The sequence below is a fragment of the Marmota flaviventris genome, chromosome 14, assembly GCF_047511675.1.
Source record: "Marmota flaviventris isolate mMarFla1 chromosome 14, mMarFla1.hap1, whole genome shotgun sequence".
Lineage (NCBI taxonomy): Eukaryota > Metazoa > Chordata > Mammalia > Rodentia > Sciuridae > Marmota > Marmota flaviventris.
Window position 1 is genome coordinate 30329846 of NC_092511.1, and position 62952 is coordinate 30392797.

The window sequence follows — 62952 nt, forward strand, 5'->3', positions numbered from 1 at the left end:
TATTTTAGAGACTATGAAAAGCTGGTGGGAGCCCCTTATTAGGAACTCTGGCCCACAAAACCCAAGCCAGTCACATGTGCCACATACTCAAGGTCAGTCCCAGAACCTCAAAATGCTCCAGGAAAAGAATATTGAATATTTCTACCTTTGATGATTTCCTTGGGATGGTCTAAAACTAATAATGGAGGAAGAAAGAAATGGAGGGATAAAGAGAGGGCAGGTGGAAGACAAAATTAAGGAGGGAAGAGGAGAGAGGATAAAAAACAGGAAAGAGAGACCAATGGGTGTCCAGGTAATGGGTAGACTGCTGTGCATCCTAGAAAAGAAGGGTATTCGGAAAAAAAAAAAAAACATATAATATCACCTTAGAAAATAACCAGATTTTTGAGGGACAAAAGCAAACATTATCCTAAAAGAATATGGCAAATATCTGGCCATGTGATTAAAATATCCCTGAACATTTTTGGCTTAGCTGGGTTAGATATTTTTATGAGTGTATAGTTTCAACAAAAATTCTCCTCCTTGATGTTTCTCAATCCTGTTTGTATCCACTTAAGTTCTTGGTGTTAGTTTTGTGTCTGAGTCCTTTTTTTGGGGAGGATACTTCACTATCTTGGGATCCCTGAGTCAATAATAGCATAAGCCCCAGGACACAGGGCAATCGATGCTGCCACCACAGCTAAAGAACTCACCTATGCTGTAAAACTGTACCTAAATTTTTTCTTTTAGAATTTAAGTCAGCATACTATAGTAATGTATACATATCTAAATTTAGGGCTGCACAATTCACAATACCAAATCACGGAACCAGCCTAGGTGTCCTTCAATGGATTAATGGATTAAAAGAAAATATGGCATTATACACAATGACATTTAAAAAAAATTTTAATAGTTGTAGATGGACAGACAGCATGCCTTTATTTTATTTATTTATTATTTTTTTATGTGGTACTGAGGATCAAACCTAGTGCCTCACACATGCTAGGCAAGTGCTCTGAGCTACACCCCAGCTCCACACAATGATATTTTATTCAGCCATAAAGATAAATAAGATTAGGTCATTTGAAGGAAAAGGGGTAGAACTTGAGAACATTACATTAAGTGAAATAAGCCAAATTCAGAAAGTCAAGCATCACATGTTTTCTCTCATATGTGGAAGTTAGTGAGGAAAGAGGAAAATAAAAATTGGGGGCAGGCGAGATCTCATGAAAATCAAAGGGAAATCAGTAGAGTAGAGGAAAGGCACAAGGGGGAGGGAGAAGAAGAGAGGAAGGGGAAATACTGGGGAAGGATATTGACTAAATTATATTACTATATTGTATGCATATATGAATAGGTAAAAACAAATCCCACCATTATTAATAATTATAATGTACCAGTATAAAATACAGAAAAAATAAATTTGTCTTTTAGAGTTTGAGTGATGGATGGTTGCATTATGATGTCCTTGAACACATCTATATTATAAGCATTCATAAATACCTCCTCCATGGTAAGCAGTTCAATTGCCCTTTTTTCCTGAATTCTTGAAGATTGAGGTCTGTTGCCTGGTTTAAAAGATCCTAAAATGTGAATCCAGTGTCAGATGTCTTATGTCTTACAGGCCAAAAACAATAGAAAACACATCCAGGATTTTCTTTGGAGGAGAATGAATATAATTCTGCTATTATCCTTAATGAGGTATTTTTTTTTTTTTTTGTCCCCAGGAAAAGATAAAAAAAGGAATTCTGGTATAGATAAAATGTTTAAATGAGAGGGGAAAGTGAAAGCATTTAAATCACTCTGAAACTAGATAATGGTAAATTATAACAGCTTCAAACAATTACTTAGTTTTTAGGAAAAACATTTACCATGGCAACCACTGCATCAAATTGCTCTTAAACAGGTCCCAAGCCATATACATACACACAAAAAAAAGAAGAAGAAGAAGAAGAAAGAAAAAATTTATCTCCTAGATTCACCAATATCTGTTCAGTCTGTAGGCAAGGAGGTAGTCAACAGCAGCATGGTTACACAAACATTATTAATGCACCCCACACTTTCCTCCTGACACCACACTTCATTCATACCATTTTATAGATGTGCTCATGATGGTGGGACCAGTTTTATTGTCTTCATCTCCTTTCTGACATTACAATCGGGGCTCCGGGACTATTTGACCACGAAATAGGTCTTTAGCAAATAGCATGCAGGGATTCTTCCTTCCAGAGGATCACTCAAATAGTGTTACTTTCCTTTTAATCAACCTGTATTGATTGTAAATATTAATGGAGTTTAAAGTGATATTTCCATACGTGCATATAACACACACTGATCAAATCCAACCACCCAGAGTTGGAAATGTAGCTTGGTCAGTGGTAGATCACTTGCCTAACATGAGCAAGGCCCAGGGCTTCATCCCAAATAACACATACACACACAATAAATAAATAAGTAAACTGTCCTCCTACCCTTTTCCACCCCTTTCTCCTCTTCCCAATCATTATTGTACTTTCAGGTCAACTTATTTTAGCTTCCACATCTCAGAGAACATGCAGTACTTGTTCTCCCATGTCTGGCTTATTTCAGTAACATGCTGTCTTAAATCCATCTATTTGCACAAAGTACATCATTTCACTTTAGACTGAATAATACTCCATTGTGTGTATATACCATGTTTTCTTTATTCATTCATCTATTGATAGATCAATAGTGTCAACATTCTTATTTTCCATACTTTGATTTGATATTATAAATGAAAATATGCAAGGATCTTAAGAAAATAATCTTACACGTAGACAAAGATACAAGAATGAAGATAAACAGCACAGCATGTAATAGCCAAAGAACTAGAACATGCTCTGACTCTTTTATTTTTATTAGAACAGCATAAAAATAATCAGAATAATGGGGTAAGACCCTGAACTGGGGAGCCAGGCTAACTGGCTTTAAGTTCTGGCTCTGCCACCTTCTAGTTGAGTGACCTCTTTTTCTGTTTCTCAACTGTAAAATGGGGATCATAATACCTATATGTAGGCATTATATAAGATGTTTCAGGAATCAAATAATCATTTATTTATCTCCTTCTTGGACAGGATAAGTGTGCAGTGTTAGTGGCATATTCACAGTTTTCCTTCGTAGAATATTTACACAGCAGATGGAGAAAGAAGTCAGATGTGTGGGAGACAGGACAAAACTGGAGTTATAGATTTGGGAGTCATCAGTTGAAAGGCAAATTTTGAGTTCATAAAAATTGATAAGCACTTGCAGGCAAAGCATAATAAGAAAAAATAGCATTGTTTGAACCAGCATGTCACTTCCACTCCAAGTAGAAATGTTAGAGAAGCACTCACAACATGAAGTACAAATGTATATAGCAACATTGTAACTGTAAAATGTTTTTAATTGTTTTTTTAAAAAAGTAAATGACAGCAGAATGCATTACAATTCTCATTACACATATACAGCACAATTTTTCATATCTCTGGTTGTATATGAAGTATGTTGACATCAATTCGTGTCTTCATACATGTACTTTGGATAATGATGTCTATCACATTCCACCATCCTTGCTAATCCCCTGCCCCTTCCCTTTCCCTCCCACCCCTCTGCCCTATCTAGAATTCATTTATTCCTCCCATGCTCCCCCTCCCTACCCCACTATGAGTCAGCCTCCTTATATCAGAGAAAACATTCGGCATTTGTTTTTTGGGGATTGGCTAACTTCACTTAGCATTATACTGTAAAATTTTTTAAATCACCATATTTCCATCAACAGGAAAAGGGATCAATGGATTGTATATAGGATCCATGCTGAACTACACACCACCAGAGAAACTAAACTTAACAACATGAGCCAATCTCACAAATAAAAATTCAAGCAAAGAATCGGGTTGAAGATGACTATTTCAATTATGTAGCACTAATAGAACTGAGGGAAAGAATGGCTTCTGAGATACAAGAATAAACCTGAAATTATATTTAAAATATTATTGATTGCTAGTTTGTTATTAATTTTAGTGGTATTTATGGCATAATGCATAAAGGATTATTTCTTTTTTTATGATTTGCTGATTTGGTTTTAAGAGTGAACCAATTTTTAATTTGTTGGTTGTCAACATTAAGCTATCATATTATCATTCCTTGATTTCAGGAAATACAAGTGTTTAGGAGTACAATGTCATTCTGTCTACTACTCACAAGAGATTCAGGGAGAAAGCATTTAGTTATTTATTTATCTACATTGATATTACTCTGAGAAATGGGGAAGGCAGACAGGATGAAGAAAATATAGTAAAATATTCACAACTACAGACAGGTATCCAAGAAATTATGTATGCGATTCTTACATCCATCCTGAAGTTATTAAAATAAAAGCTTCCAAAGAGAAATATAATTTTTCCAGAAATAATAATATAAAATTATCATCCACTAAGTGAAATCAACCACGGATCCATACTAATGAATAAAGAAATGGAAATTTCGATGAGGAAAGCAGATAGCTATATAGTCTCCAATTGTCTCTCCACAAAACACTCAAGAATTAGAAAGCGAAGGATCAACATTTCAGAAGAGAAACCCGGCAGATACCACCTCCATTGACCAATGTTAACATCATCAAAAAAGGGGAAATCAAAATTATAGGTCACAAGAGAGGATGCAATGAAAAAAATTGCTGAATCTCTTCTGGGAGGCTTATCTCCCCAAACACAATGTCTGATCATGATGAAACATACCAGAAAAATGCAACTGAGGGACATTTTACATTTATCTTAGAAGACTGAAGGTAGTGAAAACTGAAGGTTGTTCCACACTGAGACAGACTAACAAAAGATCAAACTGTTGTCTAAATGTTTAGGTCCAGCTGGATGTGCTGGCTCAGGACTGTATTCCCAGCTCTTCAGAAGCTGCGGCAGGAATATCACAAGTGCAAAGTAATCATGGGTCACACAGTAAGATCCTGTTTCAAATTAATTAATCAAGTAATCAATTCACTAACTTATTAATTCAACAGTGGAGCCATTTGTAACAATAAAAATTAGAAATACATATAAGACATCACCAAAGTTGTATTTAACTCCACCAAAGAATGAATGGTGACTAGGGCGGAAGTAGGGTCCCTGCCAGCTAGGTCCTAGCCCTAGACTGGAGTGAGCAGCTATAGCACAGGTGGAGCTGGGCCACCAGGGGCCAGGCAGTGCTGAAAATAAGGGACACAGCCATGAAGACAAAAATCTCTTGGGTTCTTAAGACTTTTAGAGACCACTCTGCAGACAAGATCCTGCTAAAGAGGCCCTTGGCTTCAAAGTGGAATGTGGGGCCCTGTGCAGGAGAGCCCGCCCAGGTGTCATTTTGCATTTCCCTCTTTAGGTCCAGATCACTGATGGAAAAGGCACAGGGCTCCCTGAAGGCATAGGCCTCTGTGCGCATGCCTTTTGGGTATGTTGTAGCTAATGAGAAGTGGCACAGATCTCAGCTGGAACAGGGGATGCAAGGGAAAATTAATCTCGTTTTTGAGAATGGCCTGACACCTGTAGATTTTTACCTGTCCAGAAAATCCTGCATTCTTTGTCACTGAAGCTGATTTGGTGGCAGAAAATGGCTACAGAAAAAGACTTGTTCAAGTTAGAAATTCTGGTAAGTTTCAAGGGATTGTAGTAGTTGTAAAAACACAGATAAATGAACAGTACTTCCCAGTTATACAAAAGTTTACTGTGCTGGACCTTGGGATGATGTTTCTTCCAGTGGCCAACCAGATGGAAGTATCCTGCCTCATTGTTCAGTTGGTACAAGAGCAATCCAAAGAACCCACCAAGAACCCTTTCCTCAGGAGGAAACTGGCTCTGCTCTCTGACCCAGATCTCCTTCAAACTGTGCAGCAGATCTCAGAAGTTGGAAAAGTTAGAGGTTCCCTTCTGCTTCAGAAGTTTCCAAGTATCCAGCAACTAAGCAATGCGTCTATTCAAGAGCTTGAGCCAGCAGTAGGTCAAGTGGTAGCACAGCTAATCCACACCTTCTTCACCCAGTCCAGGATTACAGCTGCCCTTACATCTACTATGGTTTTTCCTTTTGACCACAAACTACAGGATCTGGTTTTCATATTTTAAAAGAAGAAGAAGAAGAAGAAAGAAGGAGGAAGAGGAGGAGGAGGAAAGAAAGAAAGAAAGAGAGGTACAGTGGCACACACCTCTAATCCCAGTGGCTAGGGAGGCTGAGGCAGGAGGATCACAAGTTCAAAGCCAGTTTCAGCAATGTAGCAAGACACTGTCTCAAAATTTTAAAAAGGTCTAGGAATGTGGCTTAATGGTCAAGGTTCCCTGGGTTCAATCTCTGGAAGAAAACAAAACAAAACATCCACCCCCCCGCCCCCCCTCAAAACCTAAGAAAATAGAGTATTTTACAACATTTAGTGAAAGCTGAGGTAGGCCGGATGGAGCCTGTGGTTGTGCAGCTTCACTGTTCTGACATTTAAGTGATTCTCAGGTGCCAATGCCCTCATTCTACAAAGATGGGAAAAGACAGCCTGAATCTTCCCAAGAGTCAGGGACTCGCAGTAAAAAGCCAGTTGGGGTAGATTTTTATGAGTGACCCTGACCTGTATCTGTCATGGAATAGACTTTCAGGTGGTGGATATATCCATCTGAAGGAAACTCACCACAATTAAGCACTGCGTATCATAAACCTCTTCCTTCTTCTTGGACTCAGATCTGTTGTTTAGGTCTGGTCCCCAAATTCCTGCACTGCCAATAACCGGGTGCACAAGGATAACAACAAAGAACGAATGGCTGTACAGTTGTTCAGAGCTTGTTGAACACTACATTTGGGCAGTCTGAGTACATATAACACAACAGTACTTTTAGTTATACACGCCAAGAGACAGTTTTTAAATACATCAAACCGTTGTATGAATTCCATCAAACACTTATAATATAAACATATTTTTCTTCCTAGAGTTTCATATCAGTTTCCCTATCATTAGTGAGAAACAATTAAAATTCCATATAAAAAGACAAATAGATTATGTTACTATACTACTCAAATCATATATTCTTGTCTCCAAACTTTTGCTGTCTTCTTGAAATGCTTCCCAAAGCACATCTTTACTTTAGGTCCCAGAATAGAAGCTCTAAAGGTTCTAGATTCAAACTCAGTAGAATCCGCTGTTAGGGTTCTGCTTGCTGCTAGATAAAGGCAGTGGGTGTGGCTTATGACCCTTCAACTTCTGCTCAGTGCAAAAATGTCACTACTATTTCCAATAGAAGCGTGGTCTGGGACAGGCCTTGTTTGAACTGCGGTCTTCGTAATGCTCTTTCTCTAGAAAAGTTCATCACTGACCACTTCTAGCCTCTCCTTGGTCCTTGGAAGGTCCGCGGGATCGTCTGTCAAGGCGATGGCCAGATGCCCAGCCTAGCAGTGTTTGGGGGCAGCGCCGCGGGCGGGGAAGGCAGGGGCTGGGAGCATAGCCCGAACTTGCCAAGGAGTGAAATGGGCGGGCCCTGGGTGGAGGTGACAAAGTGGGCAACCGGGTCGCTTGGAGAAGATGAGGCCGGAGGTGGTGGGTTGTAGTCTCTAGAGATCACCTGTGTCGCGAGCTGCAGCAGGGCGAGGTCCCTGTATAGGTGTAGTCTCCCCCCATCCCGCTAGCTCCTCCTCCAACCACCCTGTCCCTGGTCTAGGGGTCCCGTTCCCAAAACCAGGACCATTTCTTGAGCAGTATCAGGTAACTATTTTGCTTTTGCAGTCACCATCTGCCCCCGTATGTTACTCGATTAACATTCACTTGCAACTGAGGTCTGCAGAGAAGCAACTTACTTGTGGGTCATCTAGTTTTTCCCTATTTCTTTTTCTTCATATATCTTTATTATGTTTGAATCAAAAAGTAATTTATTTTAGATAGGTGCGTATGATTTTGGAGTTTTTCCTTGCTTAAATTTTAAGAAGGAAAATTGACATTCTACTTTAAATTTAATTATCCTCATAAAAAGAAAAGGATTCCTTCATGTTAGGTCCCATCAATAGATGAATAGATAAGGAAAAGTTGGTATTCATACACAGTGGAGTATTATTCAGTCAAAAAGAAGAATGAAAACATGCCATTTGCATGGATATGGACAGAATCCCAAGATCCTTTTGTTAAGCGAAACAAGTCAGACTCAAAAGAGAAAAATATCACGTTTTCTCTCGTTTTATGTGAAATCTAGGGAGAAAAAAGAGTAGCAGAGAGACTATTAGAGAAGAAGGGGATGGAGGGGAGGGGGATATGAGAGCAGGAATGGCCAAACTGTGATGTGCATGTACAACATGGCACAACAAACCCCATTGTTCTATATAATTGGTCTGCACTTAATAAAATTCCAAAAATCAAAAAATTAATTGCTCATTGAAAAAGAAAAAGATTCTCAAGTAATAAATTTCCTTGAATAATTCATGATAGAGGTGGAATATAAAAACTAAAAATTAGAATGAGACTTGAAAGCATATTATGGTTAAGGAAAATAAACCAAATTCAGAAAGTCAAGGATGGTATGTTTTCCCATGTATGTGAAAGCTAACAGAAAAAAAAGAGAAAAGAAGAGGGAAAGGGACCTCATCACAATTGAAGGAAGATCAGTAGAGTAGAGGAAAAGGGTCAGAGGAAGGGAGGCAGGAATGGAAAGGGGAAATACTAGGGAACAATATTGACCCAATCATATGGTCATATACATGCATGTACGAATACATGACACTGAATCCCACTATTATGTATAATTATAATACATCAATAAAAAAGATGGGAAACAGAGCTCTTCAAGATTATTTGTTTTGGATGCTAGTACCCACAATTATCCAATGATCTAAAATGTGATATAATCTAACCTCTATTATTCTAAGTTGTATTGTTATTTTATAAGAATTTATTGACTTGATAAAAATCAACTGTTCTCCCTTAAATTGTCTAGCCAATGCCCTCTTAATATTTGTATTAACTGTCCATCTATTTACTTATTTAACAATTAAGATTTTATTAATTATACACATAAAATTCACAGCTTTCACAACAGTAGTTAATTATAACATATTCTTCTTGTATAAATAAATTTGTATCTGCACTTCAACCTAGGGTAGAATTTCAACATACAAAGGCAAAGATTTTTCACTCCAAATCACATCTAGAATGCTTAACTGCATTTGAAAATGGCCTACCAAGGTATTAACAATAAGTCCAAACCATTTGCTTTATTTGTGTAACTGACATTGCAGCACTGAATAACTATGATTTGCCTATACAATCACATGAGCCTTGCTGGCATCTTGATTCCTGAACCAGGTGCCACAGATGACACTTAAGTGGCTGTTCCGCTGTTTAACTTCCCAAAGAGGCAAAGCAGTATTTCCCTCATTTTGAAAAGTTAAAAATATGCAAACAAACAATTTTGTTTAGGCATCATATGAATTTGTGTCACAATTACAAAAGCATGTCTGAGAACAGGTACAAAACAAAGGCATGAATCTGGTTCTTTTGGGGGAAAGGTAGGAACACAGTAGAAGACAGATACGCAGAAAGGCCAATTGTGTCTCTGATGTTTGTTCTATTTATTTATGGTACTGAGGATTGAACCCAGGTGTGCTTCACCACTGAACTACACCCCCAACTTTTTGTGTGTATGTGTGGTGCTGAGGAATGAACCCAGGGTTTTGTGCATGTGAGGCAAGCACTCTACCAACTGAGTTATATCTCCAGCCCCTTATTTTATTTATTTATTTTTGAGACAGGGACTTACTAAGTTGCCAAGGCTGGCCTCCAACTTTCAATCCTCCTGCCTCAGCCTCTGAAGTAGCTGAGGTTATAGGCACCATCACCATACCTGATCATAGATTATTTTTAATGAGAAACAGGTACAACGTGTCTTTCTGTTACAGCAAAAGAGAAAAAAATATAGCTAAATGTAAAGAAAACAGTAGTTTGTGATTGAAACCAAATGAATGACAATCAAAATCTCTAATTTTCAGGGTAAAATCTCCACTTTAAGTAGTATGTTAACTCAATCCCCCAAACCAGCTTGTTTTGATGTTCCCTTACTTCTGTTTAGGCACAGTTTTCTTTTTTGGTATTACCTGGCAGGATTTTTCCCCCCTCCACAGCTTCTCAAACCTCTGATGAGGCCTTGGACTGGGAAGCCTTTGGTTCTAGTTGTTTGATGGTACTAAGTAACTGCCTCATTAAATACATTAAAACCTTTGAATTGCACACTTTAAATGGGCAAATTTTATGGTATGTAAATTATATCTCAACAAAGATGTTTTTAAAGTCTATTATGAAGGAGAGATTTAAAAGGAGAAGAGTGCCATAAAGAACAGAGGTCTCTTGGATTTGAGCAGTCTGTTAGCTGAAGCATTTAGGCAGGAAACCACGGACAGACTTGAGTTTTTAAATCTAGAATATTCTATTATTTTCTCTCCCAATGTCCGATCAAAGTCCTTCTTTGCTATTTGCCTAATGATTAATCTAACCCAATACTGCCCTGTGATGGACATTGGAGTTTGGCAACCCAAGCCATTTACATTGCCTTGTTTTCTCTCTCTCTCTCTCTCTCTCTCTCTCTCTCTCTCTCTCTCTCTCTCTCTCTCTCTCCTTTCTCTCTCTCTCTCTCTTTTTCTTTTTTCTCCACCCCCCCAACTATAGAGCAAAATACTCAATTTCCTTTCTGACTGTGAGAGGTGGCTGTAGGCTTCTGTCCTGGCCCAGGTGGTGAAGCAGAACTCTCCTAGGTATCCCTTTGTGGATGAAGAAGATTAGATACATCCACAGGACCCTTCTGTTCCTTTTTCCCCTGTTGCCTCTCTGCCTTCTTCTTGCCTAGAAAACCGATGTAAGGCCTAGACATGCAACAACCAATTGGTGACATGAGGTGACAAGTATGAGGATAAAAGCCATAAAGTTCAGAAGGGCAAAGCAGAAAGACTGAAAGAGCCCTGGTCCTTATGAGCATTTCTCAATAATTGCATCAATGCTAGACTTTGGGATTTTGTACTGTGCCAGTGCTGGACTTCTGAATTTCCTATCACCTAAAACTTTGTCCCATTATGTAAGAAAATAGAACTCTTTTGTTAACCTACTGCTACTTGCTGTTGTGAACAGGTATCCCAGTTACTTGCAACCAAAAGCACTCCAACAAGCCAATTATAACACTTTCGTATGTTAAAATTATTAAAATATGGCAATGCCCATGGGGATTTATTTTAAGCTTCAGGGACTGCTTCTTGTGCAAGAAGAGACAGATTATAGCTAATTGGGTTTTTAATTACAGTTTATTGAAGAAACAGAGGAAGAGGAAGGTGCAAGACCCCCCCATATCCCTTCAAGGGTACACCCTCAGTGACCTGAAGACCTCCTACTAGGCCCCACCTCTTAAAAGTTCCACTATCTCCCAATAGTACCTCACTGGGGACCAAACCTTTACCACATGAATATTTGGGAGACACGTAAAATCCAGACTATAGAAGTGGATTGAATAATTGTCTCATCTCCCTGCAGGGAGAGAGATGTGGTTAACTTGGTAGAAGATGGCACAAAATCAAGGGATATAACTGAGGCCCAATGTGCTGTAGAAGTTCAAGTGGGATTAGCCAGTCAAGTGCTTCTACTTTGAGCAAAGTTTTGTTTTCCAGGGAAAAGTTTCCCTGGGACTAGAAAGCTATACTACAGAACTCCCATGAACTAGTGGAAAGCACCTGCCAACTGCAAGTTCATCCCTGAAGACCTCAGCTACATAATACTTGGGTGGTATCCCAGGTTGCTCCCAGTCACTCTGGATAAGGAAATTCCTTACTGTGCCTATGCTGGGTGAGAGATGACTCCTTGAAAGCCCTTCTTCCATTTCAGTCTCAATCTCTCCTTCCAAGACACAGACAGCCAAGTTCTGGGCTGACCACCTTGGATTTTCCATGTCCTTCATGGTATCCAATTCTGTGAAGGTTGGGAACAAATCTCATGTGGCTTGGATTTTTCTGTTGACAGGCTCATCACCAAAGTGGTTCCCACACTGTACTACTACCTTCTAGGCATAATGACTCTATCTAGGTTCTTTCAGGCTTTCCCTCTTTGATTCTCCAAGTCTCTAGCCCAACAAGCAGAAGTGAATCATCATCTGTCCCAGGTTCTCATTATGTATGAAGGACAGAAGGAATGTCAGTCCTCCAAGTTTCCAAGAAAACATGTATTTAAATACTCTCAATTTTTGATAGAGTGTAGCAGAGTACTGCTTATTCCCCAGTTTTCTCCTTCATACTATATAAATAGAATGCCTAAAATAAAGATTATACATTTTCAACCTTACTCTGCAGTTTAAAATGGTTATTTTAACAAGTTCTGGCCAACAAGTATGAGGGGGAATGATGTATGGAACTCTCAGGATATATCCTTAAGGAAGGGTCATGCCCTTTCTCCAACATTCCTTCTCCCAGTGTCCTCTCTTTCCATTCTCCTGCTCTGACTGTAGACATGGAGGTACACTTTGTTAACCAAATGTACTTCAGATTATATTCTATGGATGGTTATACAACAAGTTATAAGGAACTTAAATGACATCCCAAATGACATTAAGCAGAGCTGCCATACCAGTCTTGGACCACCTGCGGAGAGAGTTGATCTGCCAGGGTCCTGGATATCCCTGAACAACTTTTCGGATATACCAAAAAAAATGAAATATTTTGACCACTCTTTAGTCAGCCATTTATCAGGGTTATGTTTGCAATGAGCAGCCATGAGGTATGAGGTAACATCTTTTACTAGACAAAGAACTGGCTTTCTTACCACTCACCATAAAAATGGTAGATTACAACTGTAATGCTAACCTATTATGTGTTCCACCTTAGCCCTTCCACATGGATCTTGGGGGACAAGGGGAGATAGTACCAATAGGATGAGTATATTTCTCACTATGCATTGAGTTATTGTATGAGTGTGATGCGGTCTGTAATTTGACTTGTTTGGTTGGGTCTTCTTGTTATTATAGGTTGTGCTTGACTGAAGCCTGTTGAAAAGTCTTTTTTCTTTTTCTTTTTTTTTCCCTTTGCTATTAGAATTCTTGTTTAGTGATGAAGAATTGAGACTTTGCAGCAAGAATGCTAAATACTCCTTTAAGCTACACAGGCAGAAAAGGATGTGAGACAGTTATTATGTTTTATTAGCATCTGATTACAGGAACATCATCCCAGTTCCCCTGATTTCCTGATCACAGATGATTTCTGCACTCACCACAGTGTAGTTGGACACTGTCTGAAGCACCCAGGAACCAGGTCAAATGCAGGGCGAAGCATAAGGGATAGGTATGCAGAGGGATTGAACAAAACATGTCTCTAGGCTCCTAGTATCACCCTCCTTTCCAGGGCCAACACTCTTCTGGAGTTGCTACATTTAGCAAAGAAATACAGACATGCCTGTATTTCATCTCACAGTCCTTTAGGGTTTAGTCCTCTGCCATCAGAGCCTAATTTGGGAGAAAATATCTGAGTTAGTTATCAGACCTTAAAGCAATATTTCAAGTCTGGACCCAGATAATCTGCATTAGCATAACCGGAGGGTTGAGAAAAAATGAGAATTCCTGAATCTTGTCCTAGGTTCCCAGAATCAGAAATTGCAGGAGTGGGCCTAGGAATCTGCCTTTAATTATGAGGCCCACTAAAGCAAGAAAAGAATTCAATGACCTCAGTGTTTTTCCTCTCCCATCTGTATATACTTAAGGACTTCATCCTACTTGTAAAGGAGACAACAAAGGTACAGTACTTGACCTTTATAGGGACTACAATAATTACATGTTTCCTTAATCCTTTCCTAAAGGAACTTTGGACTTCAGAAACAAAATGGGTATCTACCCATGGCTTCTCCTTGAAGAAATGAAAGTCTGAAGCTATCTCTGATCACCTCCAAAGGAGGGCCTAACCCCTCTACCAGACCATGTCTAGGTTGCTAATGCCTGCCAGCAGTCTGAGGAGGTTCCTCAACAGTGACTCCATCAGGATCATGTCTAGGGCTTCATCCTGTGCTACAAAAAGGGCAGATCTTCAATCAGTGTGCTAAGAAGCCTGCAATGATCTACCCCCCCCCCCGCCCAAATTACCTCTGTACTCTTTGTTCTACATCAAAGTGTTAACCAGAATTTTCCCCCAAGATCTGCCTCTTTGTCCCTAAGTCTGCTCTCTGCATTTTCCAGTACTTTGTCTGACAATCAGCCATCAACAATAATGACCAGATCACTGCACGCTGAAAAAGTGTGCAGGAGAAGGGGATGGGACACAGAGAACTCAAGATTTGGGTTCGAAAGACTACAGGCTCCAAAATGCAATTTCACCTCCCAAAGACTACCATTCCCAACCTACAGTGCAGCCAGGGTCAGTAAACACTTGGCTTGCCTTTCTGAGACCTCAGGCAAAGGAAGGATATGGAAAAGCCCCAGAGGATATTCTTGGCAGGAGGGGTCACTCACTAAATCCAGGCAAGGAAGGGGAGGAGCTTGAGCGGAGTCCCGCCCCTCCTGCAGTAAGCTCCTAAATTCAGCCGCTGGAGTTCTAAGAGCACAGAGTAGCTGCTCGCCCCGAACTTTCACCATGGTTTCGGTGACCAGAACAGTGTTTGGAGAGCTGCCCTCCGGAGGAGGGACAGTGGAGAAGTTCCAGCTACAATCAGACCTGTTGAAAGTGGACATCATTTCCTGGGGCTGCGCCATCACCGCTCTGGAGGTCAAAGACAGGCAGGGGAAAGCCTCCGACGTGGTTCTGGGCTTTGCCGAGTTGGAAGGTGGGTTCCACCAATCCCGGGCCGAGGGGATGATCAGGACCACCCTTCACGCACCCCGAACGTTCGGCCGCCTGTGAGCAAGGGACTGAGGTCAAAGTCCCTGAGTGATCTTGGGACGATCTAACTGGGGAGTGCGTGGGTTGGCTAACAGGGCAGTGTGGCGATCCGGAGCTTGGGGGGAAATGAAAACCCAGAATGATTCCAAGTCGAGTAGCTAAAGGACTTGGTTTCTTGGCTGCTGGTTATCCATTCAGGCTTTGCCTCAGTTAACGCAAAAAGTAAGACCAAACTCCAGCAATCCTGGAGCAAACTTTGAACTGCTGGCAACGGGGGCGTGGTTCCTTCTTCTGGTTCTGCTCTTTTCAGAAGAAGGAAAATCAAAGACTTGCGTCTACTACTTACTCTTCATCACATTCTCTTTGAAGACTGATTGTCCCAGAAATGCTCCATAACGTAAGCTGAGTGTAGGCTCAGCAGAGAGCTTGGCTGTTTTGGTTATGATGCCCAGCCCAGCCCACCCTGCTTGCCACTCAATAAGCATGTACTGATGGAAAGGGAGAAGACCACCTCTAACTAGATGGACTTTCTCCCCTTGGGGTCTATGGGCAATTAGGATCATGTGTTAATTCATGCATTTTAAAACTCTGGTAACACATTCGACAACACAGACAAGCCCCCACGCCCACCCCCCTTCACAGAGCTTGCCGTTTAGCTAAGGAGATGGTTTTTAACCCAAATAACTCCATAAATGTATAATTACAACTGCAGTTGGATTGTAGCAAGAGATTGAGTATATGGTTCTATCTCTTGGCACTGCAGTGTAACCAAACAGAAACTGGGGTCTGAAATAAAATTGGCGAAGGGAAACTGAGAATTAATAAGCTCTGCTGGCTGATGGGTGTGGACAAATTCTGCATTGTAAGAATATTGCTGAAGGTCCTATTGATCACCTCTGCTTGTCTTCACCAGCCCTGGAGCCCCACAGTTTTCTTTATATGATCTTTTAGGTATGACCTAGGAAAAAACAGTAATGCCTTTTGTGAGTTTTGCATACCATTTCTTATCTTTAAAATTTTTTCTACTTGTGTCCCACCTACAGTTCTTATGGCTTCTTTCAAAGCCTGTTATGAGAATATTTGCTGGTAAGCCACATAGATAAACAACTTACCCATAAAATCCATGAGATTCCTTTCTTTCATTTCCCCCCAGTTACTACCAAACAGCCATCTATTGCTGCCATGAGTCATTATGGCACTTGCCCAGCACATGTGAGGCCTGGGTTAGATCCCCAGAACCTCAAATAAACAAACAAAAATGCTTCTTTAGCAGCAACTTAAGTGAGGAGGCTGGTACAGGAGGCTGACTGTAGGAAGGTACGGGGATGTGAGAAAGATCAGCGTCACTTCCCTTCCACACATCTTCAGAATTAGAAGCCGAGAGGGCAGGCAAGTGGCCAAAGAAGATTCTCTATAATCACTTTGCCGAGTCACTTGTCTCTGCTATAGGCTGCAGATAGAACCACAAAAGATTGCATCTGTTTTTTGTTTGTTTGTTTCAGTACTAGGCCTTACACATTCTAGGCAAGAGCTATACCACTGAGCTATATCTCTGACCTTTTTATTTTAATTTTGAGATAGGATCTCCTTAAATTGTCCAAGCCAGCTTCAAACTCCAAATCCTCATGTCTCAGCCTCCCAGGTAGCTGGGATCACAGTTTGCCCACCACACGCAACTCAAAGAGTTTACCTGACTCATGCAAAATTGTTCAGGGGAGTCAAAGGAGAATTGGATATTTAACCTGGAATTCCTGATCCACGGAAAAAAATTGGGGATATAAAATTGTGGGCACCATCCCTTATCACCATTCAGAAAGGTACTGTCCACCCCCTGCAGACATATGCACACCTCTTTTATTTCCTGCAATTTTTAGTTCTAAGAGTCACGTGCATCTAAAAGCACAAAGATCTTTGGAATTCATATGGAATGTGAGCTGTGATGACAAGCTTCCAGATGACATGACACCCAGGAAGCACCAGTTTCTTGATAGGTGTGGAAGTGCAAAGACATTCACATAATCCTGTGTGAGACTGTAAACCTTGTGGGAGTCTCGGTGAAAGAATCCTTCCCAAATGTTCTCAAATGTTCTTAAAAGGAAGAAAACACGTTAGCTCCCCTAGATTATAGCGATCTAGCTGGTATTTTATTGCCCTCCCTAGTACCAACATATGTTGAGAATGTTCAGTGGCATTTTCTCAGCAGAAGGCACCACAGCTTCACAGAATGCCAATTTAAATCAAAGCATTTCAAATATTCTTCTTGGTGCTGGTCCAAGATGGACATTTTCATTCCTGTGCTATAATTCAGATAATTTATTATAAAAGGAAAGAAAACTATTTTCAAAAGACAAATAAAGGGAAAACACCCTCAGTATATTAAATTACACTTTCTGATATGTTCAGCCATCTTCAAGGTTACCATAAGTGGACCCTAGTTTCCTTTTATAAGGCCTTATCTTTTAGTATTGCCAAAGATAAGACTTCACATACGTCATAATAGGAAGCATATTGCCTCAATCAGAAAGTAAGAAATGGCTCTCTGCTACTACTTTGGTTAATTCTAATTTATTAAAACCCATATTAGGAAACTACTAAACTCAGCGTAGTGATGCATTCTTGTAATCCCAGCTACACAGGAGGCTAAGGCAAGAGGATCTCAAGTTCACGGACAGCATAGGGAATTTAGTGAGACCCTGTCTCAAAGTAAAAAGTAAAAAGGGGTTTCAATTTAGTTTAGTGGTAGAGCATCCTTAAAAGAAAACTAGCCACAGTGGTTGTCCGTAAGAAAGGATCCTGGATAGTTACGGTTCAGTTTTTTCCTCATCTGACCAAAAGACAGTCATTCAAGTAATAAATGTTGTTTGGGGTTTTAAAAAATTAATTAAATACATATCCATATGTGCATATATATTTAATATATGTATATATAATAATTAAATTATATACTATACAATATTATGTTATTATACATATTATTATACTAATATTTATAATATTATAAATAAATAATATTTATAGTAATGATGTTATAATATGTAATATATTCTATATTACATATTATGATATATGCATGTGTGCACATATAATTAAATGCATGTATATATTTATATGTTATATATATATGTGTATCTAGATATGGATATAGATGTACTTTTTTTTTGAGATGGGTTTTTCTATGTTGCCCAGACTGGCCTTGAATTTACAATACTCCTGACTTAGCCTTCTGAGCAGCTGGGAGTATAGGTTTTGCACCACCATGCTGGGCTGTTTTGAGGGAGAGTAGTGATTAATTTATTTCAGACTTTAGAACACTCTGGTGAAGGTTTGGGCTTTTTGAGGCAGGTGACATAGTTGGGGATCTTGGGAGGTCACAGGAGTGGAAAGGGCAATATACCATGCTTAAGCAATTATTGATTTTTTCTGGCCAGTGCCTTGTCCAGGAAAAGGAGCAGACTTTCCCAATCCTCTTTCTTCCACGTCAGCAGCTGATTTGATTAAATCAGTATTCCTGGCTTGACCTAGGAACTTTGAACTTTTCACTTAAAACAGAATTTTCTGCAATGAAAAATAACTTTTTAGTCATTCCTTATTCAGAATTTTGGGATTTTCATTTTTCCATAAAACTGATTTGATACAAATGCTTAATTACATTTGAAAATAGTATGAAATCTATTTGTTCTGTTAAGGTTTTTTCAGAGACAGCTTGGATAAGTGGTTTCTCCGTCCTCATGGATCAATTCTTTTTTTTTTTTTTTTTTTTAGTATTTATTTTTTCGTTGTAGTTGGACACAATACCTTTACTTTATTTTTACGTGGTGTTGAGGATAGAACCCAGGGCCCCCTACCTGCGTAGATGAGCGCTCTACTGCTGAGCCACAACCTTAGTGCCCTAATGGATTAATTCTTAAAAACTATTAATCTAAACCAAGGAACTGGCAGGTACTTTTCATCTCCACAGGCTGATGAATTGTTGCCAGGAGTCGTGGCTTCTGAGGGAATTCTTGACAGCCAGTGTGGCAGGAGCTTTACTGTCAGATTGTCTCCAAGGCCTAGTATACCTCTGGTGGAGGATGGGGGCCCTGGGTACACTTGTGGAAAAAACTGAGATCGGACTAAAAATGGCCACAGCCAGTTGTTGTATGTTTGTTTGTTTGTTTAGACAATCTGCTTTTCTTTACATTTTTAAACTTTATTGGGCTCAGACATCCCAAATTGATGTCTGCAGAAGCAACCTCAAAGCAAAGTTTCCTTCTGGCCTTCTCTTGAGGTAAGCCATAGAAGCTAGGATTACTCTTCTCCAAGGCAGGTCATAAAAACTAGAACCCCCTTTTCCCCAAAGTCAAGATAAAAGCTAGAAATATTACTCTAACCCCCCCCCCACACACACACACACACCACACTTTCTCTCTAAGAGTCAGCCATAAAAAAATTTCTCTGACCTCTTGTTCAATTGTAGGTCCTAGGACTCCTGTTCTAGAAAGGGTCTTGGTTCGTAGCTGGGAGGAAGGATTGCTGTTCAGACAGGCCAAGAAGAATCTGGGCAGACAGGCCTTGCAGGGTCTGCCATGATTTTCAGAAAATACCCTTTTTGTCCAGTTCTATTTCTAAATGGCTGTCCATGCTTCATCTCTCCTAAGAATAAAAATTGTTAGTTCACCCTGGGTCTCTGAGTCTTCAATCTGAAGGTTCCTGTGTCACGTGAAACTATAATCAAATATGATTTTCTCTTGTCAACCTGTCTTTTGTTATAGAGGTGTCAGCCATGACCCCTGATGGTGGGCAGGAGAGGGATTATCCCCTTTTCTGTCTAAAGAGAAGATGAAACAAAACCAAGAAGAGGTTGTTTGCCTTTTGGGACTCCTTTTGTTTAACCACTGTTAAGGGGTTTGAAAACTACAGCTTCAGAAAGTAGAAGGTGGGGAGAAAGTGGGAACTGACGGAGCAATGAACCCCACCAGTGCCTAGAGATGGTGGTTAGATGGGCCAACCAGGATGCCCGGTGCTTGCTAAATACAGTTGGCCCTCTGTATCTATGGATTTGCATCAGTGAATTCAACCAACCACAGATCAAAAATATTTGGGGAAAACTGCAATAGTACTAAATGTGTTTAGACTTTTTTTCTTGTCATTCCCTAAATAATAATAAAGTACAAAAACTATTTATATGGCATTTGCATTGTATTAGGGATTATATATAATCTAGAGATGATTTAAAGTATGTGGAGGGATCTGGGTGCAGTAGCACACACCTGTAATCCAAGATATTCAGGAGGCTGAGGCAGGAGAATTGCAAGTTCTAGGCCAGCCTCTGGAAATTAGCGAGACCTTGTCTCAAAATAAAAATAATAAAGGGGTTGAGGATATAACTGAATCCCCAGTACTGAGGAAAGAAGAAAGAAAGAGGATGTGCATAGGTTTTATGCAAATGCTACCCCATCTTATATGAGGAATTGAGCATTTATATACTTTGGTACTTTGTTAGGGGGAAGGGACACTGGTAGGCAATGCTTAAAAGTATGTATTAGGAGCCAGACTACTTGGATTCAAGTCTTGATTCCTCTGCTAACTAGTGTTTTAGAGCAAGTTACTAAACTTTTCTGTCCTCAGTTTCCACATCAGTAAACTGGGGCAATAATAGTATCTACTTAAGAGAAATGTTATGAGGATGAAATGAATTAAACGTAGAGCCCTGAGAAAGTGTCTGGGACTTAGAAAGGACTAAGTGTCTGCTGTTATAATAGTTCATTTACAAGATTCTGAGGCACCATGGATTAATGAGGAAGGAACCAGGACCTGGAAGAGAATGATTAACTTGTGCCCAACCAGTTGCATAATGGGAACAGTGACCAGCCACTGGCTGATTCAGGGTCTGTATCCGAGAGCCCCTCCAGCTGTGGAAAAATAAGTCATATGTTTGAATTGCATTCTTTGCTAATCCTAACTAGACATGGAGGATACAGAGTACCCCAGGAAAGGAGAATGGAATCCAGAGTGCATTTGAGTGAGAAATAGAACAGAAAGGAATTTTGGTGAAAATGCAAAAACAAACTATCTCCAAATCTTAATCTGTTCCATGGAAAACCACAGAAGAACTTAAAAAAACTGTAAGAATAGTAAACTTTAAGAAGAGAAAAACTTTAAGAAGAGTACTTTAAGTACTTTTACTGGAATATGCCCTTGTTCAGAGTTTTAACTACAACGATGATGCTTTGCTTTTTTAACCCCCACCACCAAAAAAAAAAAAGCCCAGCAACATTTGATTCTCATCAATATGCCCTGTAGCAATCAAAAGGAATATGGTAGATAGGTAGTAAAAGGGAGAAACCTTAAGATATTTGATAAATGAAAAGTTACAGAACAATGTGTATAACTCAATTATATCTGTATAGAATATACATGTGTTTGTCTTCTTGCATGTATGCTTATATGTAGTTAATTCAATTTTTGAAAAAACTGTACATTCCCACCTGTTAACAATGATTGACATTAGGAAGGAAGAGAAGTGAAGAAAGGCTTTTAAAATGTTTTACACTATTAAGTTTGCCAGATTTAGCAAATGAAAATATAAGAAGTCTGATTTAAATTTCAGGTAAACAACTTATACTGTCTCCACCATACTAATACTATGAACATACTTAAATACTGTTAAATGATTATTCATTTTTTATTTGAAATTCAAATTTAACTAGGCATCCTGTATTTCCTCTGGCAATCCTACTCAATGTCCTTGGGTATTATTTAACTCTCATTAAAGATATTTACATGTACTAATTATATGATTTTACAAAAACATGAAAAGAGAAAGAAGAATTAGATAGTTTTCTCTCAAGACTACACAAAAGTCTAATTTTTAGTTAAGAAAATTGATTGGCTCAGAAAATAGCAGATTATAAAGCAACATTCCCACTAAGATCCCAGTTTATAAAAAGAAGCAAATGCATATGTACACTACACTGAAAGACAGAAGGATATATATATAAGAATATTAACAGTGGTTCTCTCGAGTGATGAGATTAAGGAGGATTTAAATTTCTTCTTTGTGTGTTATAAAATTCTTTAAAACTTTTTGTAATGAATATGTATTACTTCTGGAACAGGAAAATGTCAGGTGTGAAAAAAAATACCATTTTTCTGTGCTTTCATGAAGACTTTGATATGGCCAACTTGAAGGTGGTTGTGGCTTCCTCAAGAAGAAAGTGATAGGCAGCAGTGTAAGACACCTCTTCTGTTTGAAGTTTTAAAAAACACTGTCATCCTTGTCCTTTCAGGGTACCTCCAAAACCTGCCCTACTTTGGAGCAGTGATTGGAAGGGTGGCCAACCAAATTGGCAAAGGAACATTCAAGTTGGATGGGAAGGAGTATCACCTGGCCATTAACTATGGGCCCAACAGTCTGCATGGAGGACTCAAAGGGTTTGACAAGGTGAGTCCAGGGCATGTGGCAGAGTCCTTTCTTGGTCCACTTCCCAGAGTACCCACAAGCATGTCTCCTGTTGCCAAGCAGAATCCTAGGCCCTGGGACATGTGCATGGTAAAGTAATCCAGGAAAAAGGCTGTTCCCAGGGTTTGGGGGAGCAGATGCAAATGGCCACATCCAGGATCTTTCCTTCTCTAGTTCATCTGACTGTCACAAGCAGGGATCCTTGAGTGAAAGGACCATGCCCCCTGACTTAGGAATGATGTAGAACAACTTTCTCATAGTGTTGGGATCAGGGAATCAGGTTGAAGAAATGTGGGTTAATGATAAATACCTACCCACCCTCTACTGCATAGGCCTTCACATATGTTGTCTCTGTATCATCACTCAAATGAGAAATCTGAGATTGTGAAAGGCACACGATTCCTAAAGGGGACAGCCAGGTCTGCCTGGCTCCAAGCCCTCATCGCTATACTAGAGCTGCTGGTGTCCTCCATGGCCACTGTGGGGACCCCCAATCCAATACCCCTCCCTGTTCCTCTTGTGTGCACCCTTCCTGTGCAGTGTGGCACCACACCCGAAAATGCCCTTCCACTGAAGTGCTTTGTGCCTTGAAATTACCTTAGGCTCCTCCAGATCCCCCTTTCTAAATAAAAACTCCATTCCCTAAATAAAAACTCCAATCCTTGGAAAGCAAAAGGATCAAGCTACTCCCTGAGATCAGAATTCCTGGCCTCCTGCTTCACAGTCTGTGGGAGTCTGTGGGTTAACCCACAGACTCTCCTGCCAGTCTCATTTTAGTCTCTGACAGAAAAAAATTCAGATACCTCTCCTTTAATTTATACCACCCAGGTTGTTTGCTAGAGTGGAGATAGAGAAGATAGGAAGTAAAATGTGTGGTAACTAAAGGCCATGATTTCCTTTTTTCTGCCTCTGGCCTCCACTTCTCCTGCTGAAGGAAGTTGGTTGCTCTAGGTTTTCCCCTCTCCCTCCAGCTTCCTCTCTGTAGCCAAGAACCAGACTATCCCATTGGCTTCCCTTTCTTCAGTGATGGACTCCTCACCCTAGGGAGAGCAAAAGGCTCTCCCTAGTAGCATCTGCTGTGCCCAAGAGCAGAGGGCAGAGATCCTCTAGAACATGCCAGGTCCATGAGTAAACTCCATCTAGAAGAAGCTGGGCCGAGTTCCTACAGGGATCTTCAGAGGACCCTCAGAACAGCACCTTGCTCTTCTCCTTCTGTTCCACTGTGGTATTTTCTGCAGTGTATGTATTCATATGTATTCCCTTTATTAACACAGAAGAATAGTAAGAGTGCATGTCTGTTTTACTCCATTTTCTGTTGCTATGACTAAATACATAGACTGAGTCATGTATAAAGACAAAGGTTTTTTTCCCCTCACAGTTCTGGAAACTGGGGAGTCCAAGAGTATGGTGCCAGCCTCTAGTGAGGGCCTTCTTGCTGCATCTTAACATAGAAGAGGGCATCTCATGGCAAGAATGAGCAACTATACCAGTTTGGGTCTTTTTTCCTTTTCCAGCAAAACCATTGATGCCATCAGAGGTTACCTCTCTCATGACCTCCTCTAATCCTAACTACCTGCCAAAGGCTGCATCTCCAAATACCATTAGCATGACTTTGGGAATTACGTTTTAAACATATGAACTTTTGGAAGACACATTCAAACCACAGCCCAAACCAGTGCAGTGGGCCCCTTTTGTGAACCACGGAGCATAATAGGCTGGGGATTCCTGAGGTTCACAGTATAATGAGGCAGATTGACCCTTACATAACTATTAACAGCTGGGCTTCCACAGGCACCATAACATAGATGCTAACGGTATACTAGAAGAGCTGAACATGAACAAATGAACAGTTATGGAGGTGGGACTTGAACAGCTTTTGAAGAACAGGTAACATTTCATTCAATCTGTGGGTATTAGACAGAATGGCTATACTGGGGCCCAGAGATGGGTGGGAAAAAGATGAGAATACTTATGGAGCCCCTGAAAGTTTCTCAGCAGTAAGTTTTTAGATAGGTATCATTAGCAGTATCAGATGGACTTTATTTTAAGTGTATTGGATTTCAACAATTACTGAATGAATAGTTTAGGTTGGGGGTGTGTGTTTTTCTGTGCAGATCAGCACAATTCTTTAAAAGATGAAAATTAAATAACCTGACAGGATTTGAAATAGTATAAGAAAGTCTGCAGATTTAAAGTTCCTAGAGAGTTAGAAACTATAAGGTCAGAGAAATTCTTCCATGAATGGGAATTACACGTAACTGAAAATATTTGTTTACACCAAAATCTTTCCATTCTTTCGTTTCCCTAAAGAAGAAAATTTGGGTAGAAAGGTAAGAACATTTTATTTCAGATATTTAATTCCTACAATTTTCCACTTGGGGAATTCTTTTTTTCTTTTTTTTAATTATACATATAACAGTCTTCCTATTTTAAGTGTCTTGAAAGTTCAATATTTCTGAGAGATAATTAGGATATAAATTAAATTTTTTACTGAGCTCAGTGAATTTGTGTCAACGCCAGATGCTCTCATTGTAGATGAAGGTAGAGAGCTCCATCCCTACTGGGCTCCCCTTCCTGGCAGACAGAACACCTGTGAGAGCCAGACCCAGGCTAGAGTGAATGGGCAGAGCCTGGCTGCAGGGCTATTCCTCTGATGCAGTAGGTTATTATCTTTTAACTGTGTTTGGAGTGAGAGTTTGACTCTTCTGTTGAAAATGGAGATTTGAATAAAGCTGTTCACTGAAACTAAGATGTGAAATCATGTAGATAGCCAGACCTGAGTTGGAATCCTAGCTCTGTCACTAATTACATGTATGATTTTAAACAATATTTTTTCTTTTTAAACTATGCTGTATTAAAGGGTTCTATTCTACACCTCCGGAATGTATGGGTAGAAACAGGCAGGTTAACTCCATTGAACTTAATTTGTTCATCTGTAAAGTGGGTATAATATTAGTTGGAACTATAAGAGCCAGTGTTCAACAGTTTTGACCTACAGGGACAGTGATTTCGTTTAGTTCAACCAAAAAGTTCCTTGCAAGGTGATTTAGGTAAGGCATCAGTGACTGGTGAATACTCCACAGATTGGAGGTCTCATGTGTGCAATAAGCTCTTTACTAGTGATCCCAGAGCTCCCTAAAGGACGAGGACTCTGGTCAACTCATGCTGCTATTGTAACATAAGGGAACAGGCTTGGGCTGGGTCAAATCCACTATCACTTACCAGCTGCATGACCTGGGGCCAGCAGTTTACCCTTCCTGAGCCTCAGTGTGTGGTCACTCAATGAGAATGATGGCACTACTTGAAGTAGACAGATGAGATAATGTCTGTAAAGTTTTTGGCTAGGTGCCTTTCTTCATAACGAACACTTGATAAATGCTGGTTTTCCCTTCCCTGAAAGTGTGATCTTCGGGCTGGGGATGTGGCTCAAGCGGTAGCGCGCTCGCCTGGCATGCGTGCGGCCCGGCCCGGGTTCAATCCTCAGCACCACATACAAACAAAGATGTTGTGTCCGCCAATAACTAAAATAAATAAATAAATATTTAAAAATTAAAAAAAAAAGAAAGTGTGATCTTGGGGCCTTTCAGGCAAAGTGAAGAGGAACCTCTATGTTAATTCAAGATTCCATTTTTTCTCTTCATATATTTCTTGCCATTCTTAGAATTGTATTTGCTAGAACACAGAGAAAACCTTCAAGGTAATTTTTCTAGCTCCTTAATTTTATGGAAGTGATAGATGCCCAAATTTACACAGTGAACTAGGAACAGATCTGGCTCCAAAACCATGACTCCTGACTTATGGGCTGGAACTGAATCCTAATGGAACAAGTGCCCAATTTGTTATAAACTCTGTCCAGGGAATAAGAGAAACTTGGAGTGTTTTTCATTAATATTTGTATACAGTACACCAGAGAGAGGGGTTGATTTATTGAGGTTATTTTTTAGTACTATAAAAAGGTATTGCTACACAACACCAGAATGGAGCACCAAGATTAAAATAAATATATATCCAAGAAAAATTCAAAGAGGAAAATATTGTAGATACATACATGTAAGGTTAAGAGGAAAGAGTATAAGTAATGGAGCCAGGCAAGGTGGCACATGCCTGTGATCCCAGCGGCTCTGGAGGCTGAGGCAGAAGGACTGTGAGTTCAAAGCCAGCCTCAGGCCTCAGCAAAAGTGAGGTGCTAAGCAACTCAGTGAGAATCTGTCTCTAAATAAAAAATATGAAAAATAGGGTAGGGATGTGGCTTAGTGATCAAGTGCTCCTGAGTTCAATCCCTGATAACCCCTCCCCCCCCCCAAAAAAAAGAGTATAAGGAATGGGAGTAGGTAAACAGGAAAAAAAAATGCCTCTTTTCTGTACAAATCAGAGATTTAGATTAGTTCAAATCCAGGCTACTAATCCAAGCCTTAATGATTGAGGAACTCTCTTTCTGGAATCAGTTATCCTTAAATATTGAAGTGTGGCATTTAACTTGGGATTGAAGCAAATAAGCAGCTTTGAAAACACTTTTTTCTAGGTCCTCTGGACCCCTCAGGTGCTCTCAAATGGCGTCCAGTTCTCCCGCATCAGTCCAGCTGGTGAGGAAGGCTACCCTGGAGAGTTAAAAGTCTGGGTGACATACACCCTGGATGGCGGGGAGCTCGTGGTCAACTTTAGAGCACAAGCCAGTCAGACCACACCAGTCAGTCTGACCAACCATGCTTACTTCAACCTGGCCGGCCAGGTAAGTGAACTCACTCCTTCTCTCCTGCTGTAACTTGCTTCGTGGAATAACCAGGGACTGTGACTGGAGAGATCAACCCAGTATGGACTTACTCTGGTCCTGACAATGATGAAAAGAGCCCAGGAGAGCATCTGGCTCATAGTAGGTGTTCAATAAATGGAAGTCATAGAGGAAGAAGATGGAATGAATACATTGTACTGTCAAGAAGGGTATCTGTTCCCGTGGCTATTTCAAGAACTCACTCTCATCTGATTGCAGCATGTGCTCACATCTGCTTCCCTTATTGTACTCCTACATGACCCTCCAGTTACTTCCATTTAAGGAAGCAGATATAATTCTCCGAATTATACTTGAACCAGCCCGTTTAATATTTGTGTACTCCCATTGTGCAGCCCACCAGCTCCTTCCAGGGATTCTGGTGGCCAGTCATGCCCTGCACAGGACAGTAGAAAGAGCATTAGACCTGGATTTAGAAGACCTGGTGGGTTTTGTTTTTATTTTGGTTTGTTTTTTTCAGAATAAGAGGCATGTTCTTAATTTCGTAATAATAGCTACCTATTATTTATCAGCCCCTGTCAGAAGCACTTTATGAAGTTGTCAGTAAAGACATTGAAATCAACCCAGCCCAGGGATAAGCCCCAGGAGGAGGACTCTTAAAATGTCTCCCTACAGGTGGCAAAGAGCCACTGACAGTGCCCTTGAGCGATCCCCTCTAAACCACCTCATTCCCTTCAAAAGGGAACATTTCAGCTTATTGAGGAGCCTATCACAGGAGGCAGAAAACAGGCTGAGCCCAACTCTGTAGATTCTATCTGTTACTTCCTCATTATCTGAAGAAATCATGGTCCACTCAACTTGAATCATGTGGGCATGATTTCCTTCAAGCCTATGTACAGTCAACAAGTATTAGCTTACATTTTTGTCCTCCCCAACTTTTACGAATTTGCTGCTGATTTTTTTTGGGGGGGGAGTGGATAATTTTCTTAAATAACAGAGGTAATTGGTTCTGATAAAATTTCCAAAGTTTTCCCTTTAAAAATAAGAAATATGGCTCTTCCCTTGTTTGATCTTATCTCCAGAACATCCATCATCCTTCCTGAAATCTGAAAACTAAACCAAAAGCTAAGAACAAAACAAAAACACCCATTCGTAAGAGGATCTACTTTTTTAAATGGGTTCAGAAAGGGCAGAATTAGAGAAAGAAAAACAAAACACATTATATTGTTTTAGGTAGATAGTAAATTGTGATGATTTTTCTGTTTTCTGAATTTTGATAGGCTTAGGACATATTATTTTATAACCTTGGGAATGGTCTAAATGAATTGATTCAGAAATAGAAAGAGAAATTACACATGAAGTATTCCATCTGCCAGTGTTCTTCCAGTGAAGGAGATAAAATGGGAATTTAAGGTTTACTAAGGCCCTTTGCATTTGTCACCTTTCTAATCCTGCAGGGACTTGGAGTGACAGATATTTCTGAATCTCTTTGCAGAGGATGAATAGTTTCCTAGATCAGAGACCCCACCCAGAAGAGCAGTCAATATAAACCTCCCTTCTTAGACTTTCTTAGTAAGTGCAGCTCAAATCTACAACCACCAGCCTCAGCATTAAGAGCACCAGCCTTTGGGGGCACTTGGGTAGGAATGGATGCTCACCAGGCCTGGGGTCAAGAGCCGCTGCATATTCAGAACATCCCTTGCCCTATCCTGGGAAGCATTATCACATGTCAAGCCCTCTCCAGGGAAATACTTCAAAACATGATATTTAAAGTAATTAGCTGGGATGTGGTTCACTGGTAGAGCACTTGCCTAGCATGGACAGGCTCTGGGTTCAATTCCTAGCACCTAGCACAAAAATAATAAATGAATAAAGTAGCCAGCTCATGTTACATCTGTTCACTTTTTTTGTTTTCTAAATCTAACAAATGGTATTTTTGTTCTATTTTGGGGCCCAAGCATTGGCTTGCTACTTCTAGTTTGTGTGTTGGGGGGTCTGAGAGGTAGGATGTGAGAACTGTTTGAAACTTAACCTAAAGACCTCTGAAAGCAGGCCTAGTGGAATTTGGGATGAAAAGCAATAGCTGTGGTTCTGGTATGACTAGGTAGATAACGTCATCAAGGAACCAAGTTCTTCCATTTTTCCGTTCTACTTCCTCAGTGTCTTGGCTTTTTTTTTTTTTTTTTTTTTTAGTTGTTGTTGGACCTTTATTTACTTATATGTGTTCCTGAGAATCGAACCCAATGCTTCACACATGCCAGGCAAGCACTGTACCACTGAGCCACAACCCCAACCCAGTGTTTTGGTTTTTGTCTTCAGGTTTGTCCCCCTCAGTCACAGGGTGGTTGCTACAGCTCCAAGAGTCACCTCCTCATACAGTCACCCCCCAGAGACAAAAGAGGATGTTTACCTTTTTCATATCTCTAATGTTTCTTTTCTAAGAACAAGTACAACCTTTTCTAGAAGCTCCTGGAAGACTCACATTTCATTGGCCAAAAGTGTGACTCATTCTCTGCCAACGGGAATCTGAGACTGCCATGATTGATCTAGACCAACCAAAATTTGGCCTCTAGGGCTCGGGAAAATGTTCCTTGCCTGAATCTATGACTTAACATAGATAAATCAACAAGTCAAGTTTCTCCCAGGAGAAAGGGAGGGTACAGGTGAAGGGAAAGGCACTATGACTTCTGGGCAGTAGTCAACAGTGTCTGTTACTCCTGCTAAACACATTAAAAGATGAATTAAGGCAGAAACTGTGGCAATGAACAGAAAAGGTTTTAAAATCTCTATGCAAGTTGTAATGGGCTTTGTAAATGGCTAATGTTACAAACTGGTATTAATCGAGCAAAGTTCACCAAAACACTGAACTCAGAGATGGATCTCAAGATTGTTTGTGAGTCAACATTTCTTGCCAAGTGTTCATCAACCTTGAACAGAAATGGGTCTAACAGTAATATTCCACCAGAGTAGATCATTGGAGTTTTCCAGGCCAGAAGAGGCGTGAACTGAATAATGCTTCTCTTTAAGGAAGGGATATTAGTGCTACTTGGTGACCCAGAGGCCACTGGGAGCACAGTAAGCATTCTTTTCCTGCTCCATCCAGCTTCTTCCTATAATGTCAGACTCATCCATTTTTTTGCAATGTGACTTTTTTTGTTAATTCATTTTCCTCCTGCCCATTGCTTTAAACAACAAAACAAAAAAGAAAAAGAGAAAAGGAAACTCCTAAGCAGCCTTGTTCATGATAGTGAAACACTATAAACAATCCACAAGTCCATCTACCCATCAGGAGAATGGGTAAAGAAATGGTGACATAATGGTATAGTAGAATATTATCAGCAGTAAAAAGGACCAAATTACTGATCCAATAACATGAGTGATCTCAAAAACCTTATGAGACACAAAAGAATATCTACCGTAGGATTCTATTTATGGGAGGTTCTAGAACACGTACAACTCATCTATGCTCATAGAAATTAGAATAGCATCCTGGTTATAAATGGGCATTTATCTTTAAAAAAAAAAAAAAGAATGGAAGGAGGCAGGCACCTGTGGAAATTGAGTGAAGACCTGATAAATGCTAGGCCAGGAGTCATCTCCTGCAGGCTTTGCTCACTGGATGGTGTAGGAGAGGTTGTGTCTCTCAAGCCTCATATATGCAAAGAAAGGATGGAGGTGTTCTTTTGGTCGGGCTGTCCTTTCCTGGGACTCTTCAGTCCTCTATGTGGACTGTAGATGTCAATCTAATACCATCATGGCTTTGCACTCAACCTTCCTTGCTGCTGCCTGGACTGAATAAAACCTTCCAAGTTAGGGCTGGGGGTAGCTCAGTGGTAGAGCGCTTGTTTGGCATATGCAAGGCCCTGGTTTCAAACCCCGGCACTAAAAAACGAAGCAAAATAAAACCCTCCTGTTGAACTGAGCATTGAACAAATAGAGCTGGGGAAATAGTTCTAAATTCCCCTTCTCATCTTTCCTCCCTTTAGTCCTAAAGGCCTCCTGGGTGCCAGCACCACCCTGGTAAAAGAGGATGGCAGTAGGGAGGAGCCTCTATCCAGGAGAGACACCCTGATGTCTTGAGCTACACTGGACCTGGGTGCACGCCACCTCCCATTTTGGACCTGCCTTCTCAAGTCAGAACAGGAACCAAAAAAGTGGCTAAGAGAGGAAGCATGAGCAGCGGAGAGCTCTCTGTCCTCATATTGTCCCCATTTCCTCCTACCCCAGCCCAGCACAAACCCACTTTCTCTCCCAGGGGATATCAGTTCTGCAGCAGCAGAACCTTCTAGCAGTGTCATTAAGCCAGTTTTTGCCACATTTCCACATGGAATCTCATGGTCCCTAAATCTTGTTCTTTTGCCTTAAAATGACTCCATTTGATTGTGTGGCCTGAATCTTTGTCGCCATAGAATCTGCATCCCGTCAGCCTGCAGCCCTCCGCCCCTCTGCCCCTCTGCTTACCTCTCTGCAGCTCAGCAGCAGCTTCAGTTTAGCTTTGCTCAGGGTTTCTCAGCCACTGACATTTTGGGCCAGATAATTGTTTGTTGTGGTGGAGAGAGGGTGGGAAGGCTGATTGTTGAGCTTCACTAAGCAAAAGCCCTCTCTTGGTTCCTCTTTCCCATCTTGTGTTGTGAAGCATTAAAATATGTTACTATGGATAATAAAAATAATCCTTTGCATTAAAAACATACATGTATAAATTTATGTTCCGATTTGCAAGTAGCCCTTACTAAACTGTGCCTCACAAAAATCCTAGAAAAAGTGGGATCATCATAATCCCAATTTTACACACACACACACACAGAGAGAGAGAGAGAGAGAGAGAGAGTATTCCAGAGGTTACATGACTTCCCTAGTGAGTGGAAACTAGATTCCAAGCCTTCTGACCACTGACTCAGGTTTCCTGTACTAGCTTTTTTTTTTTTTTTTTTTTTTTTTTGCAGTACTAGGGATCAAACCCAGGGCCTTGCACCCTGAGCTACTTCTGCAGCCATTTTTATTATTTATTTATTTTTATTTTTATTTTTTTATTTGGAGACAGGTTCTCAGAAGTTGCTCAGGCTGGTCTTAAATTTATGATTCTCCTGCCTCAGACTCTGGGGTAGCTGGGATTACAGGTGTGCACCACCTTGCCTGGCCCGTACTAGTGTTTGACTCTCTCAAGGAGGCAACACAATTTTGATTCTTGGGCTTCTGTCATGTGGCAGGGAGTGGAGCCTCTAGATGGGAGCTGGGAGAGGGGTGACAGGTGTCCCCCTCTAGTGGGCCTGGAGGCAGTGCCTTGACCACCCAGGACTTGCGTACTGGGTGAGTGATCCTTTCTCCTCCCTGTGCCTGCTATCTGACAGAGTAGCAGAAACCCCTCCATTAAAAAGCGGGAGCTAAAAGGCTTCCTAGCCACTGTGGTCTCCCTGACTTCTCACCTTCACATTCCACTTAGAAAAGAAAATGCATGCTGGGGTCACACGTTGAAAGCTTCTCTCACATGTGTCAGTGGTTGTTTGGAGGCCCCCGTCTACCTACACTAAGATGACCCTGTTTAGTCAGTATCATCGGTCAACTGGATTTCTAAAGTTTTTGTCAATGCCTGAAAACATTTTTACAAGAAATGTTATAAAGCAAATATGTAAAAGACTAAACAGTAAGTCTTTTTTTTTTCTTTTTCCTTTTCCCTCCCAGGGGTCCCCAAATATATATGACCATGAAGTCACCATAGAAGCTGATGCTTACTTGCCTTTGAATGAAACCATGCTTCCTACAGGTTAGTGAATTTAAACATTTTTATGTAACATAGTGTCACAGATTAGATTCCGAGACCAAGACAGGACATTAGTAGAGAAACTGGTAAAATCCTAACAAATCCTATCGTTCCGTTAATAAACTTATTCCAGTGTTAATTTCTTAGTTTTTGATATTTGTATCATGTTTATGCACGATAGGCTTCCCTCAATGTACTATTTTTACCACATTTCTGTGAATTAAAATTATTTCAAAATTTAAGTTAAAAACAATCAGTGTAAGAAAGTACTTCAAGTTTACAGAATACCTGCCCTACACCAGGCAGGGACTTTTGTTTTAGTTTAGACTCTTTAAAACAAAGAAGTTGTATTTATGGCTGCTGGTTTAACATTTTTATAAGGAAAAAGATAAACATGTGAGCCTGTGTACTCAACAGTGACTTGAGTTAACAGCAGCAGTTAGATACTTCCATAAGTACAGTGACCATAAAACTAATTGGAATAATAATGAGAAATTGAGATAGATGAGTTAAAATTTTTGTCATCACAGTTTTGAGTGTTTTCCTGCTCCAAGACAGGATTTAAAGGCTTTTATGTTTGTCTTGGTAATATGTGTCATCTTTTGATATTTAAATGACTCAATAGATGAGCATGAGTAAGCTGGCCCATCTTTTTTTAAAAATTGATGCATTATAATTATACATAATAGTGAGATTTATTATGCATAATTTGATTCCCCAGTAAAGTTGTCTCATTTTGTCCTGGATGCAGAATTATTGCATTACAACTGTATATTGTCATTTATAAGGAAAAAAATAACCTGACTGCTATAATGGACTGATAAGGAAGAAAGTGAACTAAGTAGCTTATAAATGCAGGTTTTGAAATAAGTGCACATTTATTTGTCTATATTTATAAAATCTTCTTATGCTATATCCTGTTGTTTTGATCATATGAAAAGTGCAAAAATGCATGATTCATGCTATGTAAAGATTATCTGCCAGGGTTTTAAAAGATCATTGTGGGGGCTACAGTTGAGCCTTACAGTCCATTAGAGTTCATCATGATAACAAATAAGTTGCAGTAACTTCAGAGCTCATGAAAAATTATAATTCTCTGCTACCTGTCTATATGTTCACCAGTTCTACATGTTATGTCTGTTTGCCCCATAATACTCAAATGAAAATTATATGATTCCTTTGGAATAGCCTCCAAAAATGGGTGGTAACTGCTACTTGGCACCTCAGTGATGAAAGAATTCACATCTAGCCCATTTTCAGTTGAGAACAAAATCTCTAGGAGCCCAGATTTCATCTGACTCTTAACATTGACCAAAAAACCTGAGCAAGTGGTTCAATTCTTTTTTTTGAGTTGGGGGGATTGAACCCACGGGCACTCTATCACTGAGCTACATCCCCAGTCCTTTTTTTTTTTTTCTTCTTAGGTATACATGACAATGAGTATATTTTGACATATCATACATACATTGATATAACTTATTCTAATTAGGATCCCGGTCCTTTTTATTTTTTATTTTGAGATGTGCTAAGGCTCACTTTGAATCTACAATCCTCCTGCCTTAGCCTCCCAAGCCACTGGGATTACAGGCATGCACTATTTTTTTTTTTTTAATTTTTATTTATTTATTTATTTATTTTAGTCATACATGACAGTAGAATGCATTTTGATATATAATACATACATGATATGTACATACATCAATCATATTGTCTATTCTATTCTGCTGCCCTTCCTATCCTCCCTACTCCTCCCCTCCTCTCCCATCCTTTGTCTCTATCCAATCTAACACACTTTTTTTTTCCTTTTACTCATTACAACATCATATATATATTCTGTATAACAATGAGGTTCTCCTCCCATCTTCTGTGCAACTCCCCTTCTCCCTCTTTTTCCCTCCCACCTCTCTTCCCTATTTAGTGGTAGTCTTCTTCTCATGCTCTTCCTCCCTATCCCATTTTGAGTCACCCCACTTATATCAGAGAAGACATTCGGCATTTGTTTTTTAGGGATTGGCTAACTTCACTTAGCATAATCTGCTCTAACACAGGCATGCACTCTTGTGCCCAGGTGCAACTTACTAATTCTAAAATCACTACAAAGGGCCTGTCCATCATTTGGGCATTCAGAAATGCCTTTCCAGGGCTGGGTTGTGGCTCAGGGGTAGAGGCCCTGGGTTTGATCCCCATTACTGCAAAACAAAACAAACAAAAACCAGAAATGGCTTCCCTGTGCTCCTGGGAGAGTTAAATACAAACTGGAAGGTCAAGTGAGAGTTTGTTAGGCAGTGAGGAAAGAAAGGTATTCTGGATAAAGAGGAGTAGATCTGGGAAGTTCAGAAAACAGCAGGACTCTCCCAGGGAAGTGCTGCTTCTGAAGCACCAGGCTGCACCACACTCAGCATGGCATAGATTAGATGGACCACATCAGATCTGCTGAAGTGCCTAGGTTGGCCCATGGTGACCCCAGGCTGGCCTGGAATTCAAGGTCAACCTACACAGAACAGACTGAAAGGTGGGACCAAATGCACTGTCAAACTTCCTGGTATTCAGCCAGACGTAGACTGAACACACAAGGCCACTTTCTTGTGATGCACTTAGGAACCTGTTAGACCAGCCACACTCCATTAAGACTTCTGGATCGATGTGCAGTATCTAGCGATGTAGAGATTGTAGTTTTGTTGAATTGAGATAATAACTTGTGAGATGAGATGAAGGTTTATGACACTAATAGCTAGTATTTCAAAGGAACACTATAAATAATTCCTACTGCAATCCTTCCTGTTGGGTGGATTGTGTTCATTTTCTTATTTAACAGATATGTAAACTGTTGAACAAGGAATTTAAATAACTCAGTGAGGCTATGGTTAGGGTATGGTTTGACTGTGTTCCCCAAAGGCTCATGTGCTAAAGGTTTGGTCCCCAGAAGGCAGGGTATAGGAGGTGGGGCCTCATGCAAGATAATGAGGTCATAGGACACCATCCTCATAAGGGATGAATAGCAGCCTCTCAGAATGAGTTTGTTCTCCTGAAAGAGAATTGTTGTAAAGGGAAGTCACCTCATCCAACTGGCCTCTTCTGCATGCAGCCAGTTTCCTTCCTGCTTCTCTGCCATGTTGTGTGATAGCCAAGGAGGCCCTCACCAGAGGCCAAACAGATGGGGCCACCTGATCTTGGACTTTGAGCCTCCCAAACTGAGCTAAATGATCCTCTTTTCTTTGTAAGTACAAAGCCTCAGGGTATTTTGTTATAACAATAGAAAACTGGACTAATACAGAGAATCACCCAGTTAACAAATGGTGGAAAACTGAGATTCACACCAAGTAGTCTGAGATTAGAACTTGGGCTCTTGGGCTAGGGGCATAGCTCAGTGATACAATCCTTGGCTAGCATGCATAAGACTCTAAATCTAATCCTCAGCACAGCAAAACAAACAAACACCCAAAAAACATACTCCCATGTTAAATGTTAAGAACATTTGGGTCAGGTGTGATGGTGCACATCTATATTTACCAGCTACTTGGAAGGTTGTAGCAGGGAGATTGTAAGTTTGAGGCCAGTCTGGGCAGTTTAGTAAAACCCTGTCTTAAAATTAAAAAAAAATAAAAACTGAAAGGGCTGGGGAGGTAGCTCAGAGGTAGAACCTTTACCTAACTTAAGCCAGGGCCTAGGTTCAATCCCCAGTATTTAAAAAAAAAAAAAAAGATTTGGGATGATGAGGAAGGGTAAGAAAGGAAAGAAAGAAAATAAATTAATCTCTTGACTCTATAGATACCCAAGACCACCATATAGTCAAGAAATGAGAAATAAGCAAAAAAACAAAAACAAAAACTGTTAATAGTTGTCAATTCTCATTTCTTTTGTCACCTTTGTACAAGAAACGTCACAGCTTCTCTCGCAATTGTTCCGTTTTTCCTTTTGTTCAACTTATTTCTAGTTTTCTGCAAAGAGAACAAAACATACAAGTTTGTTCACATTTTATTTTAAAAAGGGAGAGAGGGGGAGGGAAGAATTTCCCTGAAGTTAAAAGCATGAGTTTAAATGTCTGGCTTTGTCTGCCCGACAAGGAGGGAATCAGAAAAAGAACAACTCCAAGGCAGGTAAATGGAAGCTCAAAATTCTTCTCTGTGCCCCTGAGTAGGCTCAGAGCTGCAACCAACTGTGTTTGGCAATGCATCCCTGGTCTTGCTGGTTCTTGGTTTTCTTATCTGCAGAATCTTACTATGATCATATTGAAAGTTTACTTACTTAAGTATGTGGGGTGTGTGTGTGTGTGTGTGTGTGTGTGTGTCATTTCTGTTGAAGATGACAGGAAAATCATTTGATAGACAATTCACAAACATAGTAAAAGAAAAGCTTTACCAGTTACAGGATAGCCTTCAGCTATCTGGAGAATTCACTTACTGGGGGACTTATTTGCCCAGCAGGGACACTGGGTAACAAGTTCACTTCAGACCCTCTGCTCTCCCTGGCTTTCCTGGGGCTGCTGATCTGTTGTGGTGAAGCCCTTAGAAGTCAGCAGTAAAAACAAAATCATTAACAACTTTGGTCTTCTTGCATATGAGTGGCTCTTATTCACAAATCGGTTATTTTGCTCACTCTCCTAATCCTCTGCTCTGCACCCCAGATCCTTGCTTGTATGTTTGTTTTTCGCTCTTCCTGGGCCATAAAAATTCTCAGAACTCCTGGAGAGAAAACTATTATTATCATTGTAGCAGAAAAGAGGCTGAGCACCAAGAACTCTTTAACAGGTAACAACCAAATCTGAAAAAGTGGCACATGCAGAAGCATTTGTAGTGGATGTGAGGGAAGCTGGGGCAATATTTTAATGATCAGGTCATCTACATTTCTTGAATTTAGTGTGATGTAATCTGACAAATAACAATGTCTAGAGACTCATCTGATTTGATCCTACTGACTGTCTGCAAGCCCTCTGGGGATCCTCCTAAGATTGTGCTTCACACAAAAGTGTTTTAATAGCTCCCCCCCACACACACACACACACACAAACACACACACACCCCATCCTTTTCCTTTTGTGGATATTAATTTATACTTATGTTTTAACTCTTTATTTTTGGTTGCCCTTCATAAAAGGTGTAACCTGAGCTGCTAGTCTTGTGGGAGATGCTGATGCAGATCTAAACTCAGAAGGTGATTTTTACCCTGGTTAGTACACTGAGGCGCTCAGTACATGATTTTTCAGGTGATGGGAAAACCCATCATCATAAGAACGTAGCTTCTTGTATTTTACAATTAACTATAATACCGTAGCCAGGGTATTCAGTAAAAGGGGACTAGCCTCCTGCTGCGTGTTTTTGAGGAGGGGTGAAGTCCTATTCTTCCTTTTGTTTGTTACCTGCTTACTAATTGAGTGTCATCACACAGAAAGGAAAGGGACATGGTAGCAGACAATGAGTGGCTTCTTCCTTCTCTCCTTATTCTACTCTTCTATATTAAAAAGCTACCCTTTTCCCCAAGCCCCATGGAAAAGCCTCCACAAGGGTAGAGGTATCTGCAGCCTTCAAAGGGACTCAGCCAAGTAATTTAGAGTCACCCCTGTTTCCCCACAGGAAACTCCTGGCAATCCTTCATACTGAGGCAGGGGGGAAGGGATAAAAATAAGAACAAAAAATATTTTGAATGAAATTCATCACCTTCTAAAGCTGCTTCTCTGGATGACATTCCTGGCACTTTGGAGTCTGCAGTGAACACGTGGTCCTTGCTCACAGGTGCCTCTGATATGACCCAGAGGCAGTACCAGCTGAAGGCCTCTCCAAGGCCGAGAACTCATTTTAACCCTAGACCAGGAGCAAAGCTTGCTGCTAAATTGTCAGTTCAGCTTTACTTCTTCAGAGCCATTGTTTTTAGCTATTTAACGAAACACAAAAGCATTGCTGCTCATAAAGCATTTGCTCCTATGCATCATGAGGGCCACAGCATGAGGACAGGCTCCCATTGGGGCATCCCAGGTCCACTTCAGTGTGTTTGTTGTGTTTCTTGTAATCAGGGCTCTCCCTATGGGTTCCCAGAAGTGAAACTCCTAGAAGCCGTTTACCAGAAAGACAGATGTACAATGGATGGTCAGGACAGAGAACACTCAGCGCCAGGTCTCTGAGCCATGTGTCAGGCATTCCACTCAGGACATGATTCTCATGCCTTGCCCTGTGGCAACAAGCAGAAACCAAAGTGAACAGGTGAGAAAAATCAATCCAGATTTCTCCAGGGATTAATTTGTTCCCAGGTTTGTAAATATTACGTTTTACCCTTTCACCTTACAGAATGGTGAGAGCAAGAGGCAGGCTGGGCAATCTGCCCAGCAAGATGTAGCCACGTATATAACACAGTGCAGGGTTAAAAAAAAAAAAAAAAGATTTTTTTTTTGAGGCATGCACCACCACACCTGCCTCTTTAAAGCATATCACTTTTTGTTTAATCTTGCTGCTCTTTATTTATAGATGAGGAATCAAAACAGCAAAAATGCCTATAATCCCAGCAACTCAGGAGGTAAGGCAGGAGGATGACAAGTTCGAGGCCAGCCTCAGTGATTCAGCAAGGTCCTAACCATCTTTGTGAGACCCTGGCTCAAAATAAAAAAATAAAAAAGTGCTAGGGATGTGGCTCAGTGGTTAAGCACCGCTGGGTTCAATTCCTGGTACCCAAAACAACAACAACAACAACAATATGCTTTGATCAGGTCTTTGGCCTCTTACAGTAACATTAGTAAAATCTTCTTTTACTCTTTTTTTTTTTTTTAGAAAAGATACCTTGTATTTTTATAAAAATTTGCCCAATCCACTCTGTCCCCCAACCCATCTGTGTTCACCTGCTATTCTTGCTGCTCTCCATTTTTCAAAGCTCACACTAAAATTACATGAAAGCAACCCCATTTTAACAAAATTAGAATTCTGGTAGGAAAGGCTTACCTCGAGTCTGTGGAGACAGACCCAGCAAGAGTTTTCTATTTTATTTCAGCCTCTCTCAGTTCCGCCTAGAATTTGGTCGATGATATAATTACTTCCCTAGAGCAGGTCTATGTCTCTACCCTGGAGAAATAACAAACTCCAAAGTATTCTCCTGTTTCAAAGATGCTGCAGATGAAGATTGTTTTGATCTTCGTGCATTAGTATGTGGGCTCCTGACAGACAATTCCTTTCGATATTATATAATCCTAAAATATTGGACACAGTATTCATTTCAACCATCCATGGATATGCTTCTCTTTCCTTTTTACCCTCCTCCACATCATTAGTCATCAGGTCCTGCTGATTTTTAACTCCTACGTATTTCTCAAATGTCACCTCAGTATGTCTTACTGATTATATGATTCCACCTCCATTGACACCATCTTGGTTGATGAGATCGTTTCTTGTCTAGATCAGTGGGCTTCATAAATTTGGATGAATAAATGAATGAATGAATCTAAATGATCACTCTCTAACTGGAAAAAAAAATCTCAAGATCTATCTTCCATCTGGTTCCTAAAGATATCTATCTAAAATGCAAATCTGACTCTGATAATCAGCAGCTTAGAACCTTTTAGATGATTTTCAGGCCAGACCCCAGCTGCTTCTCCAGGCCATTTCTCACCGTGCCTCACTCACAACCCCCCCCCAACCCTCATCCTAAAGGGACCACAATTATCCCCTTCTTATATATATATATATATATATATATATATATATATATATATATATATATATATATATCTTTGTTTTATTTATTTATTTTTGCATGTGGTGCTGAGGATCTAACCCAGTGCCTCACACATGTGAAGCGAGGGCTCAGCCACTGAGCCCCAGCCCCAGCCCCAATTATCCCCTTCTTTGCTGCATAAACCCCCATTTGTACTTCAAGACTCATACTTTCTCCTTGGAAATCTTTCCCACACTTACTGGAAACAATAGTTTTGTTTTATTTTTAAGAATTTGATCTTTGTTTTATTTATTTGATTTTTTTATGTGATGCTGAGGATCAGAGCCCCAGGCCTCACCTGGGCTAGGCAAGTGCTTTAATGCTGAGCTGTAACCCAGTCTGGAAACAATAGATTCTTGTCTAGGGATTTTGTTTTGTCAGGGCCTCTTGCATTAGAGACAAGCACTTTACCACTGAGCTATATCCCCAGCCCTTGTGCTTGGTTTCATAATGACATAAGCCATTTAGCATTCATCACATGCCCAAGCTTCCCTCCCTGCCCCTCTACGAGTTTTCCTTGGATGATCTATCAGGATTTAGTTGCAGATCCAAAGAGGAGAGCTTTGGGCTTGGTCACTTTTAAAGATGGAAAACTAATCTATGCTAAACACAAAAATGAAACCAAGAGCAAGCAAATCTACGTATCTTAGAAACAGCTACTGCTTCCTCCCCTCATGACTACTCTCTCCACTCTTCCCCCTCGTTTACAGTTATTTAAAATATAATATATTAATGCGATATGGTGTGAGAGCTGGGATTCAGAAAACCAGGTACGATGTTTAGTTCGGTTCTCTACCAGCCATGTCCTCCAATCATTCATAAAAACTCTTTGGGCTTTATCACCTGAATTTGTAAAATTTGATTAGCTGGAAATTGCATGAGTTGGACTTTAGATCCTGTCCATTTCTAACAATGATTCAAAAGACCACATGGAACCCGTAACCAGGGCCCTGACCAGGACCCTGTGTGTGTTTGGAAAGATGATGAAAGAGCTTTAGGGACCCAGGAGGGCTCAGTGGTAGAGCACTTACCTAGCATGCATGTGGCCCAGGGTTCAGTCCCTAGTAGTTCTCCAACAAAGGGGGTGCCCAGGCACTCCTAAGTTCTATGGGAAACACTGTGTGAATTGGCCACATCATCTTGGTTTCCACAGGGGTTTTCTTGTCCTTTTTCCTATCAGGTAATGACAGTCTATGGCTGCATTATATATACTATGCATTAGCATATATAAAAGCGTCATCTTTTTTGAGAAGAACAATAGTGTTTTACTTTGGGGGAGTTTCAGGGTGGATTTGGTGTTTTGTTTCGTTTGCTGATTCATCATCACTGAATTTCCTGAAGGAACTAGAAGGCTAGCTAGAGGAGAACGGCAAACCAAGAAAAGCAGCTTCCCCAAGTCCCACCAAGAGGAGTGACAGTAGTTCTCAGTTTGGAGTTAGAGGGCCAGCTTTTCTGTTTCTACTTGATTCAGTTCATGAAATGGCCTCCACATGTCCACCAGCCGTTGGTTTGGACATCAGTATGTGGGGTGTAGGGCAAGCAGGCACACCAGGGCCACTCTGCAAGTGACGTGTTCTGGTTGTCACCCTCAGCTCTGCAGTTCTGGGGACAAGCCCTTCCAGTTCCAATCTGCCCCCCACTACTTCATTTTCCAGTCCGTACCTACAGGATGTCACAGTACCTACTGTGTGCCGGTACTATGCCAGCCCTGGGGAAGAAATACTGAAAAAACTGAGTACGTTTTGCCTGAGTGAAAAATATACAGCCATGTATATGGTACAGGTCCTATCCTCATCCAAATTTTAGGCTACGAGATGTGCTTGATTGACCCTAAAAAGATTAAACTGTGACATTGGATTTTATTCAAAGCTGCTTATTCTGTGACAGGTCCCTCCTAAATAGTATTCAAAGAGGTTTGGTGTAGAAACTCCACATCTCTCTCCTGGTAATGATGATACTCTCCAACGGGGTACGTTACTGAGTTCTTCTCATAAAATGGTCCCAAGAACAGTTTTATGAACCCCTAGAATAACTCCCAAAGCTACTCATGTCCCCTGTTAGAGAACATATCACTGCTACAAGATTGGCAAACATGAACCAGCATGGTGGGCATTTGGCAGAAGGAAAGCTTGGAAATTAGCACTTGTCCAGGCTGTTAGAATTCCTGTGAAAATTGCAGGCTCACATCAAATGGATTTGTCAGGAGGGGAGTTATTTGCTAGTGTTCTGACCACCATCCTGGGAGAATTGATTTAACATTTACCCCTTCCTTACCCCAGCTCTGGACAAGTGCTGGCTCTGTTTCACTCCTAGTGCATCACAATCCTCAGAGGTCACCCCATTCTGAAGGGGCTGAGTGGTAACTGGGGGCCTTGGATGATGGATCTGCCTCAAGGGAGTTCCAGAGCAGACTTTTCCAGTTCAGATAACATTTACAGGATACCTGCTGACTGTTACATGCTGCCTGAAGCACTGGACACACCTAAAAAGAAAATGGAACACTCTCTCTGCCCTGGAGAAGCTTCCAGGGAGCAGCAGGATCTAGGTGGTCAGATCTGTAGTAGAGATACACCTCTATGCCCACAGGGCTTGGGAGGCATAGAGGTGAGGTTAGGAGGAGGCTCTCTCAAGATCACTGAGTTGTGAGAAGCTTCTTCGTGTCTGTGAAGATACTGCAACAAGGAGACTGAAAGCACCAAAGCATGGAATGTGGAAGGGGGTGGACTGTGAAGTCAGAATGTTAGAGAGGCAGTAGGGCAGTGCAGGCACTAGGGTACAGAATTTAAGGTGGCACCCCTTTTCAAGGTCGGCACCTGAGAGCATTTGTCTCCTAAACATTTGCACCTGGCGCCTCGCTTGCTCAGCCCTGCAGAGGGTGGTCTCCATTGGCCTGTGTCTTGCTAGGGAATTGGGACTTTATCTTTAGATCATGGAGGTCTTTGAAGGGTTTGAAGCCAGGGGACTGACTTGGCAGGACTGGCCTTTTAGAAATACCACTCCAGCAGCTGTTAGGGTGGGGCTGGGCTGCAGACAGATAAGAGGTTGTGATCATAGTTCAAGCGTGAACTGGGAAGGACAGAAACATGGTGTGTGTGTGGGGGGGGGCGCTGTTATAAAATTCAGGAGGTAAAAATCAGATCTGAGTTGAATGTTGTAGATGAGGAAGGAGGAAAGCTATCTGATCACTGCTGGTTTCTAGGGCAGCCCCTGCGCAAGAGAGATAAAGAAATCAAGTGGTAAATGGAGAAGGAAGAAGAGGAGGTGGCATCAGGTCAGTGGGCAGGCTGGGGAGAGGTGTTGGGAGAGCTGTGGATTTGGCCTCAAGAACACAGAAGGTTAAGGAAGCCATGGGGTGCCCAGGTGGTGACATACAGCTGGCAGTTGGACAGGTGACTATGATGGTAGGAGAAAAAAGAGAGCTGGAGATACAGATGGGCAGAGTGCACTCTGTAGATTGAGCCACGTGGCTTTCCCAAAAAGGAAATGTTGATCCAGGAAAGCAGCAATCTAAGGATCAAGCCCAGGGGAACCCTAGGAAACCACTTCCAATATTTAAGGTGCAAGGAAGCCCCCAGTAAAGGTACTGCTGAGGGAGATGGTGAGGGGCTGCAGGTCATCGAACTAAGAGAAAGGTGTGTAGAAAACTTGGAGTGACCAACACTGTCAAGACTCTAGAAAGGTCAAGTCCGAGGAGGCCTGGGAAAAGTTTGTGATTGTAGTCTGACACCATATGACAATGTGGTCAGGGCAGAAGCTAGATGGGGACAGTTTGAGGAATGACAGAAAGTGAGGAGAGAGAGGATACAGACCAATGAGTGGTTCCCAACTAAGACAACTTTCTCGAATACCGAGGCCTGGGCCCAGGTCTTCTGGTTCATGTGCTTGTACCTGAACCAGGGACCTGAGTTAATGGAAGGGATTGGTGTTGAACCTGCTCTCGGGTAGCTGGGACAGGAAGAAAAGAGAGTGCTTCCCTGTATGGGGATGCAGATGCAAGTTAAGAGGTTTTCCTTTAAGGATAGAGGGCAAGCAAAATGGTTGAGTGGGCCGAGAATCCACTTAAAAACTGAGACCGTGGATTTGTGATGGCTTCTGTCAGTGCTTCTGAGAGTTTTCTCCAGTGTCTCTCAGCAGCACGGAGTCAGAAATGAGAAGGCAAATCAGGGGAATAGGAAGGGCAAGAGTCAGGGTGTAAGGCTGATCAGTGAGTGCCACTACCCGTGGCTCAGGTCATAGACAGTGCACCCTTAGAAGGTAGTGAAGGGGGTGAGAGACAGAAGGACATGTGGCAGGGGAATGACACCAGGGGCCTGACAGTCTCCAAGAGGAGCAGACTTGGGAGGAATGAAGTATGAAGGCCAGGAGGCCACAGACGTTGGCAACAGAAGGGTGAACCTCTTAGTGGATGGCAAATTTCCGATGCCATCTGAAGAGGAAATATGATGGAAAAAATACTGTCACGAAAATGTCTTACGTGGGTCTGACTGTGAAGTGTAAAATGGCCTTTTTGCCTGAAAATGAATAACCTGTGGTTCGGTTTAGCAGTTTATGCTTTGGATATCATGTCATATCCAGAAACAATACCTTCCCCCACTGCAAGTTAAAATAAAATCAGAAAGTGCTCAGTGGAAAGGAAAAAAAAAAACAGTAGTAGAATAAAGCCACAAAACTCAAAGACCGGCAGAGGAAAGGGGGGAAAAAACTGCAGACAAGCTTTGAGGTTGTGTGAACTATGAAAATTTATAGAAATGTTATCTTTACCAAAAAAAAAAAAAAAAAAAAATCCCAAGGTGCTTTACTTGCCAACCCCTGGAATGAAGTAAAAATTCCCATCCAGAGTGCTACTTTTAATTATCATTCTCTTTATGTTGTTTCCTAAAATAATAACCGGCATTCTAGAGATGATTTACCAAGATGGCTTAATTAGATGTCAGATGAGTACCTGTGCCCACGAGCCCCATTACCGCAGGCTTCTTTATGCAAATCAGACTGACTGTTCTGAACCTGACTAGATAAAGAGACAGACATAATTGGAGCAGCTGGGCTGGAAGCACAGCTGGGCCGTCCCCATGGAGACCAGACTCCAGTGCCTGGAGCTTCCTGTTGTCCCAGTGTCCTGCCCACTCTTCTTTTTCAGAGAGGAACATAGCAGCCCATCTGAGCCTGGGTCTCCCTTGGATGATTTCCATATTGGTGCTCTTCAGTTTTGATGTGCACACCAATCTCCTGGGGAACTTGTTAAAATGCAGATTTCGCCTCCTTGTTCTCCAGTGGAGCCCCTGGGTTCTTGTTTCTGACAAGCACCCAGGTGATGCAAGTACTGGTGAACTTCAGTTCCCATTAGGAGTAGCTATTAAATAGGCTCTAAAAAGCTCCAACTAGCCTTAAGAGACCTTCCTTGGCATTCCCATTTTAGCACCCGTTTCTCCCCTTTTGCTCCTTTCCCCAACCACCCTGCCTTCTATCCTGCCTCCTTGGAGGGAGGAGGGGAACTAAAGTAGTGAATTAAGGTACTAATTCCCCTCCTCCCTCCACTACTTCACATTCTGGGCTCTCTCAGAAGCTCTCTCAAAAGCTGTTCTGTAAATCAGGTGTGGTGACACCCCCCGTGGACTCCCAGCTACTCGCTACTGGAGAGGCTGAGGTAGGAGAATCACAAGTTCAAGACCATTCTGGGCAGTTTAGCTTGACTAAGTCTCAAGATGAAATATAAAAAGAGTTGGGGGGTAGCTCCGTGGTAGCTCCGTAAGTCATTCTGCAATGAGCTGCTCTCAGCCAGTAGTCTCCTTAAATAAGAGAAGCTGAAATTTTTATTTTTTAAAAGAGAAGAGAAATAGCCAAAATATCACAGAGTCCCCCAAAAGGAACAGCCTGCTTTATTATTTTTGTCACCTGAGCCAACAGACTACTTCCTGGAATGTGGTAGTTGGTAGCTACCACCCATCTTTCCAGTATCTGACTGCAGACCTCTGGGTTCCACAGACACTTGGGTGCCTCTGGGACAGGATGCTCATGGTCCATCACGGGTCAGCATAGAGGAAGGCTTTTCTAATATTAAGATGAAATCCATCTACCTAGAGCTGATCCCAGTGGCCTCATTCTGGGAACTGGTCCTTAGATCCCTGCAGAAGAGGCTTGAGAGCCTAGAGGCGGCTGTCATGTCATTCCTGCATTTTTTCTTCAGGCAAAACATCTCAGGTCCATTGGCTATTATTCTTATGCCATGGTTTGACACCTCTAGACATTTTCCTCTGGTTCTGCTGTATGTCCCTCTATCACTGCATTTGTCACATTCTCCTATAAATTTTTATTTTAAATCTGGTTCTTCCATCAGATTCCAGGCTTCCTGACCTAAGCTGAACCCTAGACATAGAAAATACTAATAAAACTGATGGATTAACAAATTTGTCTTTGTTTTTTCCCATCCAAAAGTAATCACAAGGAGTAGGGTTTTTTTTTTTTTTTTAAGAGAGAGCGAGAGAGTGAGGGGGGAGAGAGAGAGAGAGAGAGACGTTTAATATTTATTTTTTAGTTATCGGCGAACACAACATCTTTGTTTTGTATGTGGTGCTGAGGATTGAACCCGGGCCACACGCGTGCCAGGCGAGCGCGCTACCACTTGAGCCACATCCCCAGCCCAGGAGTAGGGTTTTTTAAAGCACAATTGCTTAAAGGCATTTCTGACCATGTGAAAGGGGAGGAGGGGAGAGATTTGCTTCCTGTCAGGATTGTTACTTCAGTAATAAGAGGTGATCCATGAAACTACTCTAACATTTCATTTAGTAACTTCATTTAGAACAGGGACTAGAATCATAAGAAGACTCCTTCACTCTCATGTTTGGCAGCTGGTGTTGAGGGCCTAGTTGGGACTCTTCAGCCAGAACAGCCAGCCACTCATGTTGTCTGGACTCCAAGGGCAAATGTCTTTGAAAGAGAGCTGACACCACTTTGTGTTCTATAATCTCTTTTCAGAAAAAACTTGTGCAACATTCTGTTGAGGCAATTTCTTTTCTTTTTTTTTTTTTTTTAATAAAGGAATTCTCTCTCTTTTTTTTAATATTTATTTTTTAGTTTTCGGCAGATACAACATCTTTGTTTGTATGTGGTGCTGATAATCGAACCCTGGCCGCACACATGCCAGGCGAGCGCACTACCGCTTGAGCCACATCCCCAGCCCCTCTGTTGAAGCAATTTCTAACCATCACTTTACAAGAGAGGAAAGACTCCATCTCTCAGTGAAGGAGGGTTGGGATTGCAATTGTAAGGAGTGCATGCACATGGGATGGGATATAGACTGGTGTGGCTCTCTTCAAAAAAATGCAATCTGCCACAAGCAGTCATGGAAAAAGGGGCCAAATTCCTCATAATAGAATGTGTGTCTGAATACCCTATGTGAGATAAGAGAAAAGAATCAAGGCAGATGGGTTTCACGAAAGCACTGAGTTTTTCCTTCACTTTGAGTAGAGGTAATTTTAACTCAAGAACACAAATGGTGGGCTGGGGATGTGGCTCAAGCGGTAGCACGCTCGCCTGGCATGCGTGTGGCCCGGGTTCGATTATCAGCACCACATACAAAGATGTTGTGTCCGCCGAAAACTAAAAAATAAATATTAAAAAATTCTCTCTCTTAAAAAAAAAAATGGATACCCTTAGAAAGTCCTGATCAGAGCCACTTCCTCTTTTTGCAAAAATGAGGCAGCTGTAGTCACCAGACTGTCATTCAAGTGAACTGTCTACATTGAGGTGACCTATAGATGCCCCTGCCCAATTACTTCCTCTAATTTCTTGTCATAATTTTAATCACTTCATTAACCATATTGGTGACACCCTGACTTCTCAGCCTCCTGAGATCCTGTCTTCCAACCAGCTTGTCCTCCATCCTGCTCGTCGACTCACCCTGTCTGTGGTCCTAGGGCCAGACCTTTGATTTGTCATCACCTCTCATTGCATGCAGCCCTCCATGGTCACTATGTTAGGTATCTTTCAACTCCAATAACTCTTCAATGCCAGAAGACCCTATAGTCCTTGGATCCTTCCACCCCTTTCACTCTCCCTCACCCCTTCGTGACCTCACTTCCCTCCCTACACCCGGCCTGGATCAGGAATCCATCACAGAACCACCCTTTTGCATATGCTCAGCGTTCTTGCCCCATCCCTCGAGTTCTCCTAACAAACCCAACCCCAACACCCACCTGCCCATGAAAATAACCTCCAGTGGGTCCTTACTGCTGCCTGCAATCAGACTCTCCCTAAAACAAGGAAGCAGAAATGCTGCCTTTAGCCCTCCCCACCGCCGCGCTGTACCCCGACAGCTTTGGGCCAGGGCCTACTATCTGCCAGGCTTTGCTGCTCAGACCTTACACACCAGCCAACCTTCAGAAAGATAAGAAGTCCTCCAGAGAAAACAATGCCACTTGGCCAACATCCTGGCTTTCTAGTGGTTTCCAAACTATAGAGTCTAACGATGTGACATCCTCTCTGAGGGCACCCTTTCCATTTCCGCCTCCTTTTCTGTACACTCAGCCTTGCTCAGAGAGCTATTTTGACATTTCTTTCTATTCTTAGCACAAAGCACAAACTCACATATGCAGATTAACCAAAAAGTTAGAAGAACTGCACATCCATTTTCCAATATCTTAGAAAAATCAAGAGTGCTTAGGGGCTTAGAGATAGAAAAGGCTGTCACAAGGCAGATTCCGTGGGGTAGAAAGGCCTGGAGGCTTCCGTGTGCTGAAGATGTGTGACCTCTGGCAAGTCCCTTTTGCTGCCTGGGGTCTCAGCCTCTTCATCTGCAGAGTGAAGAGTCAGGATGAGGCAATTCCCATGGGCCTTTCTAGATCTTTCCTTCTGACTTTGTCACAGAATGTTACCACTTCATAATTGCCTGTTTTTTCTTCCTCTGAATCATTCATCTATCAGTTTTTCAATCAAGGAAAGGGCTCTGCTTCATGCCCAGAGGGGACAAAGTTAAACAGTCCAAAATGCCTGCCCTTTAGGAATTCAGGTTCCTTATAGACAGAGCTTGCTCTAATCCTGTAATTTTACCACAATGTGATGAACGTTTGGGGAAAGTGTATTGTAAGTCTGATGGGAACAAAATACAAAAAAGGATTAGTTTTGACCATGGAGGTTAGAATCCTTCACTGAGGAGATGCTGTTATAGACTACTCGTAAGTGAACAATTGGACTCTGCCAGAATATGGGTAGGGACACAGAAAGGACATTCTAGTTATGATAAAGGGCCCAAAGACATGGTGAATCTGAGGGACAAATTCAACGTTTTCCACATAACCTGACCATTAAGCACAAGAAGGAGTGTAACTGAAGAAAATAAATGGGGACTATCTATTTTTTTCTTCTCATTTAGCAAAAATTTTATTTTAGTATTAGCCAAAGTTTCTAATTTTAAGTCAGGCTTCTCTAAAGTTTTATTTTTTAACTTGTTTTTATTTTTATGTAATGCTGGGGTTTGAACCCAGTGCCTCATGCATGCTAAGCAAGCACTCTACCACTGAGCCACAACCCTGGCCCCATTCTGTAAAGTTTTAGGTTTTGCCCTCTCTAGCCTCTGCTTTGTAATATATATGTTACCTGACATCTGGCTCGTTTGTTTATTTATTTTTATTTTTTTTAATAGTTGCTCAAGACAATACAATGATCTTGACATATCACACATTTGATTCAAATAGGATACGAATTCTCATTTTTCCACGTGTACAGATTGCAGGATCACATTGGTTATACATCCATGTGTATACATACAGCAATCCTAGTGTCAGTTGTATCTTTATTTATTTATACTACTTTCCTGAAGACTTACAAGAACAATATGTATCAAATATTTCCTTGTAATGTGAAAGGTAGCCAGTAATAGCAGCTTTGTTTTAAGGGGGAGAAGCTGAGGCAAACACTGATTGGTAGATTTAACATGGGCAAATATGCCCTGTCCTTCATGAAAATTTCATGATTTTCTTTGTTCCTTACAGCCTTCTACTTATAGTCATACCTGAAAGGGAAATATTCATAAGCAATATAACTGACCTGGGGCAGCCACACTAGGTCAGTCTCAAGGGTGAGATCTTGACTCAAGTATGGCTTTAAGAAGAATCAGATATTATGAACACCATATAAGGTTAGGGAATAAAGCCTAACATAAGTTACTACTCAAAATATGGGTAGGTAAAATTCAAATCTCCTAAGCCCATGAGAATAGCTGTTCCCTTCTCCAAATCTAATTGTTTCACAGTCATTGTTGCCTTTTGTCAATCTGGAAGGTGGCTGGTCGCACACTTTATAGGACAAAAGCACCGATGTGGATCACTGCCATATAGGATTTGGCCTTTGGCCTTAGAGATCCAAAAAGAGAACCCCATCTCCCAGAACTGATCAGGGTTTAGAGGACAGACAACTCAGCTGGGTCTTTCTCTCGTGTCTCTAGCGCCATCTACTGGGAAGCAAGTGGCCTTCATTCGAATACCTTCAGTTCAGTGTCAGAAACCTAGCCCGGGTAGCAAAGAGGAGAAAAGGGGAGGAAGGAGAAGCCAGAGCAGATTCTAACAAAAAAGATTAGGTGCATTATACTGAAGCCACTGATATACAGTGTACAGTTGAAACCACAAAACAAAAATAAAAACCTTCTAAGTTATCAGAAACACAGATACAAGTAAACACAGACCATATAACAAGCTTTTAAAGCAACAACTGGAAATCATAAACACAGGAAGCATACTATACAGTAAGACAAAACTAAGAACACTCAGAACAAGTGTATGTTGTGTTAATTCCACTAAATGCCCCTATTAAACAGGAACATGGATTGAATCCCAAAACAAAACCCAATAGAATGCTGTATACAAACCAAGTGAAGGCTGAAAATAAAATATGAAAGTAAACCAGGCAAATGAAAGTCAGAATAGTGTGTATGTATACATGTATGTATGTATGTATTGCAGTGCTGGGGATCAAATCCTGGGCATGGGAAAGGCTGTGGTTTTGATTCCCAGCACCACTAAAAAAAAAAATATTGGGCTGGGGTTGTGGCTCAGTGACGGAGTGCTTGCCTCGAATATGTGAGGCACTGGATTTGATCCTCAGCACCACATAAAAATAAATAAACAAAATAAAGGTATTGTGCCCATGTATAACTGAAAAAAATATTTTTTTTACAAAATTGATAAAGTATTAGCTAACCTACTCAATACACAAAACAAGAAATCAATATAGGAAAATTACTACAGATGAGATTAAAAGAACCATAAATTATTACTGTGCTAAACTCTTTATGAATAAGTATCAGAGTAATATAGATGAAATAGGATACTTTTCTAGGAAAATCAAATTTGCAGTTGTGGCCCCTGAAAAGAAATATTAAGTAGACAAATTATGATAGCAAAAATAGAGAAAAATATGGGTACATAGTTATCTAATAAAATAGATATAACATAATTGGAATAACTTTAGAAACAACCTCTAAAATATATTGAATTAAAAGATCAAGGTGGAAATGGGCTACTAGGTGTGTCAGTGTGTGTGTGTGTGTGTGTGTGTGTGTGTCTGTGTGCACTAAAATATCTTGTTTTGGATATCTTTTTTTCCAAACATTGCTGGACCTTTATTTTATTCATTTATTTATATGTGGTGCTGAGAATCGAACCCAGTGCCTCACACATGCTAGGCAAGCGCTCTACCACTGACTACAACCCCAGCCCCTTGTTTTGGATGTCTTGTTTGGATATCTTGTTTTCTGGAAGGGTGCATAAAAAACAGTAACAGTAATTGCTTCTGTGGAAGGAGTGGGATATGTGGGAAATAAAGATGAGAATTCTTTCATTATATAATATTTTATGTTTGTATCTTTTACATTTGTCACCATTTAAGTTGATCACACATGTAAATATTACTTATTCAAAAATTTTTTTTGTAAAAGAAGAATCTAGGCAAGGAAATAGATGCTTTTTACGTTTCCCCAAATAATTCTATATTCCTTAATTTTTTCCTGAAGCTGATTGTGATAGAAAAGATTCTTTTATATGCTTCCCAAATTCACTTGGTTGAACAGTGGATACCCATATGCCACGGTGTATCACCTGAGCATCAGTCTCTCACTCAGGTGCTTGGTACCCTGGGCACTCCCAAAGCTGTGAACTACAAGACTCCAATCGTCACACACCAGAAAGCTTGCATCTCTGAGTTGAAGTATGTCTTCTTTTGCTCAAACATTAGTGTTTCCTCACAGCAATTAGGAATCTTCAAAACCAGAATCAAAAGCTAAGTCTAATTTTACTTACTTAATTAATGAAGAGTAAGGTACAAGCTCCTGATTTTTCTAGGCCTTCTAAGATTATGGCCTCACTTTGCATGCTAAATCTTTCTCCTAAATATAGTAGGCACCAAGTTCCTAAAGTATCCCCATCTGAACACATGAAAGGAAAAAGTAATCCTCACCCCAAAAGATTATATCAATCACCTAATGTCTGTACTTACCTTTAGTGTATATAATACAAGTCTGGGACAATAAAATTTTAAAAATGACTAAACTGCATCATTGTTTAAGGATCAGAAATGGAGCCCCTTTCTTTTCTCCTCTTCAAGAATGACTAGAGTACCAGGTGTAGTGACACATGCCCATAATCTCAGTGGCTCCAGAGGCTGAGGCAGGAGAATCTTAAGTTCAAAGGCAGCCTCAGCACTTACTGAACAACTTGATGAGACCCTGTCTTAAAATAAAATATAGAGAGGGCTAGTGATGTAGCTCAGTGGTTTAGTGCCCCTGGGATCAATCCCGGTACCACCCCCCAAGACACACACACACAAAAAAAAAAATGTCTGGAGTGTTTGGCTGGCTGAAGAGAAATTAGGGATTCTTTGTGCTTGATGCGATATTCTAGGACCTAACCGTGGGCTACTCCAGGGTGGGCTATGATTTTATGGGACAAGGTGGACCTCTGCTGTCATTTTTGTCCTGGGTTTTTTCCCCTACACTATTCAGAGCCTGCCATAAATATACACATATGTATACCTGGACATAAAAAAATGTGTTTAGTATATTGAGTGTCCTACAAAGATTCTCTCTGAAATAAAGAATTCTGCAGGAAGAGAGGGTGGGTAGTTGAAAGTCAGTGGTCCAATTTCATTGCATTGATGAAATGCCCAGGCTCAGGGCTGTTTGAGATGGCTCAGTCTCGCATCTGGGGAGAACCAAAAGTTAGAAAAGGGGGCTGGGGATATAACTCAGTTGGTAGAGTGCTTGCTTTGCATGCACAAGGCCTTGGGTTCCAATCCCCAGCGCCACAAAAAAAAATTTTAAGAAGTTAGGAAAAGATTGACAGGTTAAAAAGTAAAATGTATTTTAAAGAAGAATGTACAAACCCATACTGCTGTTTTGGCAAACGTGTATAGAGGACTTTGTGTTGAGAAATTATCTCTCCCTTGAATCTCCCATTGAAATGACTTAAGATAATCCCACTTTCTCTTTCTTTCCTCAAATCCCTGATTACTTGTTTAGTGCTTTTAGTAGGATGGAAGATATGACAAACAACTTTTACATATTATCAATTCTAAGATGTCATTGTTTATAAAGTTGCCATTATTTTATGTATCATAAAGAAAGAAAATCTCTGCCTTAAACCTGGGCATGACTGAAAATTTTAAAATATGAATGTAAGAGTCTTAAATTGAGGAACTGTGTTGTATCAACATCTAGGTTGTTGATAATGATATCAGGTTGTATGAGTCTCAGTTTCCTTATCTGTTACATGAGCAGTTTAGACCAAATGAGCTGAGAACCTACAGGTTCCAATGCTATTGAGCTGTGGAACACCATGAAGGGGTGTTCTGGGCATTGGTCATGTGACAATCACCAAAACTGGAGTCCTGTCCCAGTCCCTTCTATGCTTTGCGCTTTAAGAGTTGAAGATCCCTACATAGCAGTATCCTCCTCAGGACTGTCCACCCACTCACATCATTGTGAAGAGGCTCCAGGATGGCCCACCTTCATAAGAAAAACTCCAGTGCTCTGACAGTTGGAGGAACCTGGCTCACACACACTGAGGCAGTGCTTGCCAGACTGACTGCCCCAGGAATCACTCCTGGAGAAAAGCTTCCATCAAAGTACTGAATTTAAATTGGCAGATGATAGAGTGGTCATACATCCCAGTTTGCCTTGGACTATCCTACTTGATCCATTTGCTCCAGGTTTATTAACATATTCTGATACAGTTTAGAGTGTCTATAGACTGATCAGGGAGGTGATTTGGACAAGGTAATTGCCAGTGTCCCTTTAACCAATAATGGCCCCAAATGGTTTGAAAATCACTATTGCAGGATTTTTTTAGTGTCTGGTCTGCCCTGCCAGGTGCTAATGCTTGGTTAGGAGACTGGAGATATGTTAGCAGTAAAGAAACATCATCTGGAGGTGCAGCTCAGTGGTACAGTGCTTGCTAGCCCTGTATTTGATCTCTAGTACCACACAAAAAGGAAGGAAAGGGAAAAGAAAAAGGAAAAAAGAGAAGAGAGAGAAGGAAGAAAAAAGAATCAATGAGGTGATTGGGTGAAAGGTTAACACAGCCATCACCTTTATGTAACTTAACCTTTCATGGAAATTAACGTGTTTCCTTATTTCTTGTACATTTCATACTTGAATGACTCTGAATATTGTATCTATTGCATTTTATAATCAATAGCATATTCTAATCAAGGAAATCGAATAATTGATTCTACTTGGGATCTGGGCTTTCATCTCCTTTACGAATTGAAATGAAGCCTGAGAGGGTAGAACCAGTGGGTCTTTTGGGTGCTGTATATAAGGCTTGATCTGAGCATTAATCACCTTTGTTCTCTTTCTACCAGGAGATGTTGCTCCAGTGCAAGGAACTGCATTCGACCTAAGAAAGCCAGTGCAGCTTGGAAAACACCTGCAAGAGTTCCGCCTCGGTGGTTTTGACCATAATTTCTGTCTGAAGAACTCTAAAGAAAAGCATTTCTGTGCAAGGTCAGGTCCTTTTCACTTCCTGCCTCTGAGGGAAGAAGAGACACCAATTCTTTGAGGAGCCTTTTGTCTGACCATATTGGTAGCATTTACAACATGACAGAGGACCAAATACCACATCCCCCATCTTTTCAAAGCTCCCATGAATTTGGTAGAATTCATCCTCCCTGGCCTGCCATCATCCCTCTATCCCCTACTTGGGTGGCATCTCATCTCTCCCCTTCTCTGCCTGTTCTTTAAGGCCCATTTTCTGTTAGAAGCCCTAATGCTTCCTGATTGAAGTCCCCATTGCCTTCCTTGACCTTCCAGAGCCCTTTGTACTTTATCATCTGTGACTCATGTCCTGCCCACCCCTGTGTATACTTGGAGGCTCCCCTTCTCTCACAGCTCTTACCACCTCAGTCTCCAATCTGCTAAGATGCCTGTGTGCATGCTCTTTCCTTCTCACTGAATTCCCAGTTCCTTGTGCCATTTCACTGGCAATAATCAATACAAGTTTGTAGAATCAATGGATTTTAAAGAAATCAGAGAAAATGATTCAAATTCTATAATACAGACAGAAAGAACTATACAAATCTTCTCCACCTCCAAGCCCCAGCACCAAGGCCCCCTGTGTTCTATCTGTTTGAACCACCTTCTTCCTAGGTATGTCTCTCCTCACTGCCCCCACCCAAAGAACCCCCTGCCTTCTCCCTGTTGATTCAAATCTTGCCCCCCTTTTTCCCAAACATGTTTCCCTGAGCCTCTTGTTTGACAGCATGTTGTGTGGATGTCTTAACTATTTCATGCATGTATTGTGCCTTAAGACCCAAGCTTTTATCTATAATCCATCAACAGCAAGTATAGAACCAGAAAGGAGCTCACCCCTATAGAGGCCTGGTTGTTGTTTATAAAGGACACAGTTTATCAGAAGAAACCCACAGCCCCTAACAAAACTGTTACAGAAGAGACCTAAAACCAGCCTGCTCCAGCCCCTGGGAAGGGAATAGTTTAATTCATAAAAACATCTCTTCTCTTTTATAAAAGACACGGCTGGTTGTCTCTCCAGGCCAAGCAGAGAGCCCGATTCCGTGAAAAAGAATCTCAGCCTTACGTGCTGGGGATATAGTTCAGTGGGAGAGCACTTGTCCAACATGCATGAGGTCCTAGGTCTGGCCCCTTCTGGAGCCCTTACTGCTTCTTTCCAGCCTGGTTCCTCTTTTTCCACCCTACCTCAGTTGGCTGGGGTCAATCCGTTTTGCCATTCCCCAAAGAAGCCAAGATCAGAGTGAAAAGTTGCCATGGAGGATCCTTGAAACCACCTTCTCATGCCCCACCTAGGAGGCTGTAAGAATTTCCATCATATTCTTCCTTCCTACCTCTCTCTCCTCTATACATCTTGCCCCTCTCTGTGGCTGGGTCTGATTCCTGTCCCAAAGAGGATTCCATTTCTACCCCTCTCTGTCTGCTTTTCTGCTCTGGACTCACATGTGGCTTGTCTTTATCCCCAGGGTGTATCATGCTGGAAGCGGGAGGGTACTAGAAGTATACACCACCCAGCCTGGTGTCCAGTTTTACACGGGCAACTTCCTGAATGGCACGCTGAAGGGCAAGAATGGAGCCATCTATCCTAAGCATTCTGGCTTCTGCCTTGAGACCCAGAATTGGCCTGATGCAATCAACCAGGTAAAGCCCCAGGCTGCCTTGATAGAGTGGTATTGAGTCCAAGGTCACAGCCCTCAAATCAGGCTGTATGATTCAAAAGTCCATGTTTGTTTTCTTCTCCGTCATTCCAATCAGAAAACCCAAAGCAAAGCTACTGATGTGGCATTTACATGTTTTTAAAAAGCTTAAACTTTTTATCTTTGAAACTTTTATTCAGTACAATGTTTCTTTTTTTATTAAATATTTTTTTAGTAGTAGATGGACATGATCTCTTTATTTTTATGTGGTGCTGAGGATCGAACCCAGTGCCTCATATGTGCAAGGCGAGTGCTCTGCCACTGAGCCACAACCTCAGCGCCCCCGTATAATGTTTCTTTGTCAATAACCACACGTTCTGCAACCACACTTTTAAGCAGAGCCTTCTTTTCATCCTATTAGATTCTTTATAACTTTTTTTTCTATCTCTTGAAGCAGTTGTCCTCAAAATGCCAGCCTATAATAAGGAGCTTTCACCTTGCATCAGAATATAAACTTTTTTTTTTTTTTTTTTTTTGGGTATCAGGGATTGAGCTCAGGGGCACTTAAAAACTAAGCCACATCCCATATCAGGGGCGCTTAAATACTAAGCCACATCCCAACCCTTTTTTGTAGTTTACTTAGAGACAGCATCTCACTGAGTTGTTTAGGGCCTCGCTAAGTTGCAGGGGATGGCTCTGAACTCATGATCTCCTGTTTCAGCCTCCCATGCCACTGGGATTACAGGAGGTGCCACCCTGCCTGGCTATAAACTGTTTTAGTCAGCTCTTTTTGTTGTTGTTGCTGTGACTAAAAGAATCAGACCAGAACAACTGTAGAGGAGGAAAAGTTTATTTAGGGTCTCATGGTTTCAGAGGCCTCAATCCATAGACATCAGGCTCCATTCCTTGGCTCAAGGTGAGGTAGGATATCATGGTGGAAGAGCGTGGCAGATCAGGAAGCAGAGAGAAAGAGCTCCACTTGCCAAATACAAATATATACCACCCCAAAGCCATATCCCCAATTCCCACCTCCTCCAGCCACACCCTACCACTTCAGTTGCCACTCAGTTAATCCTTATCAGGGGATTAATTTACTGATTGGATTAAGACTCTCACAACCCAATCATTTCTCCTCTGAACCTTCTTGCATTGTCACACATGAGCTTTGGGGAACACGTTACATCCAAACCATAACATAAACCAACTACTTCCTCCAGCAAGAAACTCTTGCTTTGAAAAATTGTGCTTGGTGATTTAGATTTTCATTCTGGTTCAGAATGGTTCTTTATCTCATCGCAAACCAATACTACTGTTTCCACACTGGCACTGACCCACAGAGCCCTGGTCTAGAAGCACACCCTGGATAGCTAATGGCACGACCCTGGCTAGCGAGGTGTAACTGTGTTGTCTTCCCTTCACAGCCCCACTTCCCTCCTGTGCTGCTGAGTCCTGGGGAGGAGTACAACCATACCACCTGGTTCAAGTTCTCTGTGGCTTGAGGAAGTGTGAAGATACATCCTAGTCCATGGCCAGGCCTGGGTCCCCTCAGCAGCCTGTCTCCTGTCCAGAGACAAGGTGAAGATTTAGAGGATTTAAAAGTGATCATGTGCTAAATCATACAAATGGTAGCTGTCACAATAATTGGTCTGAATATTGATTTCCTTTTCCAGTGACTGGCTCTGGACCATGTCTAATGACAAGCTTTGTTCTCTGAGCAGTTCAAAGGGCAAGTGAACCCAACCATCAATGTCATCATCTAAGGCCTGAACTTAGCCCAGAAGTGGTGTCCAGGGACTCTTATACACTGTTGTAGGTTCCATCTCTCATCTTTGTTTCTGTGATATTGCTCTCATTGCTTTTCTGTCTCCTCCTCCTCCTTTACATCAAATCGCTTTACTCTTGGGTAGCACTCTACAGTTTTCCAAGGTCATATGAGCTGGTTCACCATGCCAGCAGATGGAGCCTCTGTAGCAGGTAATTGACAAGTGAGGGAGCTGAGGCACAGAGGTTGACTGACCCACCGCAAGCTGGTAAAAAGTTTAAGTAGGACTTGAGTTTAGGTCATGCAAATTAAAGTCCCCTTCTTTACCTATCCCAGTCTGCCAGAGCATTCCAGGAGTCACTGAAGCGTTAAAAAGGGATCTGGTCCCTGCTCTGTTAGGAGCCAGCCTTTCTTCTCAGATTCCCTTTTGTAAGAAGCCATTCAAATACCCATAAAGAATCCATCATTTAGATTCCCTGCCTTTGGAGTTAACATTTATACTGGAAGCACTGTTGTGTTTATGGAGATGAGGCTGGAGATTCTTTTCCTGAATAATCAAATCATTAATGACGGGTGTGGGCTGGTGCTTTTTAAAGAAATATATTTTATACTATTGTTTACTATAATCAGTTGAAATAAAGTCATCCCCAGAAGACTCCAGTTCTTTCATTCTTCTTTGTCAGGCATGGACGTTGGGGAGTGGAACAAGTATATGGTGTGTGTTCTGGATTCTATGTTCTCCAATAGGCGCCCCAGCATTTTCCCAGAGAAAGATGGCAAACTGTTGAGCTTTCCTCTTTCTCTGAAACCAATAATAAATCAAAGATACAATTTTTAAATTCATTTCAGCATGGATGTTCTGAATACATACTCTGTATGCTAGGTCTTTTAAAGCATTCATGATGCCTGACATGCATGAGGCACTAGGTTCGATTCTCAGCACCACATATTAATAAATAAATACATAAATAAAGGTCTATCAACAACTCAAATATATATACTTAATATATATATATATTTTTTTTTTTAAAAAAAAATATATATATATACATATACATGTATATATTTTTTTGAAACCTCTGGCTGGGGCTGGGGCTCAGGGGCAAAGTGCTGGCCTTGAATGTGTGAGGCACTGTGTTCTTTCTCGAGAGAGACTAATAAATGTGTAATTTAAAATTGCATCATGATAATTGAAAGCATTCCCTGTAAAAACTGGAACAAGACAAGGATGCCCTCTTTCACCACTTCTATTTAACATAGTTCTTAAAATACTAGCCAGAGCAATAAGACAGATTAAAGAAATTAAAGGGATATGGATAGGAAAAGAACTCAAATTACCACTATTTGCCGACAATATGATTCTATACATAGAAGACCCAAAATTCCACCAGAAAACTTTTAGGACTAATAAATGAATTCAGCAAAGTAACAGGATATAAAATCAACACCCATAAATCAAAGGCATTTCTGCATATCAGTGACAAATCCTCTGAAAAAGTAACGAGGAAAACTACCCCATTTATAATAGCCTCAAAGAAAAATAAAATACTTGGGGATCAACTTAATGAAAGAAATGAAAGACTTGTACAATGAAAAGTACAGAATGCTAAAGAAAGAAATTAAAGAAGACCTTAGAAGATGGAAAGATCTCCCTTGTTCTTGGATAGGCAGAATTAATATTGTCAAAATGACCATACTAACAAAAGCACTATGCAGATTTAATGCAATTTCAATCAAAATCCCAATGACATTCCTCATGGAAAATGCAGTCACGAAATTCATCTGGAAAACTAATAAGAGAACCAGAATAGTTAAAGCAATCCTTATCAAGAAGAGTGAAGCAGGTGGCATCACTATACAAGACCTTAAACTATACTATAGAGCTAAAGTAGCAAAAATGGCATGGTATTGGCACCAAAATAAACGTGTAGACCAATGGTACAGAATAGAGGACACAGAAACAAACCTACGTAAATACACTATCTTATATTAAACAAAAGCACCAAAAATATATTGGAGAAAAGATAGCCTCTTCAACAAATGGTGCTGGGAAAACTGAAAATCCATATGCAACAAAATGAAATTAAGCCCCTATCTCTCACCATGCACAAAACTCAAGGGGATCAAGGACCTAGGAATTAAACCAGAGACCCTACACCTAATAAAAGGAAACATAGGCCCAAATCTCCATCATGTTGGATTAGGCCCTGACTTTCTTAATAAGACTCCTATAGCTTAAGAATTAAAACCAAGAATCAATAAATGGGATGAATTCGAACTCAAAAGTATCTTCTCAGCAAAAGAAACAATGAATGTAGTGAATAGAATGCCTACAGAATAGGAGCAAGTTTTTACCACATGCACATCAGATAGAGCACTAATCTTTAGGATATATAAAGAACTCCAAAAAGTTAACACCATGGGGCTGGGGTTGGGGCTCAGCGGTAGTGCACTGCCTGACATGCATGAGGCACTAGGATCGATTCTCAGCACCACATGTAAATAAATAAATAAATAAATGTCTATCAACAACTTAAAATATAGATATATACTTTAAAAAAAAAAAAAAAATATATATATATATATATATATACATATGTGTATATATTTTTTAAATCTTGGGCTGGGACTGGGGCTCAGCGGCAGAGTGCTTGCCTTAGTTATACATTTTGTCCATGTATAACTAAAAAATATTTTTTTAAAATTTTAACACCAAAAAAAACAAATAACCCAATCAATAAATGGGCCAAGGAAGTGGATAGACACTTCTCAGAAGATGATATACAATCAATCAACAAATATATGAAAAAATGTTCAACATCTCTAGCAATTAGAGCAATGCAAATTAAAACTACTCACTCCAGTCAGAATGGCAGCTATTAAGAATACAAACAACAGTAAGTGTTGGTAAGGATGTGGGGGAAAGGGCACACTTTTACATTGCTGGTGGGACTGCAAATTAGTGCAACCAGTCTAAAAAACATTATAAAGATTCCTTGGAAAACTGGGAATGGAACCACCATTTGACCCAGCTATCCCACTCCTAGATTTATACCTAAAGGACTTAAAGATAGCACATTACAAGGACACAGCCACATCAATGTTCATAGCAGCACAATTCACAATAGCTAAATTGTGGATCCAACCTAGATGCCCTTCAGTAGATGAATGGATAGGGAAAATGTTGTAAATATACACAATGGAATATTACTCAGCCTTAAAAGAGAATAAAATCATGGCATTTGCAGGTAAAACGATGGAGTTGAAGAATATAATGCTAAGTGAAGTAAGCCAATCCAAAAAAACCATATGCCAAAATGTCTTCTCTGATATAGCTAATTCATAATGGGATGGCTCGGGGGTGGGGAGCATGGAAGGAATAGATGAACTTTATAGATAGGGCAAAGGAGAGGGAGAAGAACGGAAGTGGCATGGGGATAGAAAAGATGGTAGAATGAGATGGACATCATTACCCCCTAAGTACATGAATGAAAACACGAATGGTGTGATTCTACTTTGTGTACAATCAGAGACATGAAAAATTGTGCTCTTTTTGTGTAACATGAATTGCATTCTGCTGTCATATATAACAAATTAAATTTTTTTAAAAATTGCACCATGACAGAGCTGGGAGCACTGAGCACTATCTTTGGTACTACTAATTTTACTTGGCCTGTTTTGTCACCTATGAGACAAAGGGATTAGACTTTGTAAGATGAACATATATCTGTAGGGCAGGATGTCAAGCTGGGCCACTTGTCAAGTTCTTTTCTCCTCAGGCCCAGGCCCTCCCTATGACTATGATGAAGGGTATTGAAAGGGTGGACAACAAATGCTCAAACTGGCCAGAGCACTGAATAACCAATGCTGGGAGCCTGGAGCTTTGTTCTATTTTTCTTCCTGGCTGGATTTGAGCAGGTATGGAGGCCTAATTAGATCACTCTAGAGCTCCTACAACCTCTGGACAATTAAATTCTGTTAGCACTTTGCCAGGATTCTCCTCTACTAATTGTTCATTCTCACTTCATTGTAATGGCTGTGGAAGTGTTTGAATGGATTATTTCATCTGATCCTTACTTCCCTGTAAAATAGGTGGTAAAGTCCTTGTGAAGAAG

The 62952-nt window shown here is 40.9% G+C and overlaps 1 protein-coding gene and 1 pseudogene across 1 annotated transcript; both read left to right on the forward strand.

Moving 5' to 3' along the window:
* The first annotated feature begins 5407 nt into the window (after positions 1 to 5407).
* On the forward strand, positions 5408 to 6086 carry LOC139701853 (Fanconi anemia core complex-associated protein 24 pseudogene; annotated as a pseudogene).
* Positions 6087 to 14500: 8414 nt separating this feature from the next.
* Positions 14501 to 59810, forward strand: LOC114108457 (galactose mutarotase). Its single transcript, XM_071601509.1, has 7 exons — positions 14501 to 14755; positions 22080 to 22234; positions 26775 to 26981; positions 32658 to 32739; positions 55276 to 55417; positions 56905 to 57079; positions 58497 to 59810. Exons 1-7 carry the CDS (start codon positions 14566 to 14568, stop codon positions 58572 to 58574), a joined length of 1029 nt encoding a protein of 342 aa, XP_071457610.1. The 5' UTR covers positions 14501 to 14565; the 3' UTR covers positions 58575 to 59810.
* Positions 59811 to 62952: the final 3142 nt, after the last annotated feature.

What these genes read in the sequence shown, in the direction of transcription:
- LOC114108457 (XM_071601509.1), top strand. Translation starts at nt 14,566, where the DNA reads ATGGTTTCGGTGACCAGAACAGTGTTTGGAGAGCTGCCCTCCGGAGGA. An exon ending in TGAAACCATGCTTCCTACAG is followed by an intron (nt 32,740 to 55,275) that starts GTTAGTGAATTT and finishes TCTTTCTACCAG; the next exon opens with GAGATGTTGCTCCAGTGCAA. An exon ending in GGCCTGATGCAATCAACCAG is followed by an intron (nt 57,080 to 58,496) that starts GTAAAGCCCCAG and finishes TTCCCTTCACAG; the next exon opens with CCCCACTTCCCTCCTGTGCT.